Here is a 72,089-nt window from a genome sequence, read left to right on the forward strand (position 1 = left end):
AGGTTCAAATCTTCTTATGGAATTTGTACCTACGGCATTGTAGGAATTAAACGACAAGGCGTTAATACTGTAGGTACGCCTTATGAACTTGTAAATCTGTTTAGAAATAATCAGTGAAGATCGCTGCAACAGAGCCGGGCCCCGTACAATAAGTAATGCTTAGTTAAGTTAAATTTCAACATTTCTTTTTTTTTCATTTACAATTTCCAATGATTTTCCATGGAATTTCCCTACATTTAAATGCACCTAAGTATGAATCAAATCTTTAGTTTTATGAACACTAAACATATTCCTACAATCGTTAACGACTCTTGAATATTTTGATTTATGTAATGCCAATTTAAGACATTACTCACAATGATTTGTTTCTTTGGTAATAGGTATAAACAGGTACAGAAATGTATCATTCAATAGGTATAGTCATATATAGTAATGTTTTCATATCAGCAAAGTAAGCTTTGTGTCATATAAAAGTGAGAAACTGGATAAGTCTTCACATTAAAAAATAAATAAAAAAATAAGTAAGGTAGCATGTTATATTGTATCACGTTTTTTTATATTATTTTTTAAATTTTCCTTACAGAACTTATCTACCGTGTTATAAGATGATGAGGACTGTTTTACTAAAGAGTTAAATATTGTGATATGCCGTTTCTTAGTAATTCGTTTCCGAAAATTGCAATGGTTCGACAAGCTTTTGCTGTTTTAAGTTAAAACAGGGGTTTGGTGCAAACGATCGAAAAGCGCCAGATAGATTGAACCACAGATTAACTGGATGGCTGCTTTAAACGCAACTCTCAACTTCACGAATGAAAAATTGCACATCAGATGACGAGTAACCTTTCGATGTGCACAGATGCAATTATTAAAATGGTGATTATTAAAATTGAGTTGGATCTTTCTGACGAGTTTTTAATAATTTAATAAGGAAAAATTTGGAACTAAAGTATCAGAAGCACAAAACGTATACAGGGTAGGTGTGTCGGGACTTCTGGTAGATTTCGCTCAGTGTAAGTGCGAGCAGTGCGCACGCATAAGGTACACGTGTCGTTAATCTGTGGTTCAGTCTGTCTGGCGCTTTTCGATCGTTTGCACCGCATCGCTAAAACAGATGTGTAAAAATAACTGAAAGGTGGAAATATTTCATAGTAAATTACGTTTTCGGATACGACGTTGTGCGCACCAAATTCATCTCAGCAGTGTTCTTATTCACGATTCCGCGATTAACGTTTTTCTACGAGGTATGACATTATTTTTTTTAATATATTCTTTATGTAACTTATTTAAATCATTTAATTATTTGTGCGTATTCAGGATCTGCCATTTTACGGCTATGACATATAATACAAATTTTATTATTTATTATATTTGTAATAATAATATATAATAATGATCTTATGAAAGTTCATAATGTTTATAACTTAATTAAATTTATATGCAATTATTCTTTTGTATAGTATAATATATTTACAATTTTTTTTTCGATATAAAAATTTAACTTAAAAAAAATCTAAATTTTCTGAAACTGGTGAAAGCCGGTAAACCGGATTTTTATTTGCAAAAAAACTGGCTTTTTCTTTCGGGTGGTTTTTTGGAACCCCTAGTTAAATATAATCAAAAATACTTCTGGTAAGCACTTAGTATGGTAGATTTGAGGGTGTTCCAATAAGAAAATGCTCTTTAATATCGATCCAAAAATTGAGAAATATGGCTTTGAAACGATTTAAGATCCAATCCGGATCTGAAAAGATTTGTGCAGAGGTCCAGAGCGTGTTAGAGAGGGCGCGTGGGCGAACGGCCTTCCAGTTGCTGGCCACTTGTCTGGAAACCGCTCACTCCCACTTGGAGCACGAGTTGGAACTACTCATTTTTCTACCCCCAATCCAGTGCCATATAGGGCAGAGTGCCCTACGACTCAATACGTGTTTATCTCACTATCTCAGTTTATTGCCTGCAATCTAACACGCCTGCCTGCACAACGATCCGCAGATAACAGTCATGATCGGAGACAAACCGGTAGTAAATATTATATTATGGTTATCCTACCGCGGCGGTGACAAATCGCTAAGAAGCTAGTTTGAAACTTTTCCTGAAACAAATAGAAAATCAAGTTAAACAAGTACCTGGCTTACAAACTAAGACAAAAATCTAAGATTATTCTACATAATACTATCATTCGCAGTCAAATAGACTTAGAGGATATTTTTGTAATCATCAGTAGGAATTAATAAATGGGAAGATACACTTCCAATTCAGATCTGCATTATAATAATAACATAATATATATTATGGTGATTTTCCGATTTGAAGTCGGACAACATGGATCTATGTACAATACACGTTTCCTTCTACGAATGTCGTTATCTGTGCAATTCAAAAAGACATTTCATATAAATCGGTTTTCTGATAACCTTTAAACTGAATACATAATATGTACTGTGAACAAACACTATACAAACTATTTTCTAAATATGTACGCAATAAAAAATGACATAAAATATTATTATTGTATGTAGTTACGCGTTTCCATTTTCAATTTTATTTATAAAATGATAATTTTACATAATACTTGTGATACGATTCCAACCACGCGTATATTTAACACATAAATTTATCGGCGGTCGAAACAATTTAGCATAAATGCATTAACCCCTTAACAACTCACGAATTGCGCAAAAGCCCATTATATTGAGCGGGAAATTTTGTTACAATCGTAGAAGCTAAAATTTAATGAGTTTCACGATTATACCCAACATTGCGAAATCAGCGAGTTACCAATTATATAAACTGATTGGTTGGAATTGATAAGTTAATGCTTTTCTATCTAAAATTGGTGCTGATTCCAGATGCCTAGGTGGAGATAGTGTTACATTTTAGTGTCGGCCATTTTATTTCAGGCGCAAAATGGCGTCGTTTCTTCATAATTCCTTTCTTCTTTGGACACATCGCTGTGCACAGATCTATTTGGAGCGTTTCGTGGGCAGAGAAGAGAGCGACTCTCTCGAGCAGGTAGATTTTTATATCATATTTGGTATGTATAGTCGGTTATACAGGTCCTGAACGTTAATCCGAACAAACGCACGTACGTATATATTGCTTAATGGTTGGCAAACGAGTTTTGAGTTTGATTGCGAACCGAAAGTGCGTGGGATCTCGAGTGGGCAACCCTAATCCAATATATACAGGCCGCGAGACAAATCGACAATTTGTTCCATTAAAAACTGATTTATTCACATTTGGATACACAGATTGTTTATGACGCGTACCACGCCCAAAACACGCGAATTACAAGCCATTGTTTTGAATTCGATTATATGTGTATATTTTGTTTCACTCCTGAAAATTCAAACTCCACAAACATCACCCATCACATACATCAAAAGTCAATTGATCTACTGTGATTATACTTTACATCACTTTTTTTATGACACTTTATTTACATGGGACATGCTGTACATATGTACGTTGAATTTTGTCGTAGGTCTAAGCAACATTCCTTACTCAGCGAGGAATTCGCAGGCAACAAAGAGAGGGCACGCCCTGTCTCCGATGAACATTTAACATCTGCAAAACCGGACATTATCATAAGTGTATGTACTCGTGTTAAATCTGACCACATCAGCAGCAAAGGTCGAAGACTTTCAACCGTTGCAGTAACAAACGCCCACTCAAAATGTTGGAGAAACAAAAAAAAAAACAACAACATACCAGTTCATCTTCTCACGAGACTTAATATTTGATACATGTAGAATGAGCAAATTTTTATCGAAGCAGGGCCGACGAGAGGGGGGGAAGCTGGGGTAAAGTTGCAGGGCCCAGACTACTCGAGGGGCCCCCTATCAGGATGTTCGACTAACCGATATTGATATTTTATATTATTCTACATAAAAATCCATATATTTATTTAATGCTAAATATTTATTGTTTTTCGATCCATGCATTCTTTGTGTCCATGTGAAATCGTACCTATTGTATCATACTCAATGAAATCGTTGCTGCCGTCCCTGAATGCGATATTTTCCACCTCGGTGAGCGTAGATTATCGGATATTATTTTAACTTATTTATGTGGTAACCTGCGCTCATCATTACTTTCTTAATTTGAATGTGATGTATAGAGTCACAGTGCTATCCATTCTTCGGCAAACCTTTAACAATGCATTTACAACCTTTGAACAATACACGGCCCCCTCAGACTCCGGTGACTAGTGATGTATGAGTGGAATCTTAATCTACTCGCTGTGATTTTATTTTTTTTCATATTTTGTTTTATTTTAGTTTACTTTTTCTTTTTCTTTCTCCTTATGTACTATTTTAATTTTGTTCAATGTAAACAAAGAATGGGATTTATGGATTTTATTTTTGTTTTTACACTTTTGTTCATTTTTTTTTTCTGATGTATTATTTTTCATTTGTTACTTTTTTTAATTTTATTTTACCATGTTTTCTGCTTTTGCTTTTTTTCTTTATTTTATATTTTACTTGTTTTATCTTTATCAAATGTAGGCCATTGTGGCGCATTAGGTTCTTCCTGTAATGCCACAATGGTCCAAAACTATGAAATAAATAAATAAATTAAATAAATACTTTCTTATTCAATTATTTTAAAAAATAACAACCAACATAGATACTTTGATAATAGTTCTGATAGATTTTTCGCATATTAAAAATATATCTACAAGATCTTGTTTTTTTAGTTTGTCATAGGTCCCGAAATTGGTTTTCCAGGGCCCGGAATTCTTCTCGGCGACTCTGTATATAAATATGCAGGTAAGGTTAATGAGAAAATTACATACATTTTGCATTTATAAATAGATCATGTTATGTTCTTTGATCTGGATGGTTACAAAATAACAGTTGTTATTCAAGTATCATTATATTACAAAGTATCTGCATACGTCTTCTTATTCTTCTTTCTCATTTGTTCAATGCTGAGCGTCATGGTCATTTGTATCATCTGGAATCCGGAGGACGATCCGCCTACACTCCTCCCAGTCCAGTGCCAAGTTGAAAGCAGCCTTTAGGAACGATCCTATCAGTCTTTTGGTCTGACCATCTTATGAGAGACCGTATTGTCGCTCGCCTTCCCCTGGTGTTCTGATGACCACCAGCTTCTCTAGACTTTCCACATTCTTCCTGGCAATATGGCCAAAGTAGGAAATAATCTCTTTTATACACGTTGAAGAGTCTCTCTTTAAGGATGGATATGTTCATAGAAATATTCAAATAAAGTCAATTGATTTTGTACCAATTTAATGGATGCACGTTATATTTTATTTTTCGTATTAAAAGAGACATTAATATAAAACAGAATCAATGTAATCATACATACATATATTTACATATACATACATATATTCACATAAAAGTCAATATGAATACATTTAAGGTTGAGTAGCAGCTATTTGAAGCAAAGTGTCCAATGATATAGGTTGAAAGGTTCTTCCGATATCATTTGAATACATAACTACATTTCTCATCACATAGCATTGAACAACGGAGCCCATCCTGTAAAGCGGACGACCTTCCCTTGTTCTGCCAACCAGAGGTATAAAACTGATACCACGCTCTGAACACCTAGTCTCCAAAAGCTCAGTAAAACTCTTTTGCTGATTACTGCTTGCCATAACATCAGCAATGGCATTAGAATTGGCTACAGTCGTTATCCTCGGTGGTGGTGGAGGTGGAGCTTGAACTGGAGTGTCCATCGATCTGTTCATCATATCTAAAGCCTTGCGGAAAGCATCAGCAAACTCTGGCTCTCGCAGTAATTCCTCAGAAAATATACTCTGAAATGAAGAATAATTTAATATACTGAAATAATAACGTGCGTTATTTAAATTAAGATTAGACTGCTATACCTTCCAAGTACTGTAATGCGAAATAAGATGAGCATGAGGAGGTCGACGATTTAACCAAGACGCTAAAGCAGCCAACCAACGTGGCAAAAGCGCTCTACCAGCAGCTCCAGCCAAAGCTCGAGCTCCAATAATTTCTTGCCAACAAGCACACCATCCCCATGATTCTAAATAAAAAGAAAGACATTAAATTATTTATTATATTATTGAAAATATTATTTAACATGTTATACATACCATTTGGGTTTGAATCGGGTTCAACCGGAATTGTACGCATGCACGTTTCAAGTCTAGGAAGAATGTGAGCCCTCGTCAACGCTGGTAAAGCAAGCGACCAAGCTTGAGACCATGGCCTTAATAAAGCTAGAGCAGATCCGTCTGCTGGATGCCATGCTGATAGCGCAGATACTAAACGGGATCGTAGTTCAGGATAAACAGAGTCTTCAAGTAGATTTCCTATTAAAACATTACATTATTAACGCCAATTTAAGCATAAAATAAACAGGATATTTTTTATACAACCTGCAAACTGATGCCATGGAAGTATCCAATAATGCAAAGGTAATGTATCTACGGTTGGATCCCAACGCATGGCTGCTGTTGTAAGACGTGGTACGATGGCTGACCTTAAAACGTTTCGCATTTCATGTTGTGGAGCTATACATCCCCATGTCTCTATCACAGTTTTCATTGGGCCTGGTTCACGCACGTCCCATTCTCTGGACATAGTAAAAGCATAATAAACACAATTATAAAAACATAATGTAATATAAAGGTATCATATGATGAATAATTACAATGAAGCAAGTTGGACTTGTTCTAGCCATGCTCTCCAGAAAACTTCTTGTAGCGTTTGAGGCTCTAAAAATGGCGTCCATTTCTCCAATAGCATTAAAGGTTCATGTGGAAATCGCAACGGTAACCATGCCGCTAATGCAGCACCCATTAGACTACGCAAACAACTACCGACAGCCCCTACAGAGCCCAATCCTAAACAGTCATACTCCATAGGATAAGAAAACTGACAAAATAAATTAAAAGTTTAGATATATAAAATTTTAAATATTCAAGTGATTACTAATAAAATAAAAACCTTTAAATTCTTGAACACATCATAAGCATCGTCCAAAGATAGGTCGAGCTTTTCTAATTTTTGCACTTCAACAAGTATTTCTTCCATTATTAACATTTCATCATTACTGCGTTTTAACTCTTCTTCTAGACTCCTTTTATCTCTTTCTAGAGCAATTTCTCTATCTTCGGCTGTTTGTCCTTCGCGGGAACATTCAATAATATCCTGCAACAGTTTGAATTATCATAATATATAATATATAATAACATAATTTCAATAAAATTAAGTTTTCTATATGCATAATCGAATTCCAAACCTGTTCACACATGTCTACTAATAAATTGAGATTATGTAAAAGTTCTGGTAATGCTAAGTTTGAACATTCTTTTCGTGAGACATCTTCATATCGAGGGGCAGCCGCTCTTAAAGCATGATAACCACTCAAAACCCTCTTCTCGGGGCCGCGTAAATCAATCACTGGAACCCTTGCTAGAGCAGCACTAAAAAGATATATCAATAGTTTTTTTTTTAATTTCCAAATTAAAAAAACCATTTATTTATTTACATATAAAATTATATGTATACGTTTGTTGAGTATGTGCTGGAGGAGCAGGTTTTCCTTCTTGAATAACGTCCTCAGCGTCTCTATAATAATAGCGTTGTTTGTTATTCTTTTTCCATTGGTGAGATTTTTGTTCATCGTCTTTTCCTTGAGAAGATGACTTATTTTCATCAATTGCTTCTACGCCCTTTTTCGTTTTCACCTAAAACAAATTTATAATAAATAACAGCATATTAAAATAAACATTATAAGTGATGTACGAAATTCGATGTGTTTAAACCTCTGGACCATATGCTCCAATCGCTCCTCTACCTTTCCTCAAAGTGGCAGTGATAGGAGTTGACATACCCTGAAGGGCTTTACCGAGACCTTTTCCAGGTTGATAGCCCATCTAAAACGTTATAAATAACAGATAAATTTAATTCTCAGGCTGTACGCAAATAAAATTTTACATATATATTATATTTATGTTATTACTTGTAAAAGCAATTTAGCACCGATTCCTTTTGTATGTCTTTCCCAATTTCCAACGCCTCCAGATAATGATTGTGGTTGGTAACTACCCATTCCACGCTTTCGTAGTCCGGCAGTATGACGTTCATCAGGAACATCTGGTGCATCTTCATCAGAAGATGAAGCAGCGCCATCAGGAAATAAATCTTTGCTTTCATCTTTCACTTTTTCTACAATGTGAAAAACATGTTAGAAAATAACTTCTCAATCTAGAATTAAAAAAAAAGGAAATTATATACCTTTTTCTTCGCTTTTCTTTCCACTCTGTTGAATACCACCGGCTACGAAACCAATCGGCACTGTGTAATCTTTTTGTTTTTTCCGGCCTCCTTTCTTACTTGGAACATTTTCACCACCATCGTCATCACTGTCTTCGGCCCAAATACCTTAAATTAATGTATAAACTCTTAATGCACTGTAGATTAATTTAACATTGAAACAGTAAATACAAACTGATTTAAATACCAAAAATTTGTTGTTCTTTAGACAGACGCTTATAGGGTCTATTTATATTAAACTCGTTATCCAAATCGTAATCCGTGACCTCAAATCGCTCCATCTCATCTCCAGACATCTTGGAAGAGTAATATTCACTTAATAAATTTTAAAAAGTGAAAAATCGCACACAATTGGGTTAGCATCCTAAACCACAACCGATAATTTGACAGCTCGGCAGCATCTAATGTCAAATCGTATAACACAAAAGACAAAAATACGTCCATGTATAGATTAAATAAAGGAGGTTTGTAATAATATATAATATTGTATGTTTTTGTTTACTGCATTTTAATTAGCACGTATATATTCAGAATCAGATGAAATTCAAATATTATTCATATTATTCGTATCGAAAAAAAAATTAAAAAAATTAAACATTATTAGTTTAGTTGATCAATTTTAATTAATTTAGTAATGATCAATATAATATGTGATTCAAGTCTGAAAAATCTTTTTAAGTAGTGCACTCTTTTCAAAACTGATAAATTTGATTTGGAACACAAATTAAAACAGTGCCCGTTTTACGATTCAACGTAGTAAGGGGATTGGGTGGTAAGACTTTTTTGTATCACAATGATTTTGTTAAGGCTTAAACTTTGAGTTGATGAAGATTCGAAAAATGAACTCATACCAAAGCATTAAGATTAGGAGTGAACCTCACGCATACACGCGTACTTGTCCCGTAAAACGTCTACCCCCACTCATAATCTTAATGCTTTAGTACGACTTCATTTTTCGAGTATTCATCAACTCTTTTTTTTATGACTTTATGCCGTAAGGTGGACCCATTTTGTTCGTCTGATTCAACAATATTTTCAATTTAATCTAATTTTTTTATTTTATATTGTTGCGTAGGGGTGGGTGGAGGATTCAAATAAAAGGTCAAAGTCGCTTTACAGCATATATTGGGTGATTAAGGAGGTCCACGCACTGCCAGTGCTCCGTCCAGAATGCCTTGGTATAGCCTAGTATAGTACCTGGTATAGTACCTGTATATAACTTGGTATATTACCTGCTTATAAAGAGCAGGTCACTCAGTGCATCTTCCTCAACACGTTTCTTTGCCTATTGTTATAGTCACGTACCAGATATGCAGTCCCACGCTTTCGCGCTGTCAGTTCTGAGAACTCTAGTGGGAGTGCGGTTACCGACCACTAAGTCAATTCGGGGGTCTCCATTATTAGCCGATTGCACTTAAGCCTGGAGATAATCCTCGAAAACCAATTAAAACGGCGGCACCTTTTCGCATATGCTACAATATTTTAAAATTTTAAAATACACGTAAAAATGGAGATTGCTGTGTATATTTGTAAGAATATAGCACGACTTGTGCTATTACGAATCAAAATCAGTGATCTCATCATCGATCCTGTACAAACATGCATAACTCAAGAGCAACGTCCCCTTCGACCATTCCAGAAGAAATAGTTCATCGCTCGATCGTAAAACGAACGAAACCCAACGGTGATGTCATCAGGATACCGTAACACGTGTCTTAAAAAGACATTTACTCGTGGCACACGACCGCATTCTTAAACGAACGATGTCCTGGCTCTGACCCCACAGCTATAAAGCACGCACCTCGAAAATAGGTCAACACGTGTCCTGGCAACGAAGACAAAACATCTGCAAGCGGCACGCTTCAAGGCAGAACGTATATAAAGCGACGCACCAGCTCCCAACACCAGAGTGAACCTCTGGAGTTCAACCAGCTCACTTCTCCGAGGCTCAACCTCTTCGTACATACAATAACCATTGTAACAATTGAACAAAAATAAACGATCCTCTTACAAACTACACAACATGTGTTTCGTTAGGCCGGGATACAGTCAACATACCTTCCCTGCCTTACATATTTGTATTTTATAATCAAAATGGATGAAAATTTGGTTAAATAAAAATTTTATTGTTATTTTCTACAAAAAAGGTGAATTTTCAATATCTTGTTGTGATAAAAGTAAGTTGGTAAGAGTATCAGTTGGCGCGCAACTGTCATTCGCCAGTTTGCCTTGGGCTGTCGACCGGTGAGGTAGTGTAGTGTTGTTGTTGAGGTCCGTAAAATACTATCACATGGCAGTTGCGAATGTATCGGCTGCGGCCATATTCGTGGGAAACATAGTGCATTATTGCCGAGAGGGACTGGATGCATTTTCGGGATCGCTAGTCGTCGAACGTGGAAGAGTTAGTCTTTGACAACACCCCCTCTCCACCTCCCGCTATTTTTCGAACAAATATTCAAGGCTAACTCGTCCATATGTCGAACCTTGAAATTTTCACCTTTTTACATACCTCTTCTTACTTCGCCTTACGATTACAATTCATTAAACTTTTGGCTCTTAGTATTCTTTTATTTCAATTAAAAAAAACTTATTAACAATTTAATTTATCTTATATTACACTTACCAGTTGAATTTTTTACTTAAGTTCTACACAAAGTATCAATACATGAAGATTTTTTTTTAATAATCAAATATGTATTGATATCGTATAATACGTATATAGTATGTGACGTAAAAGTTCTTATAAAAAAAATCACTCAAGTCAACTCTTTTATTCTTTATATACGTATGCATGTACAATTTGTACAAGGGATCACCGTTGATAAACTGTAGGATATGTATAGTGAATACAATACTGCACTCACTGTAAAAAAATACAATGAACAAACACACAATATTGTGTAGTTTCTTATTCATCTTTAAAAATGTGCAGATAAGCACACTCAGCTCTTATGTACTATACTATACACATGTAACTCTGTTCACATTATGTAAAATGTGCTTAATCGGAAAAATTCCGAACCCATGATAGTTGTGATATTGAATATGTTCACTATCGCGACTCGCTTAGGGTGAATAGAACACGTTATCATTTGACCCGTAACCTAATATTTACTAACACCAAATTTTTTCAATATTAAATTTACAGATTATATCAGTCGGTCGTACAAAAAACGTCGAAGAGATAGCACAAAGTCTCAACTTGACTAAGTATGTTGTATCTGAACTTAAGCCGTGTCAATTCATTATGCCCGGTCTCGTCGATTGCCACTTGCACGCACCGCAGTTTCCAAATCTAGGATTGGGGCTGGATCGACCTTTGCTCGAATGGCTCACGGCGTACACATTTCCTCTGGAGAAGCAATACGATGATATTACATTTGCTACTAACGTTTACGATACTGTAGTCGTAAGAATTTCGAACTTTCTTGAAATGCATGGACTTCAACTGCAATTCAACAGACAAATTTAAAAAAAAATTTTTTTTATATAATTAGAATAGAACTTTAAAAAATGGAACGACGACAGCTTGCTATTTCGGAAGTTTACACTTGGAAAGCAGTGTCGTATTAGCTGCTGTTGCTGAAGATCGAGGTCAACGTGCTCTTGTAGGGAAAGTGAGCATGGATATTCCGAATGACATGGACTATTTTAACAAATCTGAAAAAGAAATTGATGAAACTGAAAATTTCATTAAATTAGTACGCGACATGGAGGTAATAAATTTATAATTTCAATTATTATATGTATTACCTAAGTTTTTGCCATGTGACGTAAGTATATTGTCAAAAATTGTTTTTTAATTTTTATATCTGTTTTCAGTGGGTAGATATTTATCAAAAAGTTAAATTTCATCATCATACTTATAGACTAGACAAAACTAAAGAAAGTATCTTATAGAAATCGTAACAATAGTTGGAGATCTGCATCATTAACACTCGGAATAAGTTAAACTTCAGACAATTTGTTCAGAAAACAGTGGCGTGTAGATTGTTAGTGATGCCCGGGGCCAACTCTTAGATTTTATATTAAAATTATATAATATATTGAAATAAAAGTAAAATTTTTAATAGATTCTTCTTATGATATAGCAATTACGGGAATAAAATTGAATTTAGCTTCACAGACGAAATTTTTTCTTTTTATTTATTGAAATATCTTCTAATATATATTATTTGTAGACATAAATCAAAAATTCCACACTTATATTAGATTCTTTGATTTAATGTCTCCCCAAATTGGACGCCCAGGACCAAAAATAGGTTTTATTTTTTCTTAATAATGTATTTAATTACACGTGCAACAGACGTGACTCGTTTAACATGTAAAGCTAGTGTCTATCTTTATCTTTTTCTCAGTACTGCATTAGAGAAGAGTATAAAGTATATGTAAGACCTGAAATCCTACTGAAAGCATTTGAATATGTACGAAAGTTTGAAGCTGAAAATGGCAGCAATTCAATTTTTAAGTGTAAAAAACTTTCTTGAGTATTGATAAAAAAAAGTTTAGTTTAAAAGTTTATTTACATTATGTATGCATATGTAAAATGCGCCACTCTGTGTAAGTAGGGAAGAGATACAATAGGGAAAAAATTCATTTGAAGTTTTAAAATTTTTAAAATCATCCCTGAATTTTCGTTATTTTTAACTACTCCACAGCCTTTGATAATAGCAATAATATAAATTGTATTTTTTTTTAATTTACACAATTTAATTTGTATTTTTAGAGCGATTTGGTGGAGCCGATTATAACGCCAAGATTTGCCTTGAGTTGTTGTGAGTCTACTATGAAAAAATTAGGAGAATTAGCCAAAAAATATAATTGTAAAATTCAGGTTCGTTCAAATATGATAAAATATTGAATTTAATTATGTAAATATTTTCAAAGTCATTTTATCGGCAAATTAACATTCCAGAGCCATATATCAGAGAATATCGGAGAAATAAATGCTGTTAAAGAGATGTTCCCCGAGTGTAAAACCTATGCGGAAGTTTACGACCGTGCAGGTCTATTAATGGACAAAGTGAGTTGTAATTTATTTCGACATTTGCTCATTATAATACTGGTTCGATTAATATAGTAAAATACACGCACGAAACTTACCAATTAGATAAATTTTAGACTATTATGGCTCACGCAGTTCATTTGGAAGATTCAGAGATAAAGCTGTTGGCCAAAAGAGGCGTCTCAATTGCACACTGTCCCGCTTCGAACACGCGTCTAATGTCCGGATTGTGTCCTGTCAGAAAACTGATAAAAAACGGATTAAAAGTTGGCTTAGGAACAGGTTGATACACATACATTAACATTATGCGTATGTATATTTGATTTTTTTCTCATACATATTTTTATATCCACTAGATGTGGCCGGTGGCGATAGTACATCAATTTTAGATGCGATTAGAAGATGCATGGATGTTTCTAGTCATCTGTGCCTAATGGATGGAAATAGCGAAAATAGTTCAGTGACTTGGACAGAAGCTTTTTACTTGGCAACTTTAGGAGGTGCAAAAGGTAAATTATACGTCAATTATTACATACATATGTACATACGTATACGTTTCATGTAATAAAATGTTTTTTTTTTTAGCTCTTTCTTTAGATAGTAAAATCGGCAATTTTGAAGTTGGAAAAGAATTTGACGCACTTATAATTGATCCGTATTGTCAAAATTCCACAATAGATAACTATCATTGTCTGGAAGAAGTTCCATCCCTTTCGCCTGAGAGTAATGAGGAAAAAATAAAGCACCTCTTACAAAAGTTTATATACGCTGGTAGTGATGTAAATATATCGAAAATATTTATAAAAGGAAGAGAGATACTGTTTTAAATTTTAGTTTTAATTATTCATGACAAATGATAGAAATTAGGTTTAATTTTTTTATATTGAAATTTTGTTTACTATTTTTTATGTTTTTGATTTGATAAGTGCCGAGTATATGTATGTTGAGCCTCAGACAAAATGCAAGGCCCAGGGCAACTGATATTTTTAAGCCCCCCCCCCTCCCCGTTTTAAAAAAATTAAATCATGGGGAAGAAAAAAGTTTTTACTTAAAAATGGGATTTTTTATACACATGTATTATTTCAGTGCACCCCGTTCTACCAACTCGCAATATATCGAGACTCGTTTTCTCAGCTTTTCGTCTGCTTCAAAAGGAGTTTGTATATTGTATACAAAATTGTTTTTTGTACACATGTACGTATGTAATATCTATAATATACGAGACATATTGTGATCATTCATAGATTTTTAAGCTATTAACACACCTTTAAAATATTTAAAAATCGATGCTTACTATATTTTAGTTAACGTTTATCTCGTAAAAATAAGTATTTCACTATGTAAAACATTTTCGTATATGTGTGTTTTATATTGTTGCGTAGGGGTGGGTGGAGGATCCAAGTAAAAGGCCAAATTCGTTTCACAGCATTTATTGGTGATTCAGGAGATACACGCACTGGCAGTGCTCCGTCCAGAATGTCCTGATATGGTCTAAGTACCTCCTTATAAAAGACAGATCGCTCAGGACATCTTCGATGTCCGGTTACTTCCTTATTGTTTAGATATGTATTCCCACGACACTCAGTCCCACGCTATCTCTGTCACTTCTGAGAAGGGACCGGGTGCCGTTACTACGCCAATTCGGTGGCCATTGTTTAGCCTACTTGCACTTAGTCTGGAGATAATCCTTGAAACCAATTATAACGTCTCTGGTATGCTACTCGGCCTAATCCGATTGCACTTACTCGGCGGTGTACGTAACAATATATACAAAATTGACGACGAAATACACCGAAAATGTTGAGAAAACGAGTCTTGAAATATTGCAAGTCGGTGGAACGAGATAGATCCTAGTTATGTATTTTTTGTGACAAATTGTGAGACCCATGACCGTCACCCCCCCCCCCCCCCCCTTTGATATGGTCTGTGTGTATGTACATATGTACTTACATACATACATACATACATATAATTAAATAATTATGCCAAATTAGATTATGTATGCGCTTTGAAAAGATTCGTCCATTTAAAATAGTACAAGTATGTAATTATAAGCAATATATATGTATTGTACAAAACCTGGATGGGAACATTAGATGTCATATACTCATAGATATACATATATGTACAATACATATTTTATAAATATACCATTGTTAAGTTTCTAATTTTAATGTATACTCAATTATTATTGCAATAATAGATTAGGTTTAAAGAGATTCCATGATTACTGTTTTTTAATAAAGTATTTTGTACCAGCATGTTGAGATTTTATGTTTTATTTAACGAAATTATCATTGTGTTTTATGCGATAGTTTTAAGTCATGTTTGAAGTATGTGGCGGGAAGAGGAATAGATAGATATCTGAAAGGAAACATTAAAATTTATACATATCCTTTTATTAACTTTTTGACATACAAAATTTTCATTAAATTGAATACAAAATAATGTCAAAATGAGTTGTAATTACAACTGTACCGACTACCCTGCAAATTTTACTTTCCAATTACATATTTATTTATAATTTTAATTACTTTTCATAAGTAGATCTTTGGGCATTACAGACTTGAATTATTTGTATTCTCTTCTCGAACAGAAATTGATAAAAAAAAAAACAATAAACAACTTAATATACATATATATTCAGTCTTAAATGTGAAAATTCATATAGCTCATCACAAACAGGATTGCAAGTACATATTGAATTGTCATCGGATTTGCCACATTAACACGCCGAGGAAATTACCGCCTAGTCTTAAACAATTCCGTAGTAAATCAGAAAACTTTAAATAAGCCGATGTTTGGTTTTAAATGGCGTTCAGTTGGAATGCTCTTTCAATTTTTTAGTCTTTAATATTACTAGTGTTCTCAAATGCAATATGAATTCAAATAAATGTTTTAAAGTGGAGATATTCAATATAAATACAAATAATATTCATATAACATACATACTTTCCAATAATATAAGCGTTGTGCGAATATACACCAATTGCAATAATATGAAAAAATAATTGTGCGACATATATGTATGTAATAATATGCTCGTTGCAGAATAAAAATACATCAAAAATATTCCCGTAAAATTTTAATATCCACTAACTGACAAAATCAGCACATTTTATAGGAATCCATGAACAACAATTTCACATAATTTTTATACAAATTTGGCCCATAAAACTGTAATCAACGTGTTAGAATAGATTTTAAGCCAAAAAATGCATTTTCGAATGTATATATAATATATAATGCATTTAGCTACAGTTTTACAAAAATACTTATCGCCTACATAACTTATTTGAATATAACTGGAAAGAGAATTTTTTTATATACTGGATAAGTAAAAAAATAATTTAATTAGAATTATACCATAATTTAAATATGTGATTAAACCTCTCAAAATTTAGAGATTTTATTAATATAAAATGGATGTTTATTAAATAATAATAGGTGGGATAAGACATAAGTATCTAAGCTAATATGTATGTAGCATTGCCACACCTACTGGATACGAAATCTCTAAGATTACTCATCAATTTTCAAATCCAAGAATTAAAGTCAATGAAATATTTTTAGATAGATTTTAAATAGCAAGTATTCCATACAAATAAAATAAATACATATATGTATGTATTAATTTAAAAACATCAAAAATTTTTGAAAAAATTTAAATATATTTTTAAGTCCAAAGTTACAAAAGCTTCAAAAGAATAATAAAAACATACCAATCGAATTGAACACATATATTGGTGGGATAAGAATGCATCAATATTTATAAACAAACAATTATAGTGAAATAATAAAACATTTACCTCTAATATGTCTCTTTGAGCGAATTTGAAGAACATGAAAAAAATATAAAATGCAAGAATGAATATCATTCAACCCGCTTCATTTCATTTTAAACAAGGAAAAAATGTTTTTCGTGTACAATCAATCAACAGAAGACTGAAGAATGTGAAATTAATTTTAGTTAAATATTCATAGCGAAGTTTAAAAATTAATATGTGGCCCCAATCCAGCCGTTTTATAACTTTTACTCATGATCAATATATTACTTTCCACTAACGGTATACAATAATGTTAAGCGACAAAAAAATTTACAAATTCAATTTGAGAAACGTATCAAATTAGTCAACAACACTGAACTTACAAAATCAACTATGAACGATGAAAATAATGGATTACAAGTCGTAGGGTTCTCGTTACCGATAAAGTAACACTTTGAACACACACACACACGTGTTAAAATGCTTACATTTGACTGTAACTTAATAGCGAGTGTAACAGCAAACGCTTTTTGACGCATCGATCATCACTTTCTTCGTCCGCCAGGATTGAATTCCTGGTCTGAAAGTGTCACTGGGTACACTCGGCTCGACGTATACGCATGATCGATGGAAATGAGAGCATCCGAAAGTATATCTATACAACGTGTATATATAACTATGCATATACGTATTATAATATACATACATTAATGGAATGCAATTCAGTTATATGTTTCGATAGTTGCTTATAAATAATTTTGTAAGCACCCTCGACGGGTCACTTTGGCATCTAAGCAAGTTTAAAAGTAATTGAAAAATGATACAAAAAATTTGACAAAATTGGTGTATACATGAACTGTGTTACCTATCTGAATATATATTTAAAAAACTTTTTAGTATATAATTTTTCACTCGTCTTAAAAATTTATCTCTTACCAAATTACTGCTCTAAACAAATAACATACAATTTATACATGTAATATTCACTTTTCCTAAAAAAAAAGTATTTTGAATAACACATAAATTCGCGTTGAAAAAAAAAACATTAAAATATTAAGGTTCTATCTCAGATAGGAATTTTTGAGATTTAAAAATTCACTTATTGCATGGTTATTTTACGATGAAGTTTTCACAACTCACCGAAAGAATAAAAAAAAGTGTTACATGAACTTCTTACGCCGACGACATTTAAAAGTTCGTGATATGAATATTAATAATTACTATCACATCAAATATAACTATCATTTTACCAAAAGCTGCGAGTAAAATAAAAACACACATCAAAAATTTTATCAACTTAATACATAATAATACATATTTATATACTTCACTGGTTTTTGTAAAATAATATTTGTTCAAGTTATTTTTATACACACTTAGACCAATTTACTACATTTTAATTTGGTCGTAAAATTGTCTTAGATTATGCGAACGTTTATTTTATTTTTGATAAATAATAAAAACAAAATGGTTTTAAAACTATATGCGTCAACGACATAAACTAAAACTAATCAGCAATATTTTAGAAGTCAGGTCCAATTCTCAGTTGAGTAAATACTAAATTTGTTGTATAAATACAAAAATACTTTTGAAATTAAATTAACTATAATATGAGTATTATTATTGATGCTAAAATACGGGATACCCTGAAATTACGAATTTGATCGATAAAAATTCACCGACGGGTGAATTTTACCGCTTTTTAATAGGGAACAATTTAAACGTATAATTTATAAAATAAATGTGCATTTAAAAAAATTTTGTGTACTAAAAAGTTTCTGTACATTACAAAAAAATTGTGTGCATTTCCAAATGACGGATACAAATTGCATTGGAAAGTTTGCTTTGATCATTGAAAAAAATATTTGTAACTTAAAAAGTGGATGAAATGTGCATTAAAATGACAGATGAACTGTATCGGCAACGTCGCGAATACCAAAATAAGAACCAACGTTTAGTTAGGTTTTATTTATGTATGGTTTGGTTAAATTATGGTTGGTTTTATGTATTTATTAAAGATTACATTTCACTAGTGGGATTAGAATTTCACTAGTGAGAAACAAAAGTAAACACTTTTAACACAAAGCGGAAGACTGCAACGTTGCCACTTTTTGTATCTATTCTAATGTTAAAATCTATTTTTTCGAATGATCGCTTCATATTTTTTAATGGTCACTTTGTAATTCCAAAATATTGTATTCGATGCACAATACGAGATTGCTTAATGCACCGAAAATAATGCAAATTTTTAATGCACAAATATTTTTTTTAACACACAAAGTATTTTTCTCAATGTACAGTTAAATCGTACCCTTTTTAATATTTTAACACAGATCAAAATGACAAGATGGTTTTTGTCTTTATAATATCCTAACAAAAGTACTTGTGCGAAAGGGCACGTTTTATTTGAAAGCATTTTCCATTGAAATCAACTGAAAATATTATATAGCTGATCCATAAGCCGGGATTTTCCTATTTTAAAACATAAAATAAACATTCTTAAAGAATGATTTACTTGCTAATTCAACGACTATAACAAAGCATAAGGCAGTATGAGATATTAGTTAATACATAATAATAATAATGATAAAAAATACATTTGGTAAACAATATAAATATTACATAAAATAGTGACTATGGCACAAAAAAAAATACTAAAATATCACCAATATCAATATGTGCAAATACTGTTATAGTATAATAATATAGTTTTCGATATCGGAAAGCTGCCTACATACAATACATCCATACAAACCAATAATGAGTTCTAAACATTCATATAAAATATTTTCAATTGTAGACAATCGATTATTATTTATATCGTAATTCTTTATGCATTTATACATATTTTATATATTCATTGTGCACGTAAAAATATTTTTTTTTTATTATATTAGAAATATTTCGTAATTAACAGATAATAAAACGATCTAACATTAACAATTTCCTTTTAAATCTTAATCTTAAATTTTATATTTAAGATAGTCAATAAATAGTGTTTAAAATTAATACAAATACTATAACGTTGTGCTCATAAAATTTTTGCATCAAAGAAAAAAATTTAAAGCAAGTGTGATTGTCTTGAAGTGAACGTGATATGAGAAATTAAAAAATTTCAACAAATGTGTTATTTTAATAAACATGAATACAACAACAACCACACGAAAAACAATTAACATACAACAGTGGCGTGCGATTTACTGTGGCTGTGCGATTACATGGTCGGCTTCCAGCAAAACATTACCCGTTAACATTTATGTATCTTGCTAACTTATCTTGATACTTTACATTGAAAAATATATATAGAACAACCCTTATTTACAAAGGAAACATATTAGAATTACAACGGCAGCGTCTTTCGCGACACCCCCATGGACGGCACGCCACTGCTATAAATGCACACTGCGAAATTTTGACACAACACACCTACCGTCTAACATTTAAAAACGACCGTAGGCACATTTGAGAATTACTAAAAACCTCAACGACCCGTTTTTGAAAAACACCAAATCTTAAAATCGTGCCAACATAGAAACATCACACGTATCTTATATATGTATGTATGCACTAGCTGAACCCGGCATGCGTTGCAATGCCACAATAACGCATGCAGTTCCCGTTCCCGTTTCTCGATGTGTTTCGATAAGTGAATGCTTCAGTTTCAAATTAATACTTAATAATCAAATTTAATTACAGTAATGATAATTTGTCGGAAAAACGCAGGCGACGAACACATTTGAAATTATTCAATTGTTTGTTTATTTTACCCTAACAACGCAGGTGGCGATGCGAACACATTTTTGAAATTATTGCGTTGCAATGTCACTCATTCCGTTCCAGTTCCCGTTTTTGGGCGATATTTTTTTACAGAAACCATCGCACACAATAACTCATGTAAGTCTCATCGCAATCGGTTAAATGGTATAGGAACGCATACATGACAAACAGACAAACATTTATTTTTATATATATATATATAGATAGATGTATGTAATACTAGACAAAACGTGTTTCGAGTTACATATTTACGTCCACACCCTTACGCTAGAACCTCTCGAGTGAAAAGTAACGGTGGTACATGTTACATAATAGAGATAATATGAAATTATAATATCAGTCATAAATCATCAAAAGAAAATAAAGAGTAAGACTAGGATTATTTTTCAGAAGAAACATGCACGTTTTACAACAAATACAATACGCAGTTGCTATAAACCACTATCATTTTATTTGAATATAATACGTAAAAAAAAATCGATGTTCAGAAACCGTATCGATAATAAGAACAAGCGTTTCGCGAATTTTTTTTTGTTTTGGAATGTGCCATAGATAAAAAAATTAAAGTAATATTCTTTTATACAATCTGGACATGTGTGACTTAATCAATTGTTCATTGAATTTTTTTTCCTTTTACATATACATATACATACAAGATTCTCAATGTTCTCCTTACATATATATATTTTGTTAACCTTTTAATTTAGGGAGTCGTGCAGGTAAGATCTGCGATCGGGGAATGTCATTGGGTGGCGAGGGCAGCGCAGCGAGGCAGCAGAGGGAGTGAGACTTCGGCATCGGAGTGACAGAGGGCACGCAGTCGAGCTCCGTTTGCAGTGGAAGTTCCGCGTCCAGCACAGGCGCGTCGGGATCTTCTCCGTGAACTACGGCGCTCACCACCTACATAAAATTCCATCAAGTTCGATCAGATCGCATGTATAACGTGGTTGATTTCATACCGCACACCCACTAAAACCACGAGATGAAGGTTTGTATGATCGATACAAATGTAATATGCACCGTGCTCCTAGTGAAATTTCTCCAAGTAATAATGCAATGTGCAATCAAACTGTCATTAAGCTACATAATTTGAATATCAAACTATGTAGCTCAATGATCGGGGACGGGAAATATAATTGAACACTATCACGATTGAGCTGAATGCTTTGTATATGTATAATACACTAGTGTTTTTACCCGGCTTCTCTCGGTATTTGTAATATAAACCGCTTAAACATGGCCAATCTAATAGTAAACATTTCATTTAATTTATTTGTACAGTTTAATTTTATTTGAATATTCATTTGTTTTTCTATGAATCAACAATAGTTACATACAAAGTATCTTTCGAAATTATATATTTGATGTGTCCAAGTGTACATTTCGTTCGTTGATGAATATGCTAGTTTGTTCATACACGAACCAATCTGGCCAGTTATAGTGCACACAAAAGAACAAATTGACAAACAAACTAGTTTATACACGCACATAGTATTAGGCAATAGTTTAAGTATTCTGAATCGTTTGTTCTATCCACTATGCTTACTAACTATAGCAACGTTGTAAGGTGGTTTCCATAGGAGTTCCCATTAAAATACTTGACGTTTTAGATAGCTTTTGACTGTTAGCGCTTACACTAAAGCCAATATAAGCTAAGTTCGTGTATGAACAAACTAGTATGTTCATGAACGAACCAGAGTGAACACTTGGACTTTAACATATGTATAATAACGAAATGCTTCATATTGAAATGAAAACAAATTGAATTTGGTAACAACGACTGTTAATTATTAGTATTGACATACATATTGTATTAACGAGTTTTTATTCTTAAAGTTTGAAGTCAAAGTCAATTATAAATATAAAGTTTTTTTTTAAATAAAAAATGATTACAATTACAGATCAACATGATGATTGCAATGATATAAACATCATCCCGCCCCCGTAATGATGAATCAAATGAAAAAAAATTTATATTTCTGATTTTTTTATGATTCAAATAGATGATTTTAAAATAAAGTGAAAACGTAATGTTTTACAAAAAAAAAAGAATTTATAAAAATATTAATGATTTCTAATACTATGTAATAAGAAAAATGAAATATAATATTTGTATTTTACATGTCATGATTTCATGCAAAATCCTAAACCATTAATTTTTGAATAAATTCATTTGAATTATAATTTTTACGTATCCATATTAAACAATTGCACAATTTATTTAAATAAATTTAATATATTACACCGTTTACATCGACTAAATTAAAATTATAATACCAATCTAAATTTCTACGTTAAATTCCACTACTGTAGAAATACATATTCTAAAGAAAATATGAAAATTGTATTACCAAAGAAACGTGATACAAATATAATAATAATAATATATATCTTGTGAGGAGGAATGAGTTAGTAGGACGAATAATACAAAATTAAATACGACAAAAGAAAACATAGAACATTTATGTTACCACAATCCACCAGATGCCAAATATAATAAAAAGCGTAGGACCTCCAACATTAGCATATCAGCGTACAAAGTACAGTAAGAGAAAAAAAAACAAAAATAACAAAACAAAAATCGTATACCGAGACGAACGAGCCCCAAACGGATATAAGGGTGCGAGCGAATATTTTGCGGTCGGCGGTCTGGTGACTGGTCAAAACAAAAACTCGAGACAGGCGACAAACAATAGGAACGGTATACTGTCAGTGTGGGAGGGTGTGGCTGATGGCGGACGGCACGGTGTTGCGGGTGGTAGTGAGAGATGAGTGGGAACAGTGGCAAGTTCGGGCATACCGGATGGAGGTCGCAGCTCCAAAGAGACTGCTGGCTGCAGGAACCATTCGGAGCGGGTCCGCATTCGCGCCCGTTGCCTCTCGTGCACCTGCTCAAAACACACCAATGTACGTCATACTACATATAACTGCACTCGGTACACTTTTGCATAGTCTGTTCCCATTATTTTGTATCGTTATTCAAAATTTTTCACACACCGATGAGTGTAATATTTATTTTTTGAGTACGTGTGTTTTATTTGTTACAAAATTTCTTGGGAATCGCAGTTTCGACAAACACAGAGGGATCAGGGGGACTATCACGTACACACATAGCATGCATTCACTACCCATTTTAAAAATACACAAAAGAAATGTAATAGTATATGTATGGATGTTTATTTTCATTTTGCTGGAAAAATATTTAGTATTATTTGAATGTTGTTGTATGTTGTATAAAATGTATATAAAAAAAAACAATGGACTAGTTGCAATGGTGATTAAAAGTCGGTGATAAATTATCTGAAAATACTTGAAATATTTGGAAATTATCGCATTGATTGTAAAAATCGTTTTGACCGATTTTTCATAGATAACAAAGATAACGTTTTAACCCTTTGAATGCTGACCAACGCCGATTGGCGTTTAGCCAACAAGTCCGTGAGCCTGAAATACGTCAATAGGCGTTGTTTTTTGAGTATGTAAAAAATAAACAAGAATACTACCCGCTGAGCCTGTCCAGGTAGCGTTAAAAAAAATGCATTAAACGTGGGTCGTGTAATCCGTGTCAATGTTTATAAAGACTGGTTGACACCGGAATTTCTGAATTTATAACCATAGCAGAATTTCTCGATGGAAATCCCTAACTGCCGAGTATTTTAGATTGTGAGCATTACATTTTAACAACAATGAAGAAGATGGAACTGGTTTTGGAAAAATATATTCATTAATAGACTTCTTTTGTGTTTTTTATATTTTTTGGTAGATATATTAGAGAGTCTAAACACACCTTTATAAAACTCAAAATCCTCGGCGGTAGTGATCTAGGGTTAGTTTGGATTTTATACCTGCTTTCTATTGAACTTCTAAACAATTCTAGTTGGAAATGTTGGTGAAAATTTCGTCAGCACTCAAAGGGTTAATCAAGTAAATAAATCATTTTGTTTACAAATGTATATAAACATGAATGGCAAAAAGTTTGTTATTGATTTTTCAAAATATTAAAGTTTATCATAAAAATGAGTAATTACTTGATTAAAAATCTACTTTCTAAGAAAATAGGTTGTATGTAGATAAGCAAAATATATGTAAGATTCTGAATTCCGAGATAATATCCGAGATGCAAATATTTGGATTTGAAATTATTTTTTGTCGTAATTAATGGAAAATCAAATGTGTTTAGTTTTTGTATAATAACCTCAGTAATAAACTTATTTGCCACCCCGTACAAACAAAATATCTAACAATACTATGGAACAATAGATATATGTCGGTTTAACTTTTGTACATTATTTTTAATAATTTAAAAAATAGCCCTTTTCCAAAATATATTATATATTACATTTCATATAGTAATAAAAGCATTGTAGAACTGGTATAGAAATTATAGACAACTGAAAAGCATGGAATATACTGGTTGGGCACGAGAGTCGAAAAGCTTACAGTATTTCAGTGGTGCAATACAACTGTTGGGGTGATTTTTGTTTTCGGATGACTAAATATATATATGTATATGTATTTGGACACAATAATGTATATTCGAATCACCATTCACCGACACAGTGAACTATAATTAGGAGGTGCAGGATAAACATACAAATGAGTGGTACTGTTTTGTTAATCACGTGAATTGTTGGTGTTCACAAAAGGTAACATTTATATAAATATATAGATATATAACACAAAATAAAATTGTATCTACCAATAATTATCACTCCAACAGAGATGCCTGAACTACTTTTAATCCCTCCTGTTAGCAAGAAAAAACATTTCATCACATAAACCAAACTAATAATCTAATATTTCAAAAAAAAAAGAGACTTTCTTCATAATCGTCTTAAAATATGTATTTAAAACTTTGAGTTAATTTCAGATGAACGAGTCGATTGTTAATGAACAATACAAAAGTTACCTGTGGTAGATATGAAAGGCTGCGTGTGCTCTCGGCGTAATGATTCACCGCTCGAAGCTCCTCTAACGTCATGTGTGGACTAGATCCTGCCCTCGAAGATTGGCTGGAAGAACTTACAGAAACCTACAAACCATCAAAATATATTGAAAACAAAACAAAAATTGCATACAAATATTCAGACCATATATGTATGTATTTGCCAATTATATTTTGAAAACTGGGTCAACGATTTTCATGATATTATCCTTATTGTCTTGTTTGAAAAGAATTGAAATGATTGAAATAGGTGTCAATTTCGGGAAGTCATTTAGACGATTAAATTCAACCGTCAATAAACAAGTGAGCCATTGCTTGAACGGCCAACTGCGTAAATACTAACAAAAGCATGTAAATATTTGGTGTTGATTAAAAGTCAAAAAGGAATAATGAAGTCGAAATTCATCATAAATGCAAATCAAACAAAAAAGTTATTATTTTAAAATTCCATGTTTTTTTGGTATTCTTTATTAACACTTGCCTTACTGTGCTAAAAAAATCCGATAGCCATTGTGCTGGACTTCAAGCGTCCAGTTAAAAATATGCATTTTAAGTTGAAATAATGCGAAATCTGCAAGGTTAATTAATGAAATTAGCTATAAAAATCATTTTATCATGTATTAAACGTCGAATAATACAAAATAAGTGGAGGAAATGAAAAAATGGCTGAAGCATTGCCATTATTTCAAGGCGGATATCATTCTCACACTGACGTTGAGCGCAGCAAGTACTGAATTCCCCCTCTCTCACATCTGTGAGGCACGTGTACAACGGGCTTCCCACGAAAATAACTATTTCTGTTAATACAGATAAATTTTTTATTTCGTAATGGCATAATTCGAATAATACAGGAAGAAAACATAAAGTTAAAAGACCCTGCATTCAGTATATTTAGAGAAATGAAGTCCTGGTCACTCGCTATGCATCACAGTGCGGCAAGTGTCAAGTGGAACCAAGTATTTCTGTTGTTATAGCTTAAATGAGCATTTAAAAATACCTTAAAGACACTATCTTCTAATGAAACAGACAGTCGAGTACACGAGTCTAATAATGTGTGCTCCGGAATGCAACCTAAACCTCCTAAAGCAGGAATTGTACTATCAGCTAACGCTGGCATGGATTGGCATTCATCAGTCTTCGCCAACACTGAAAATTTCAATCAAACATTAACACTTTCTTTATATAAAAAAAAATATAACCGTAGAAACATTCACTTACTATCTAATGTATTTCCCCATCGGTTACATTCGCACTGTAACCACGTCTTTTCAGCCTCCAGATAAAATTTCCCTGCAACAGCGGAATGCAATTACACAAGTGCTTTAAATTTTAGTATAATTTCGATGAACAGTTTAGGCGTACTGGCATACAGCTGCTGATCGTTGGGATATCTGGGCGGGGGAGGATATCTGAACGAGCAGATCCACTCGTCGGCAACGCGCAAAACTCGCCCCGTAACTCTGGCATAATACTCATAATTGTCACGTCCGAATACGTCTCCGCAAGAAAACCGTTCAATTAGCTGCCGCATCACTCGCGTTGCCACCTAACAATGTTAATCCTCGAATAAAGTCAAAAGTACACAAACCAACAGCTTAAATCAACAAAATAATAAAAAAATAAGCTACGATGACGGAAGTTTTACAAATTACTCATTCCATTTCTTGTTTGATTCGATTTCTTATAATTTTTTTTATAGTAAAGTTGCAATTTTTAAAGCTAGACAAAGTTAGATCAGTTCTCAAACAATTGTAAAAAAATTCAAATGTATATCAAATTCTACACAAAACAAAAAATAAATAATATACGCAGTCACGATGAATGTACGTTATCATGTGAAAATTTATGTTTACTGTTAAAAGTGTGCTTACAGCTTACATTGACCAGATAAAGTGGATATGCACATTCTCTACGCAGTTTGAGCGATATCGTATCATCTCCGTAACGTGCATATATACAAAACATTGTAAAATCTAAATCTACTTACTGTTACTTCCGCCTGGTTATGTTAGTATTTAAAAAAGAAAGCAAAAAATATACAGCATTTAATTATATAAGTATTATACATAGGAGTTTGTTAAAACGTATGTTTATTTTTAACATTAAATAATAATTAAAAAAAAAAAAACCGCTAAATCTTTACAATGTTAATTCAGCAAAGTAAGTTACATTGGTGAAAGCTAACTCTTATAAAATATCATTTATAGAGAAAATCTGTGCACTATAATTATGAAACTATGAGCCGGATATGATTTTTGGGCCGGTCGAATCAATCACTCTCGCACACGGGTACACTCGCACACATACATTTTAATATTCCATATCGGGAGAACCTTTAGATTCCTGTTAAAACCTCTCCTCATCGGCAAATAATCGACAGCATTCGCGCACAACGATCGGCGAAACATTACTCTGAAATAACCGATATACCAAAACTAAATTCAACCCTGAAAACTTTTACCCGACATTTCGCCATTCCATTATCAAAATAAATAATAAAATAAATTAAAAATACAAAACGAATACATATATATATATATATATAATATTTATTATACAATATGACCAAATTTGTAATCGTTCATATTTTAATATTGATATCAACTCGACTCGAACACGTACTTTAAAGCGCTGCACGTCTTGCATGGTGGCTGTTCTGCCATCGGACACGCAGGAATGGAAAAACGAAGGTGCAACGGAGACACCGAGAGCTTCCGCCGTCATTCCTGTGCCGGCACGTTCTGCACTCGACGCCATCACCCGAAACGTTCCAAACAATAATACTAACAACTGTTGGGTGTGGCTGGGTAGTGATAGTACCAATCTGAAACATCCGCCGGAATGATTACTATACAATTATTGTATATATTAAAAAAAAATAATAGATCGTATGGTAAATGATTTACCTTCTAATCTCTGCGATTTGATCTTGTTCAGGTAATTCGACAGCATTAAAGAGAATCATTTCACCTTCGGGACCGAATACACCTCCAGGAAGTTTTCTATAATGTAAATGATTTCACATTTCAATTCAGTGTTTATTGAAGAGTGGCACGATTCTATCGTTAAATTTTAACATGAGTATTGAAGTGAAAATGGTTTCATTAAATTTAGAAAGTAGAAAAAATTGAACCATCTAATAGAAATCGATTTCATATTGCTTTTTATTAGCAATCATTTATGATTGCTAATTACAACCGGTGTAAAAAAACATTAATATTCTAAATACTACAAATATGTATATATGTTTCAGTCGAAGTGTATTTTCAGTTGTAACATATTCCAACTGGCGTTTTAGGTCATTCACATTCGAATGCAATTCAACTAGTAAATTATATATATACAAGCGCAAATACACTTTCAATGTGCGCCAGTTGTAATATGAGCCGTTTTATTTGAAAGTGCCATAAGTCCACTTTGCTTCATTTCGAGAAATTATTCGCAAAACTTTAACCACCTAATCGCCACGCGTTTGTAGAAACCGATTCAATACATCACAAACTAACTAACAATACATAACAAACTAACGCTTGAATACATCACAAACTAACGAAAAACATTGACTATTTTCAATTTATTTCATTAGTGTCACAGGATATGTTTAGATGTCACTGTATAATATTCCATTTGTTACAGACATTACTAACAAACTAACCAGTAGATTCTATGACAGAATCACTAATAACCATACTAACACACTTGTGAAGAGTCTCGGTGATTACAACAAAATGTCTATACCCTTCAGGTATAACACACGGATTACCCAAACACAATCTGCTTTAGGTCATCGACTTTAGTGAGTCTTTAATTAATATTATGTATTAGATGTATTATGAGCATTTATAAATATTGTAAATAGGTTTTTGAGCTATTTTTCCTATTATGCTGTAGATTAACATTAGAATAATATAATACTATGATTACTAACCAAATTAAATTAAATTGTAAAATATAAAATGATCAGTAGATCAGTAGCTATTAAAATAGATATAAGATGTATTGTGAACATAATTTCGTAATAATAAAAAGCATTTAAAAATAAAAAAAAAAATAAAAATATGTCACTGTGAAGAAAACAAAATTAATTTCGAGTCATAGCCTTAAAAACGAAGGAGGGCGCACCGGTGCGCTTATGGCGATGAAGTGGTTAAATGTTTTGCGTTTAGCAATATTCAAAAATACTGGTGGCCTGTCATACGATTCTGCTTTTCCGAGATTCTAAACATATCGAATTTGTGGATTAAGGCAAAGGGAAATAGTGTTTTTTGAACTAAAAATTGGACTTTCAATTTTATAGCGACTCATATAACAGTTGAGTTTTGACAGCTGTGATGTTTTTTTTACAAATGCTTTAGAATTCAATAATGCGTTAATATTTTCTACTTATTACGAATAAAGGTAATGAGTACCGTATTACGATATGTGTTCAGAATGGACGTTACGCGCGCGAAATTTCACTCACGCGACAACTGGCTCACAGGCATTACCGAAAGTACTGATACTGGTAGTATCAGTATTTGACCGAAAACAAGCCTTTGGAAATACTGGTACTACAAACTAAATAAATGCTTTTTAAAATCCGCCGATTTGTCGAAAAAACTGTTGTGAGCCAGTTGTCGCGTGAGTGAAATTTTGTGCGCGTAACGCCATTGAGTGAAAGGTCCGTGAGCCCTATTATATACATACATATGCATAATACTTATGAATTAATAAAATAATTAAACATAAATTTTGTTTAATTATATTAAAATATTGTATATAATTAGATTTATTTATAATTAGCTTTTGGAGATATATTTTATTCTACTGAAAATACGTAAATTTGATAGTGAAAAAATTTAACTGCTAAGAGATTTTCATTATTCCCTTATTTATGACAGATTCGACCTGGGGGGCGTTTCAGTAAGTTCGAACCGCCCCTAAAATCGATCGATATATTTTTCATTTTTATATGAAGAAAATAAATATTCTTAACAGTTCTCATCGTCATTTTCTATTGCTTTGTTATCATTTGCTATTATTAAAGCTTAATATTGGACCACCCCTAGAAAAATATCCTATGAGTCCGCCCGAATTTGACCATTACAATATTAAATTAGTTCAATAAACTAATTATAATAAATAAACAGATAATTTGTTTCGTATAAGAATTTTGTACTTCAATTCGGATCCTGCACAACTTTTAAAAAACATATCGTTTATTATGAATTATTCTTCAAACACAACACACCGAAGGTCTCCAAAAACCAATAATGATATTGTTCGAGTCACACGTTAGAGCAGTGGTTCTAAACCTGGGTTCGATCGAACCCCAAGGGTTCGGTGAGTCAATCTCAGGTGTTCGGCGGAAATTCAGCAGAGCCAGGCTCAACAGCAACTCTTCAGAACAACAACGCTCTTAATGTTTTGGTGTCAACAAATGGTAACATACCATGTTATTGCTAAGAAAGCTCTGAAGATTTTCATACCGTTTGTTACAACATATCTTTGTTACTAGCAATCTTTTTCGAGGATGCTGGACACAAAAACGAAGAAAAGGAACAGACTTTGTTGCGAAAATAACATGAGTGGCACTTGCCAAGGTGAAGCCGCGCATTTCTGAAAGGCAACAGGAGGACTCACACTGATTTGCAGTAAATATTCATTATTATTGTTTTTGTGTGAAAATCATGTTTTAATGGTTTTGTTCTTTGAACACAGTGATGTTGATGCACGGTTAATTTTGTGCACCAGTAAAATATACACCTGTTTTGAATTTGAAAAAAATCTTATTTTATTTTTCCAATTAAGAAGGGTTCGGTGAATGTGCATATGAAATTGGCGGGGTTCAGTACTTCCAACAAGGTTAAGAACCACTGCGTTAGAGGAAGTCAATAAGATAAAAGGATGGGTTTGGTTCATCCGCTCTAAAATCGCTAGACAAACTAACGAAAGATTAACAGAACGGCAGCTTTAAACGTAATTCTCGTTTTCTCGAATGATAGATTGCACATCAGATGACGAGTAACCTTTCGATGTGCACAGATGCAATTATTAAAATGGTTAGATCTTTCTGGAAAGTTTAATAAGGCAAGATCCGGAACTTATCGAATCTTGCCTTATTAAACTCGCCTGAAAGATCCAAATCAATTTTAATAATTGCATATGTGCACATCGAAAGGTTACCCGTCATCTGATGTGCAATCTATCATTCGAGAAGCCGAGAATTGCATTTAAAGCAGCCGTCCGTTAATCTGTCGTTCGTTTGTCTGGCGATTTTAGAGCGGATGCACCGCATCCAAAAGGAGACGTCGAGTGCTAGACCTTAAAAATTTCTTCAGAACACTGGCAATGGTGTAGACGGAGTAATTATCTACGTTGACCAGTCGGCCCGTCTGCAAGAAGTGGATGAGCTTCTTCATGGCACCCTGGTGTCCCGGCGCGCGAAAGACATCTTTCCTCAGCGGCGCCTCCTTGTTCAACTTCAAAATCAACACCTGGGGAAGAGGGAGGAGTCCGTTAGCAAGTTGGCAGAAGGCATGCGGCATGCAATTGTACAATAATAACAAGCGCGATGAATTGATGGGTGGACACAGCAATTAGATGCGGACGGGAGATAAGCAGATCGGAATGCGAGTGATGTGATGTTATGTTAGTGTAGTATAGAGTGGTACTGACTAGAAGCGGGGCCGGAAGTCCTCCTGCGGGGGCGCAAACGGCGGCCAGCGGCGCTCCGAACTTCACCTTGTCGAGTCTGCGGGCGGCGGGGGACGCGGCCGGGGCGCAGCCGCCCAGCCGCGTCTGCCAGCGACGGGCCCACCCGCTCATCTCCACTGCACTGCACTGCACTGCACTCCACGCACTCCTCGGACCGACACACCCCTCACCCGCCCCACTCCACTCCGCACAGCACCGCACGGCCACACGCCCACTCCGCTCGCCGACTCCTGCCCGCCGACAATCTACCCCCTCCACGCCCTCACGCCACTTCCACACTGCTGCCAATGCATGCATTGCGCAATAATGCCAGGCGGGACATCTAAATTTTAACTTCACATCGATTATTATCGCTGGATTGATTCATTAGCTCGTCAAGTAACCGACGATACTTTAGAATATTTGGTTCTAGTCTAGTTGCGTAGCGTACACTTTATGGGGACTGATCTAGTTGTGAAGGTGTTCTTCACCACCAGTCCGCCATGTATTATAGACGAGTTCGTCTGTGTTTCGGTATTAAATACTGCTATATGTAAGTATAAAGTATTTATTTTTATATAACAACGTATACACGTGTATAATTATAAGTGGTATAAGTATGTCGTTCAGCGGTCTCTGGATATGGTAGAGTGTCGCTGGCTCGGCATTTGGCTAGGTTCAGCAAGTCTCTGGATACGGCAGTGTGTTGCTGGCTCGTTCTTTGGTGTTCAGAAGGTCTCTGGATGCGGCAGTGTGTTGCTGGCTCGTTGTTCGGAAGGTCTCTGGATACGGCAGTGTGTTGCTGGCTCGTTCGTTCGGCTATGTTCGGAAGGTCTCTGGATACGGCAGTGTGTTGCTGGCTCGTTCGGCTGGTTGATCCTCCATGGTCAGCGTAGTGTAGTGGTGGCAGGTCAGAAGCTGGATGTCGACTGGTCTGCTGCTGTGTGTCGACGCTTGCTGCTGTGGGTCGACTGAAGTTTGTTTGGAGTGGACCTCCTTTTATAGTGTTTTTGGGCATCACGTGACCCGTTGCAGCTGGTGTTGATGCGTATGCGAGGAATGTGTTTTTGTCGATGGGGTAGAATTTTTTGGAACGATTGGCACCGTTCCGCTCGATGTAGTTTAATGGCTGCGGTGTGCTTCGACCGGTTTGGTTCCACTCTGGTAGGGGTGGAGCTTTCTAGAATGTTTTGGGCACCGTTCCGCTTGATTTTAGTTTAATGGCTGCAGGTGTGCTTCGACCGGTTTGTTTCCACTCGACTGGTAGGGGTGGAGCTTTCTAGAAGGTTTTGGAAATGTATTCTGCGTCGCAGTAAATGTCTTGATGATGGTGACGAGATTCCTACAACTTCACGCTCAAAAACCAATTATCACGCTATAGAGATATAGTATGTCTATGTGGAGACTTCATACTGGCTGTCCGAGCCAAAAGCCCTCATGGCCGTTGGTTGTCCTCTTACGGCTTCGGCTTTTGTTTTCCCTCTTTTTTACACCGACCATCTGTCAGTCGCTCTAGATTCTCCCGTGGGTCCGGCGCCCGGTGATCCCGGCGCGGACCGCCAGATGCAGCGTCCCTCGTAAAAGCCGGCCTCGAACTAAGGCAGGCTGGCCCCGTGATCCGCCCAAGTCTGATCACGGCGAGCGCTCATTGGCATCATAGAAGCCCTCCGAGGAGTATGGCTTCTTCCATAGTCGTGCCTCACCGACTATGTCTACCGACTATGCTCGACCATGTGTTCGACCCAAGCCTCGAACACGGCGAGCTCTCAGACGCTCGTGAGACGCCGACCGAGAAGGTCTTGGCGTGGCTGGTCTACCCTGCCTGACCAGCCAGCGTACTTAATCCACAGCCCCCGCCATAAAGGGGCAGAGGCGTCGAGCAACTCCCCGGCTCGGCCATCAACTCATCAATAAAAACGAGATCATAACCGTTACTCTTTTGTATAATTCCCCCACCCCGCACCGTTCCAGAGCAAGCTGATCGAGACGACGACACATACACAGCCACTGGTCACCCATACATACACATACACATTACAGCCCCTGCAGCTATCGTTCACTGGCAGTTGTAGGAAAAAGAAATATGTATGTATAATATATAGGGCGGGTTAAAGGTTTCGACCGTATCCCGGCCTATGGAAACTCAATTGAGTTTTGAAGAGGATATTTATTACTCGATTAATACAGGTGTATTTGTATGTACAGCGACCACTCCATTAATATTCAGAACAAAAAACCATGTTTTTCTAAGAAGTCAACAATAATGAACCATTTTTGTGTGAAAAGAGTCCATCTCCCGCTAAAGACTACTAATAACCAAGGCTCAGCCCCCAAAAGGGCCAACTTTTTTCAATCCAAATACTTACGACAAAATAGCATGAGTTCGCCACTAAAAATCTAGAACAAATAGCCTAGTGATGCTAATAAAAAAAAACTAAAAAGAGCCTCGTAAAAAGCTTGTAAAAAAGATATGGAGGTTGAAGGGAATGAAACGACGGAGTGTTGTACACACGACTATTTAATATGACGGTTGGGAAAGAAGTAGTTCAGCAGCGAGCAACATGGCCGAGTTGGTCCCAGCTCGCAGGATGGTGACCGAAACCCGACCATGTCGTAAAGCCGCTACAAAGACTTATTCATATTCTTATCTTATCATATTCCACGCGCCCTCAACACATGGCACTCATCTCTCTATACGTGCCAATAAAGGAAGAGCTCGAACAAAAATTTTATACGACTTAATAACGACGCTCTTGATAAAAAAACCTGGTGATTTAAATATCCGCACATTAGACGTACTTCTTAGTGTTACTTAAAACTCGAGCTTTGATCGTATTATCTCCACGTTATAATATTAACAAGTCTCAACATTTACGAGGAAAATCATATTAACCTCAATTTCTTTGCTTCTATATTGTATCCATGTCATAGTAAACAAGAGCACTACTGGGGAACAAAATCTACGCTGTACTGTCACCGGCTTCTCATTTTTAATTTTAAAATTCAAGTGCTTAACGAATTTAACATGGCTAGTGACTGTTTTATTTTATTATTTAATAGGTTTGTATAGTTATTTCATGTGGCCAATGAATTACGTGTTTTCTCTTTTCGGGTTTGTCGTTTTGGTAATGCATGTCAAGGTTGGTATATGGTCGTAGTGATACTTCTAATTTAACTGCTTTGATTTTAGTTGACAGATTGACATGGTGTGAGTCGGTTGTGGGCGATGTCTGAAGTGAGTTCATTTTTATTGTGTTGATAGTATTATCTGGTTACTCATTTATATTTATATCAATTTATATCGAAAATAAATATATTGTTTACATAATATATAGCAACAATTTTCGAAGTATTGATTTGTACATAACCTAATTTTATATAGTTTGATTTTTAATAATGTCTATCGTCTTCCATTTCAGCTATCAATTGAATCTACGCATATAACTGTTAGAGTTTTATTTTTCGCCAAAAGTAAAGATATTGTTGGTGCAAAAGAGCACTCGCTTAATATCCTTAAACGTAATACGTACAAAAACATTTTCAAAGAAATTGTATCACGCTTTCGATTAGAATCCATCCAAAATAGTATTGTGCTGGCGAGAAACGGTGAACTTTTCAATATAGACGAAGACGGATTAGTCAACTTTGAAAATAATGATGAAATTGCTGTAATACCTCCTTTGAGTGGCGGTTAACTTCTCTGTACTATCAACATACTTGCATAATACCGATAATGGATTTTTTAAAGTTAACTCATGATATTCTATCAGTCGACGACATATTAAAGTTGGTATCGTCAGAAAAATGTGGAGCTGTATCTATATTTGTTGGTACGACGCGAGATAACTTCGATGGAAAAGAAGTATGCAATCATTACACCATTCTTATCATACAATAAAATATATTAACAATACAATGAAAATTTTACATGTAAATTTTTTTACGATATTAATCTAAATTTAGTTGTATTGTATCTACAATAATTGTTTTTTTTTTGTATTATATATTGTTTTTATTTTTAGGTCAAGAGTTTAGAATATGAAGCTTATGAATCTATGGCCTTGAAAGTTATGAAAAGTATGTGCGAAACTATTAGGAATAAATGGAAAGATGTGCATAATATAGCAATTTATCATAGGTTTGTAACTTTCCACAGTTTTATTTCAAAATAGATATTGCATCATTCATTTATTCATTTCCTAATTCAATTCAACTTACAACAAAATTAAATAACTGGTTACAGAGTAATGACATGTACTCACGTGATTTATAAATACATGCATTATGTACGTACACATGTACATAAGTATGTGTGTTGTTTTTTTTTTCTATTGTATGAAGGTTATTGAGTTGTAGTTTTTTAACACTAATGAGTAAATCGTGTAGTATAGTAATTGTAGTAGGATCATTATGTGAATGATTTTTTTTATCTCACTTGAAAAAAAAACAATTAAATGGTCATTCACATTATTGTATAAGTTAATAGTTTTTATGTAAGTATTGATAAGATAATTTAGTTTTATTACGTAAAAATAGTGTATTTTACATATTGTATTTTGATTTGGTTGTATTTTTATTCATTCTAGATTAGGTCTTGTTCCTGTTTTAGAAGCCAGTGTTGTGATTGCTATAAGTAGTCCACACAGAGTTGAATCTCAGGCTGCAGTCAAATATTGTATCGAAAACTTAAAAGGTAATGTGCCTATATGGAAAAAGGAAATTTATGTAGATGGTTGTCAGTGGAAGGAGAATGTAGAGTGTAGTTGGTCCAATAAAAAAAAATAATTTCACTTATAATATATTATACATACAATATGAATTATTTTTTTTTATAAAAATCTTTTGTATAAAGTATGTAGAAAACTATTTTTTATATTTACAAGAATGTTATATATTTGTTATTATGTTATAAATATATTTGTTTTAACCAATTGAAAAATATCATGAGTTGCTTTTAATAAAGTTACATAAAATAGTTCTTCATGTTTTTCTTTATTATATATTTACAGTAAATGAATTAATGAATGAAAAAAAAGCTGAAAAGTTAAGTAATGATTTTCAACCACACGCAGTACAGATAAATGCTTCCTGTTCTGAAATGAAAAACAGGATACAAAAGTACACCGACAGAAAGAGGGAGCAAATAAATATGAGTAACATCCAAGATTTTATTATAAATAGAGGTACAGCCGATGGTATCTCTGAAGACAAAGCAAGTACCTGTGCAAGAGTAGATGCCGTTCTGGTGAAATCTAAAGACTCGAAAGGTCATTTAAAAGGTATTACAAAATCAACATTTTAATAATAAATAAAATTGCGTCAAATTACAATACAGGGCACTCAAATAAATGTAATGAAATAAAATTTAATTTTAGTTTTAAGGACTGAAAATATATGGGGTCCACAAACCAAAGTCGATTTTGACTCGCCCACCAAAATTGTTAAGTCAAGTTCTCACGATTTACCGAGCACATCGGGAATTGAAGAGAGGATATTGGACGTCGAAAATCACTTAAATATCATCAGACCGATCTCAAGTGATGTCTATAGTCGTTTGAAAAAGATTGAAGACAAAATTTTGGAACTCGAATCTATTTCACCTGAATATGCTCTTTTTTGGGTATTTTTTTTTTTTTTGATATATTAAGTTATGTTTTATTAAAAATACGTAATTAATTACAAATATATTTTTAGTCGAGAAAGTCACAAAGCAATGCTGGATCTTGTGATTTAGAATCAGAATCGTCAGCTCGCAAAAGAATGAAATTCACCTCGGACGATATTTGGAAAAAAATGAAAAAATTAACAGAAAATTAATGAACATATTCTTTTATGTTTTATGAAAATTTGTATTAAATACATATGTACTGATAAATATTCATAGTGTTTTATTATCCTTAATAATTGAATTATAACTTCAGTTATATGATGGGTAAACGGACTACTAGTCATATGTGAACTTGTCACAGGACAACCGGTCGCTGTAGATTGGTCACACTAAAACTGGTCACACCCTAAAATCGGTCAACCAGTTTTCTCGTGACCAGTTTTAGTGTGACGGGTGATCACGTGTGACCGATCTAGAGCGACCGGTTGTCCTGTGATCGGTTCACATTTGACTAATAATCACCGAACCATATAATGGGTTCTAAGTGTTGACCTAAATCCTTATGGATTCAAATTAAATAAAAATCTTGCGCAAATCTCAATATATATTTTATTTCTAAGTAGCATTCAATCGATAATGCAATATTAATAGCGTTTTAATTGCAAGTTCATTCATTTGTCCCCTTAAATTGATTGAATTTTTGAAATACATTTAATCGATCTGATGATTTAAATTTTATAAAGCAAAATACTATTGAAATAGATTTTTGGGAATGAAAAACATAAAAACGATTATTAGAAAGCTGCACATGGAAAAAATAAAATTATCGACAAACATAAAGTTATGTATTCGAGCGCGTGACATGGCGTCCATGGACGTCGGGGTGCGTGTTTTGGCCACAGTCAGTTGCGCGTGTCGTGCGTTGCCGGTGGTTCTGTCTGTCGGTTGAGGGCGCAGCGCCCCTCCGATCCTTCGCCCCCCTCAGAAGAGCCACCATGTCGCTGCTGCTGGGGCGCGCCCCCCGTCTGCTGAGGTCCGGACAGGTGAGCATCTGCCCCCTCCACTTACGTAACTCATCCCAGTTACGACACCTCACCCCACCTCACTCATTCACCACTCCGGCTTGCAATCCACAGGTGCAGTCACTATGGGCCGCTCAGAGGGCTCTTTCCGGAGCCGTGAGAGTCGCCGGAGCCCCCCTAGGGCGGATTCTTCCCCTGGTCGAAGCCACCCCACCAGACAGCGCCAGGTGACCTAACCTTCAAAAATTAACCACACCCCCTCTCAATCACTCCGATCTGTCACATGACGTCATTTTTAACCCACGTGTTTTTTGCTAAAATTAAATATACAAATGTATTCCTGGTTTAATATAAATCATTAATCCTCATTCACATTAGTATTTATCTCAAATTCGATAATGTCAGTATTTGTCATCAACATGTACATATAATCGTCTCGGTAAATTACGTTAATTAGCGCCTCAATTTTTCGTTTGATTTGTTTTGACGATTAGTGGTAATTTCCTTTTTTTTTTTAAATTATAAGTAACTTATAAGTATTATAAACTGAAAAAGATTTTTATATAAGTTCTATTGCACATTATTATCGTACGTACAGAGAGTTGCTATGTGACCTTATTTAAATTAGTGATAGTTCGGTATCGGGGTCAATTGTTACAGAGAGGTTTGACCATGACACTCATTCAGTTCAACATTTTTATACATATTTATCATCATCCTGTTGCATAGGTGTATTCGTGTTTCTATTCGGAAAAAAATGCGATAAACTTGAACTTTTTGAAGAACAGTCTGTTATCTTTCATTAGATAATATTTTATTTCGGTTTATGTTTAAAGTGCTCTTTTTTGAACTTCACCCAGATTTTTTTTATTGATGTTTTGATTTTATAATAATTATTCTATGTATGTATAATTAATTAAATTCACTTTTACAGATTTTATAGTATTAAAAACTGCAGAAGAAATATTCATTTAACAAGTAGGTTGTTGGATGTGAGAGATGTCGTTGCACCGACATTTCCAGATTCAGTTTCAGAAGGAGACGTAAAGTGAGATATAAACTTTTCATTGTTGTTTTTTTTTATTCAACATAATTCCGACGGTTCATTTATAACGTACTTTTATTATAGGATTGAAAAAAAACCGGGTGATAGCGTTCAGGAAGATGAAGTCGTTTGTGAAATTGAAACTGACAAAACGGCAATGCCTGTTATGGCTCCTGCATCAGGAGTAATTGAAGAGTTTTATGTACAAAACGGAGATACTGTAAAGGCTGGACAGAAAATATTCCGTCTCAAATTAGGTCCTGTCGGAGCAAAGCCTGCTGCTAAAGAAGAAGCAGCAGCACCACCTCCAGCAGCTGCATCCGCTGCAGCTCCAACACCAGCACCGACACCTGCAGCAGCAGCAGCACCACCACCCCCGCCGCCACCACCACCGGGACCGAGGCCTGCATCACCTGTCGCTTCAATACCCGTCGCTGCCATACGACATGCCCAGGCTATCGAATCTTCAACAGTGAAGGTTCGTTATCGTTTATTTATTTTAATTTCGTTTGTTAGAACTGTTATTTTATTTGTTGTATTAATTTTAGATTCCACCAGCTGATTATAGTAAGGAAATTACTGGAACCAGAACAGAACAAAGAGTTAAAATGAATCGAATGAGGCAACGCATTGCGCAGAGGTTGAAGGAAGCCCAGAGTGTTAATGCGATGCTCACTACTTTTAACGAAATAGATATGAGGTAATAATTATTTTTTATATGTCAATAACACTCATCATATTAGAATTTCTAAAGTCAATACTTTAAGAAACTTAATTTATAATAATCTTGTATTTTTCATGTTGCAATATTACTATAACATTGTGCACAACATTTTTAATGAATTATTGAATTATTTTAGCGAAATTATCAATTTCCGAAAGGCGCATTTACCAGCTTTCCAAAAGAAGTATGGATTAAAATTAGGTTTTATGTCACCGTTTGTTAAGGCTGCCGCTTACGCCCTACAAGATCAGCCCGTTGTTAACGCTGTAATTGACGGTATTGATGTTGTTTACAGGTATGACCATTTGTGATCAATCAATTTCTGTATTTTTTAATACATTTTGAATTTCTAATATATAACAAAATATTTTAGGGACTTTGTTGATATATCAGTGGCTGTAGCGACTCCAAAAGGTCTTGTAGTGCCTGTTCTACGCAACGTTCAAGATATGAACTTTGCCGATATTGAATTAGGCATTGCGGCCCTTGGCGAAAAAGCTAAAAATGGTTGGTTGTTTTTGAAATGTTTAGTATATATTTTATTTTTTATCTACAGATGTTATCGGGATTTACATATTTATCTTGTAACAGGTCAGCTGGCGATAGAAGATATGGACGGTGGTACTTTCACAATCAGTAACGGTGGAGTATTTGGATCCCTCATGGGAACCCCTATCATTAATCCCCCACAGTCGGCCATATTGGGCATGCACGGTACTTTTGAAAGGCCCGTTGCTAAAAATGGACAGGTATGTAAACTTTTAATGTGATATATAATTTTTGTTCTGTCTTGTTTAATTAATTTTTCATGTTTATGTTTTATTACAGGTCGTTATTCGTCCGATGATGTACATTGCCTTAACTTACGACCATCGACTTATTGATGGACGTGAGGCTGTGTTGTTCTTGAGGAAGATCAAGGATGCTGTTGAAGACCCGCGTGTCATTCTCGCTGGCTTGTAGTCGATCTCGTTGAATTAATGTCTGCAATACACTTGCTAGATTTTTCTTGAGATTATTCTCGTCATCGTAGTAATGGCTGATGATTTGGTGACTTAAAAAAAGAAAATCACTCTCTATACAAAAATTGAATAATTCTGCACTTTGTTGTTTTAATTAATTTTTATTGTGAAGGTATAAATTTTAGAAAACTCTATGTCAGCCAATCGAAAGTTTCGACGGCGTTTGTAAGGCTATTGTACGAAAATTACTTGTAAATATTTAAATCAATATTTATATCATTGTTAATTATTTATTTATAAAATTACTTTCATTTTCGTATACACTTTTGTGATATGGAATAATACCTGTTAAATTTGCGAGCAATGGCTAAATGTAATCATATAAGTATTATATTTATATATAAATTTTAAAAGTCAAATGGGCGATAACCAAAATCATTTTAACATTTTTCTTCTACAATGTCATTAAAACTCATTTCATTTTTTCATGTTTCATAATGGATTTGTCCCGACGGCAAATCAAGTATTAATGCTTGGGTGATATTATTCCAGATTTTAAGGATTCGTGCAAGCCTTTATTTCCTAAGGTTAACTAATCCGAGTCAGTATCATTACCGATACACTGGTTGCAATATAATTCTTTATTGTGTGTGCATGTGAAGTATGCGGCTGATGTATTTTTTTCTGTCGCATGCCATGCGTGTTTGTAAAATGAAATAAATACCTACATAATTTTTCTGGTTATATTTTTCTTTCCTCATTGGAGTATTGATATTATATGCTGCTTATAGAGAACTATGTAAATAGTGATTGAATCAGTCGCCGAATGCATACTTGATCAATAAAAACAAAAACATCATTCGAATAATTCTTACTTTTTAGTTAAAACAAATCATGTTTGTTTTTAATAATCAATTCCTTTTACCCGATATCCTGTATGATTATTTCATCCGAGACATTTATTATATAGCGTACATGGTATGTATGTACATATGTATAATATATACAAAGTTGGAAATGGAACAATTCATTCAAGTTTTATTTGCGTTTATTTATTTTTTCAGCTGGTGTAAGAATTTGACAATGTTAAGTTCAAATTAGCAATTCGCTTATCAATATTTTCCATTTTTTATTATGAACTGTAGAGTTATCAATTTATTTTAAGAAGTGTTATGGGTCGGTCGAATGTGTTATCAGTTCTTTTCTGAGTGGAAGCGTGGACTTTGAAAAAATAAATCAAATCTTTTTATATTCCAACGTTTGATATCGAATATGTGTTTAATACGTTATATAATGTAAAAAAGTATACCTATACATATGTATTTACCCACTCGTATTCCTACATATGTATGTATGTATATGTACATATTTGAAGCCATTTTCAATTTTTTATTTCACTCGACTGCATTTCGCATTTGGAAATCTGGACAAGTTGCAGTTATCGAAGGGGAGAGATGGCGTCCTCCCCTTCATGAATACAAATACAATTACTTATATCCGCCTCGGCCCTCCCCCACCTCCGCCATTGCAAACTTGAGACATTTCTATGTAAATTAAGACGAAGGGGGAGGGTTATGTATAGCACAGTTGAAAAAAAAATTCGCCTAGATGCACCTAGTATGGCGTCGTCGGCTAGGGGATGATGAATAACTCCCACACCCCAAACATTTCCTGATACATCTTCGCAGATTTCCGTCTGAATATTTATCGGGGTTGCTGGAATTATTGCATAATTTCACTCATGAACTATTTCAATCACGCTACAATAAGCCGTCTTGTATCGCTCATCGATTTTTACTTGAGACTGAGCACACTTTTAAGGGTTGTAACCTGCACCTTTCTCGTCCAGAGTATGTAACTGATGGACCCTCTTTTCGATTCGATTATAATATTCAGGATCAAAATAGTCGAGATATCAATCGGTTACGAATGTATGTATGTATATGTTCTAGAATGGCTAGGTAGTCATAATATAACGCAACCCTTGAACGTCTTTTGCTAGCAACCCCCCAAACCTCAAACTGTTTACATCTCAAACGTTCACCTCAATAATTAATCACCGTAATGCGGCGAGGACCATTTTCCTTTGAAAATTCAGTACGAAGACGCGATGAAGATGAAGAAGAATTCCCAAGGAGGTCGTTTAAATTATAAATAAAGTCTAAATAAATGTCTTGCGTGTTACTTGACGTCTTAAATAAACAACTGACTTATGATTGTAACCATTTTTTTTTACCAATATAAAATAGTATGATGCTTTTCATAGGTATATATGTATGTAGTTAATGTATCGCAGAGTCGATTTGCCTATTAAACTTTCTCGATGCAAACTTGGCGATTCGCTTGGCAAAACTTATGCAACTGCACTTTCTGGACCGCGTTGCATTTCCTCCGCAAGTTCGCGAAGCGAAATTGGGTTCGGTCGTATCTTACGTCGGGTATGAAATTGTCAATGGCACATCGTCTAAACTCTAAATTATACATAATAATATTAAACTATCGTGAATTTACAGTCAAATTGTAATATATTTGTGTATTTATGTAAATATTGAAAAATTACATTATGGTTCTTACTAAAATTGTAAAATGAAAATTGCCAAATCTGTGCTATATATGTATATACATATATACATATATGTTACAGTCCAAGTGTACATTTCGTTCGTTCATGAACATACTAGTCTGTTCATACACGAATCAATCTGGCCGGTTATAGTTTACATAAAAGAACAAATTGACAAACGAACTATTTTGGTCATGCATAAACTATAAGACATAAGTTAAGTAGTGGCAATATATTAAAAATTAGCGGAAACGGAAATTATAGCAATGTTGTAATGTGGTTTCCATAGGATTTCCATTTTAAATGCGTGACGCTTTGATATCTTAAAGGTTTTGACAGTTAAAAGTTTCATGCGACAACTGGTGATTCTATTTGAACGTTGCTTTTTACTGTTAGCACTTAAACTAAAGCCAATCGTTCGTGTATGAACAAACTAGTATGTTCATGAACAAACTGGAGTGAACACTCGGACTGAGGCTTATACTTCTTATATAGATATATTATATCCGTCAAATTTGAGTCGTTTAAATTTTTTTGTTAGCAGTACGAATTTCACCGTACTGAAGTTTTTATATTCTTATTGAAAAGTAAAAAAATGTCTTTTAAATTGTTCGCCTATTTGTCACTGTAAAAAAAGTTTGCTCGACTGCTTAACCCTTTGAATGCTGACCAATGCCGATCGGTGTTTTGCCAACAAGTCCATGGGCCAGAAAAACGCCGATAGGCGTTGTATTTTGAGCGTGTACAAAGTAAATAAGAATACTACCCGCTAAGCCTTTCCAGGTAGCATTGAAAAAAAAAAATACATTGCACATGGGTAGTGTAATCCGTGTCATGGAAATTCCTAAATGCTAAATGCTGAGTATTTTAGATGGAATTTCCTAAATGCTGAGTATTTTAGATTGTGGCTTGGCATTTAGATTATGAGCATTACATTTTAACAACAATTAAGATGTAACTGGTTTTGGAAAAATACATTCATTAATAAATATACTTCTTTTGTTTATTTTATATAGATAGTTTAAACACACCTTTACAAAGTGATCTAGTGATCTAGGGTTTGTTTGGATTAGCTACAATTTTTATACTTGCTTTCTATTAGATTTCTAAATAATTCTAGTTAGAAATGTTGGCGAAATTTTCAGCGTGGCGGGCTTTCAATAGAAAAGATGTCAGCACTCAAAGGGTTATTAACGTTGAAGAATGGCTAGGAAAACACCATAAATTCGTCTTGAAGCTTATTTTTCACATCATTACTTGTACAACATTGTATTGAACTCCTTCAAATAATGCTTTTATGTATGTATGTTAAGTATAAGAAAATGGTCGTGTGTGGTGTCTTGGTCACATATATTTTATAATCACAATTTTAATTGATTGATTAATGTTTTGTATAATAAGACCGATAGAAAATAAATGTAAATATTTGTATATTACGAGCATGAACCGAATCTCTTTTCAAGCACTATTTTCAGATGGGGGGGCATATTTTGATAGAATCAAATTTATCAAAATATAATTCACATCAGTATTATAATACACTTATAAAACAAATTTATCTTTATAATACATTAAATGGGAGTTGACAAATAATGCGAATGCGTAGTGGGGTTGGGCCAAAACGTACGACTATATATTTTCCGAACTGTGTTCGCTCCCCAGCCATTTTGGATACAGTTTCATAGATTTAAGTGTCTTTTTATGATAATTGGATAATTCATGGCGGAGCGGATATCTTCCGTGGCCTAAGATATTATTTTTTTCGAGAATTGTGTGTTTACTCGTGCGTTCGAAAGTTCGTTACAATCGTACGTATATAAAAAATCGAGGAAACACACCTCAAAGAAATTCTCATATCGTGTTTAAGTAATTTTCCCTTAATAATTTCGGAATGTCCATCATCTTCTTCCGCCTTAAGCGAAATTGGATTATTAATTATATGTATGTATGTGTATAATATTAATTGATTCACTTTAGGTTCTGTCGGCCAGATCAAAGAGACGAAAATTTTGGCAATAGCTCGATGGTTCCAGCGGGCTGGACGGCCGGAGAAATATGATGGCGAAGACGAGGGGAGACGGGGTGGATCTCCTCGTATCTATCGAGGGGTGAGAACCTAAGGGTGGCAACCAAGGACCTCTCACAGAACGAGGGTGGTTTCGCAAGGAGCAACCCTCGATGAAAGGAGGCAAGGCCAAGTTCTTGCGACTGCTAATGTAATAAGCGCGTCTCACAGAGATGATGGTACGTGTCTCTCAACAGGGTCTACCTACCCTCATTTTTATCAACCTATCATAGAATGTCATATGTGAATTATTTATTAAATGAAAAATATTAGTAAACTAGCTGAACCCTGCATGCGTTGCAATGCCACAATAACGCATGCAATTCCCGTTCCCGGTCTCGTTCCCGTTCTCTTTCCCGTTCTCGTTCCCGTTCCCGTTCCCATTTTTCTGAACAACGCAGGCAGCGAACACCCTGGTCGCGACGCGAAAACATTTGAAATTATAGCGAATGACACTTATTCCCGTTTTCCCCGTTTTTTTTTCACAGTAATCTTCCCGGACATGCATACAACAAATCCTTAAAGTTCCATCGTAATCGCTTCAGTGGCTCAGGACACACACACACACACACAGACATTCATTTTTATATATATATATATATATATATATATATATATATATATATATATATATATATATATATATATATATATATATATATAGATTAAAAATGTAATATGACATATGTTGATATATACATATGTACATACGTAATGCAATATGCAACAATGAAGAATGTTGTTTTGAATATTTAGATATTTTTTTCAACTGACAGATAATGCACATTGTTGCGTTTGTTTTATTATATCTTATTTATTCTTTTGTTTTTGTAATTTTCTTTACGCCACCATATTGGATAGTTTGTTGTTCGAGTTTGGGTTTACATAACTTCAGAAATGCATTAAGAAAAAGCAGCTGTAAGCAATCTAGTTTGATGATTAGCTCAGGGTGAGTGATGTTTTCACTTCATTATTTATCAAGTGATAAAAAATCATTTTTCATTAAGTGCACAAGGGCATGCACCAAGGCCACTACTAATTAGTGACTAGTTACATATATGGTAAACTAGTGGTTTTACCCGGCTTCGCTCGGTATTTGTAATATAAACCGCTTAAACCAGAGAAATGTTATAATAATGGAAACGCCTTTACTAATAAATACATTGTTTCAATATTACGCGGTATGTCTTCATAACTGCGCTAAAACACATGGAATACAATCAGGGTCATCACATTTTCACTAAATAAATTAAAGTTTTATTTTGATATAGATTTATTTACAATTTGAGTATATGGTGGTGTCGGGCGTTGTTGGCCAATCCGTTTATTTTCTCAGTTGGCCAATCCGTTTATCAGGCGGATTATTTTTATCCACTTTTTTATTTGTCTGTCCTTGGGAACTCAAATTAACGTGTAACGTATAGTTTCAACAAAAATATGTATAATATAAAATGAACGATGTTTATATTAATTAAACTTGAATAATTGGTCATTAATATAATTGAGTAGGTATTCGGCGCCACCAAGAGAAATGTTTTTACATTTATTTAAAAATATTTTTTACATTTCTCTGGTGCCACCCCTGAAATGTTATGTAGAATGCAGGCAATCGCCATGACACTTTTGTAAACTGTCAAACTTCGATTTTAATTGAATAATTTGTTACTTAAATGATCAATTTATTTGGATCAAATAAATGTATCACATGTTGTTTATTGTGTGTTTTTTAATGCATTTTGCAATTTTTAACGATGCACTTTCCCATTGTCCTTGCCCAGAGAAGCTTTTATCGGACATACGTCGACGACCAAGCATCAAATACGACTGATGCTAAAATTATTTAGGAATGTCTGTGGACAATCGTCACTTGACAACAATATAATGCCTAAAGCCACTTCTATTATTATAACATATCTCTAGCTTAAACATGATTAATCTAATAGTAAACATTTCAATACATTTATTTGAATAGTTTTATTTTATTTAAATTTATTTGAATATTCATGTGTTTTTTTTTTATTAAATTGAACATCACGGATTTTATGAACCTAAAAAACAAACATCTATGTACATACAAAGTCTCTTTCGAAATTATTTATTAGATACATACACACATATCGTGTATTGGCGACATTTGATTTAAAATTTGAAAGGATGATGGATAGCATTTTTTTTTGATTGAAATATAACCTATTTGATATGTAGATTGTAAATACATACATTCTTATATATGTACATTTACACAAGTTTTTTCAAATTTTAGTTTTGAAAGCGGGGAGTCGTGGATTTTTGGCTGGAGTCAGAGTCGTTACAATACGAACGATACACACTCCGTTTAAATCTATAATAACGTACATATCTATACGAATATTGAATTACGAACTAAGAGTGGCTCATCAATACCCAATGTACATATGTATGTATGTACATACATGCATATACAGATTTGAGAACCAGTGTTTTTCTCTTTGTCTTTGTTTAGGTCAAATTAAGGATAGGTCTGATGTTTGATATATTTTTTAGGCCAAACGTGTACATTTTATAAGTTAGTATAATGTGTGTATTTATAAATAAAAAAATACAAAATATTTATTGAAAAAAGTTTAATGATTTACATTATATTACAATATATGCAGAAATCTTTATTAGTACAAGAGATATTTGAAAGTATTTCCAATGGTATTAAAATCAGAGTAGGATTGTGGAAAAATGATGGAGTCGTGTTTTTTGTTAACAATTTGAAAATGTTTCCAAAAGGGTGATTAAGTTATATGTTTTACGTTAAGAATAAAATACTAATTGTGATTTTTTGATGTTTAGTATTAAATTCACGAGAAATTCCATAAAATTTCATTTTATTGACGTCAGGTACATGCAATGTTTTTCCAGTTGGTTGTTATAATCTAATAAAAAAATGATTCGTAGGTAAAACTACGTGCATTGAATTTACGCAATTTATTTGCGTCCTTTTTGAATTATAATATTTCGAATAAACTTACGTAGACGAATAAACTTGAGGGCATTTTGAGACAAATAATCACCTCCTGCCCAAATTAAAGCATATTTACTGTCACGTTCCAATAAAAGATTAATAAATTTTTGAAACTACTTGGTTAACCAACCAAGATTTCTTTATTATTATTATTTTTACGTTACATTTATCTTATTGTTAGGTTGAAAAACGAATGATTTAATTATGGAACGGAGAATTTAAATAAGATACGTAGAACTATTTCACTTTAACTTTAACTTTGTTCTGCTGCTGATGTGTTGACCGTCGCTTGCGGGGTCGATATTAATAACTGACTGTCACTTGCGGAGTCGATGGCGATGACTGACTATACGGAGTCGATGGTAATGACTGACTAATTCTAACAGTAATGACTCTTTTTTAAAACAATGAAGTGTTGAAGACACGTGTTGTACAATTTCGGTTAGTCAGTAAATTGGTGTGCCACTAATCAATGGTTCTACTTAGTAAATTAGGTGTGCCACACATCAATGGTGTTACTTGTTAAATTAGGCGTGTCACAAATCAATGGTGTGTCTTACCCCTACTGGTTAGTCAACTACATTGATAAGTGAGATACATAATACTCGGTTGGGCAAAGTCCAGCACTCCTGTCATTGATAAGCGAGGTACATATATATGTAGGTACCATGAATAATGTACTAAATTTGGTGTACTTAAATTGAAAACTAATTTGCAGTGTGGAAAAATAAAAAATAAACATTGATTTTTATATACATATATGTATAGATGTAAAGTATGGAACGATGTATGCTTGGCATAACGATGAAAGATAGGAAGCGGAATACGTAATGACAAGGGTAGTGGACACATGTACGTAGTGGATAGAGTAAAGAGATTGAAATGGCAATGGGCGGGCCACGTAGTTAATAGAATGGACAAAAGGTGGGCAAAAGAAGTACAAGAGAGAATGCAAAAGGGTAGAAGGAAGACCGCAGGGAAGATGGGTAGAATTAATTAGGAAAATGTAGATAAAATGTAAATAGGTAACAATGTAGATATATATGAAATGGAAGATAGTTGCGCAAAACTCAGACGAGTGGAAGTGCGTTGGAGAGGCCTTCATCCAGCAGTGGATGGTGAATGGCTGTAGATGATGATATACATAGATGTAGACATTATGGTTAAGGTCCAGTCGAACTTTTTTTACAAACGGTGTGTTTGAGAAGCTTCGGTCGCATTTTTGCCACCTCCAGGGGCCGGGTTTGGATTTATTGACGGGGACCGAACTGGGCAAGTTGCCGCGGGCCAAAGTTATACTTGGCGAATGTTTTGAGTTATTGCTCATTTAGGTGTAACTATGAATGTTTCATGGGCGGCCGTAGAGGAGAATGGCGGGTGGAGACGGGGTGGCGAAGTTTTGTCGAAGCTTACGCCCCTAAGCTACGGTCCGGCCCTGGCTTAAAAACTTTGTGTCCCGATACGTTTATGTACAAGCGTCTTCGGTCGACGTAACGCAAAGTTTCCACCAACTGGAAGAAAACAATGTCTGTACGTAGTTTTAACTTGTAAGCTGCCGAAGCTAACGATCTATGGGTTGTAGGGGATGGCGTATTTCCGCATATGTGTACCAACATACATATATAAGAAAATATAGTATGCTATTTAAAGATATAGATTAATTTTTAGTACATACAAATATCATATAAAAGATTTAATAACACATAGTAGGAGCTTTTACGGTTCACTATTGACACGTTGACTTTTGACAAATACTAAACAATGACTGACACATAAAATTTTTAATCACCCCAAGGTAGGTGTGTATGAGGGTTGCAGTTACATATACATAGCTCGTAGCTATGAACATATGTGTAATATAATTGTACATACTAGCCAGCAGCATAGCTCGGTCGTTAAGCTTCTGCCTAACACCGAGAGGCACCGGTGCTGCTGGTCAGACCTGGATATTTGTGACTCCAGGTCGATCGTTTTCTATCAGAGTATGCCAATTTTCTCTTATTTCATTGTTGAAACGGTTCATGATAAAAACTTGGCTAAAATCCTTCCTACCTACTATGTCACCACTATTTGAGTATGATTCATGTGCAATAAAATGTATGTACAATTTATAGATGTCTCGTTAATTTGCAAGTTTTCGGTGTCTCGTAATTCAGTGACTTGTATAATATAATAAAAATGCTGTATTGTTTGTATTGGCCAGGAAGGCGCATTGGGGTTTACCTGTAAGGTCTGGTATAAAATAAATAAATACATACTTATGTACATGGCAGTGTTCTCGATTTAACCATATTACTTGTATTCGTTTTTTTTATTTTAATTGTTTTAACTATTAATTGGGTATTGTCTCGCCTTTACGTAACGTAATGTGAAATTCAAAAATATAATAAAAACAATGCTTTGTGTCATTTTGTTGTAGGGACGTTAGTTTAAGTTTAAGTTGTTTTCTTATTTAAAAAGAAAATTTGTATTATTTTAAACCCGTCACTGGCATAATTGCTAGTTTAACCCGACATTGGAAAATACTTGTCCTGTTCCTGTTTGAAATGAAAATCAAATAAAATTTAGTTCTACAATATATTTTCTATCCTTTTGTTTTGTTTTAGTTATAACTTTACCGTTCCAGATATTTTATTTTTATTTTTCTTCTTTTAGTATTTTATCTTATTTCTTTTTTGTCATGTATACTTTATTCTCTCTTATTATTATGAATGTTTTTGTTTTTATTTTGTCATTTATATAAGTTAAACCCCGTGGGTCTATCGACTTTGCCACCTTCCCCATGTATTTAAATAAATTAAAATATTAAGATAGGGATCTTATTTATTTTTGGTTGTTGTTAGATTGATAAAAACATTTGATAAATAGTTATCTGTAATACTGTTCTAGACGGAGACGAATAAATTATTTCGACGCGTAAATTTGATGATTTTGTAATTGTCTGGGTAGTTATATCAAAAGTAAATTCTGTTCAATTAAATAGTACTGCTGGCTTTTATGATAATTTTTAAACCTAAAAAAGCAAACGAATCATTCAAATATGTTTACAGGTAATTGCCGAGTAGTGTACAAAATTAATTAATAATTTGCTTAAAAATATTTCATTGAGTTAATCTTAATTATCATTTATGAACATATTAATCCATAAAAAATAGTATGATCAATAGTTCAATTCAATTCAAAATGAACATACGTATTAAATTTTACATCTACACTTTTCAAATTATGTTCATGTGTGTTATAAAAAAAATATTCGCTACTTTTGATAGTTTATCAAAAGATATATCAAAAATAAATCAAACGCAATTACATTTTAAGTATTCTGAAGTTCACGTTTGAAACCGAGGAGTTTCCATGAAATTTCCCGGTATATTATTAAATGGGGGTGTGCGAGTTCGGAGACGGTCTCGTCTATGAAATTAATTTCGATCTCTAATTACATTTCTAATCTAAACCAATGGGCGTGTATATACGCAGATACACATGTATGTATGTACGTAGAAGCTGGGGAATTTTTGGAGTCTGTGATTGAAAGGGAAATGGCTCCACTTTGACTCCATTAACAGTGAAGCGAAGATTGTCAAACTTTTATTACGACGGCGAGCGTTAAATTGAGCGGTGACGAAATCAAAATTTGCCACGCGTCAATATCGAAAATTGGCCAGGTCTCGTATATTTTGGCTATGAATATGATTATGGAGTATCTTAAGGGGGTGGTCGTGTTAAATAACGTGGGTCCATTGTTGTCGACTATCCGAAGGTATTGTCGATTGTACCTGAGATGTTTTGCTATTGTGGATGTACGTACGGACAATACCTACACTACAAGGGAGATAACTGTGCGAAACTTGAAGGAGAACGAGGGATTTGTATTACGAACGTCAAGTTAATAAATCAGGCGTCGTAAACTCGTCCGGTTCGGTATGAAATTAAATAAATAATCACTATTGCGAAATTGTTCAAAAGGATTTCCCCTCCTCCGAGATCTATTCCACTGTATTCTACGTACGTGTGTTCATATGTACATATCACCGACTATTGTAACTTTTCTGATGAAACAGTCTATTATTCAGTGATTTACATAAATAAAAAAAAAAGTTTGAATTATGTCAATTTCAACAGTATACTGATTTCAAAATATAATATGTACATACATAATAATAGTTAAAAACATAATAATGGTATCGTTTAATATGTCTAATATACCGTATTACATCATTTATAAAACGCTATCAATTATAAGAATTATATATAGGATTAAAATACGTCTAATAATTGATTTAATATATAATAGAAATGTGTTTTGGATTCAAATTTTGACTGGAAAAACAAGATTTTTCTAGTGGTGTCCCGTAAGGAGAGGCAGCTCGTGAAAATCGTTTTGTTTTGGGTTACTGAATATATTAGTCTATAGTATCTTTAGTTTGGTTGAGGTCGTATAGTTCTTAAATTTACCAAGAAAACAGAGCTGGGTTTTTTTTTCGGGAAATTCTTCATTTTCCGATGATCACGTCACGTATAGTATGAACCATAGAAAAGTTTACATAGTGAAAAAAAAAATAAATAGACACGTTATGTCGATACATTTAATTTTGGGGCTCAATTAAGAACTCTAATTTGAATTATCAACAATATGTACATATATGTATGTATAATATATAAATCAACATAGCTCAGTGGTTAATGCTTTCTACTGGGGGGTCGTGGGTTCAATCTCTGTCCCAGCGCTGCTGGCCAGACCATGCATATGTGTGTGTGTTTACTTCAGATCGATCGTTTATTATCAGAGTTTGCCAATTTATCTGATTTCATTGTTGAAACGGTTCCACCAAATTGTCAGCCTATTCCCTTTTCTCATAAATTTGAATTTCAAGCATGTCGGTTTTGTTGACTATTATAAATAAAGGTAGGATAGTTACAGTGCTATCCATTGTTCGGCAAACCTTTAACAATGCATTTACAACCTTTGAACAATACACGGCCCCCTCAGGCTCCGGTGACTAATTATAAATATTCTACCCACTCTACTTTGTAAAGACGTATGCATTTCTCGCAATAATTTGCTGTATATCGAATGTGTTTGGAATTTTTAGCTCACTTGTATGTATAAAAAATGAGTTTAAAATAAAAATATAATATATAGATTGCAAATACAGCAATAATTTTGTTAATGATACTGAAGAATTATTATCTTTGATTCTTGTATCTACTTGTACTTATGCTTTTCTTTCCTATAGATAATTAATTATACACTAATAATTTTATGGGAAACAATATGTAATTTATGCCTCTACAATTCGAATATTCTAGTGTTTCTTTGTCGAAGTCATTATTATGAAAATTTTATCGATCCGTCATAATATTCGCATAATTATCTATAATACGCTGAATATGGGTCGGTCGAGCAAACCCTCATGAATAATTTTCTTCCAAGGAGTGTTATTTGAGGAGCTCGGCTTGACCACCCCTGTCCGGGCCAAGGTAAAGTTCCTTCAAAGTCCAAGGAGCAAGTCTCGGATTATGTGTATAACCTCGTGCGGTATCGCCGAGAAACTTGTCTTGTCGGGTTTTTGAGCCCGCCAGATAGTTATAACGGGCAAACAACACCCCTGTCATAATAACTTTGAGGTATAGATATCTTTGAACAACCGTTGGAGGAGGGTGTGAGGTGGGATGTACTCTCGCTCTGGGCTTATTGCAGATTCCTCCCATCGGTCGTCGAGATAGTGGCCCTTCTACGCCAGAGCCAAACTTAAAGAAAGGGGTTGAGGGGGAGGAGGGTTGGGAGTCGCGAAAGGAAGGGATGTAGAGGTTGGATTCGGACGATTTTCTCCGTAAGCCGGATTGTTTTACATGTTGCGCTTTCTCAAGTGCATAATTGCGACGCAAGGGATTCGCTTAAGCGACGCCATTGTGCTCCAGATTCACGTGTTAAATTTCACATGTTTATTTCTTGTCATTCGATGATCTCTGACATGATTGGTGATTAAATAAATTGACGCAGTAATGAATGCTCCGTGCAAAATTTTAAGAAAAAGCAATTGAATAAATCAAATTTTCCAGCTTGTGCACTGAATTATCAAGAAAAACATTTAAAAGGTGCAATCTGGTTTTGTTTGTGTTCCCAATGTGCGATTATAATGATCAAATATTTTACTTAGATAGCCATAATTGATAAATAGTCAAGTACTTAAATCAGATAGGAGAAAATATTCTGATAGGAAATGAAAGAATAAATAGACGATAATAAAAAAGTATCCATCATTTATATAATGTTACCCAGTTTTTGATATTTATAATATTATAGTGATGACGCATGGATGCGAAACTTAGAAACTGAACGCTAAGATGTTACACAAAGTCCAATGCACTCAAAGAAGTATGGAACGCTGTATGCTTGGCATAACGAGGAAAGACAGGAGACGGAATATATGGGTGAGAAGTATGACAATTGTAATGGATATAATAGATAGAGAGAAGAGATTTATATGACAATGGGTGGGCCACGTGGCTAGAAGAATGGACGAAAGGTGGACAAAATAAGTACTAGAATGGTACCCGAGAGAATGCAAAAGGGTAAAAGGAAGACCGCAGAGAAGATGGGCACACGAAATTAGGAAAATGTGTGGGATGAGATGGATGAGAGTTGCGCAAAACAGAGACGAGTGGAAGCGTATTGGAGAGGCCTTCATCCAGCAGTAGATGGTGAGCGGTGGTAGATGATGATGATGTACATATGTATATACTTATGTTGCTTTTAAGATTAATCCCAATTGATATTATATGCTTATTTAGTTTATTAAATAAGCATACAAATATTAAATATTTTTTAAAAATACATTGACAATACATTTTTAAATTAATAATTCAAAAGTTTAATGCATCTCAGTGCAGTCTATGCAGACAGCATCAGTATAATATAATATCATACCTATGTACATAGTTAAGATTCATGGAGCGGTCTTGAGGACGCGCTAATAGGGAATGAATATGAAATGGGTCTGGGTGGAAGGGCCAAAGGAGGGTCACGGGGATGGGGAGGCTTCTACCGATTCCTTTATATATATATGTATGTATATGAATACACTTTGGCCCTCAAGACTGGCCTTTCAAGGAGCCCTTTGCCCTAGCACTTTGTCCCCGTGTTCTTATCTCTTCGTACCGCACTAGCAGGCTATTTTCCAAGATGTTGATTTTATGAAGTGGGCAGAGAGGGATGTGAAATTTTCCATCGGACTCCCTTCAATGCAATTTTAATATTTTCTTACGACCTTTCGAAATCGTATCGCACGAGAAACAACAGTGTTTTATTGATCGTTACAACTCGTGCAAACAAATTATGGCACACAATGGCGAAGCGACATTATGATTCACCCCCATACAAAACGCTCTAAATTTCTCCCCTAGATAAGACGCAAAAAATCGAAACGGCCTCTGAGCTTGGGGCGTATAAAATAAACCCATTTCAAGATGTCGATTTAAAAAATTAAAAAAAAAACTGGAAATTTAGTCCGTACTGGTCATTGTGGAGGAACATATCTCTGTGGATCAAATGGTTCTGTGTACGGAGTAAGTTTATGTCGCATTGAGTCAGACGAGGGCGACTTACTTGATAATAGTTAATTAGAATGGGGCTTAACGTAATCCGGGGGTGGCTTTCTGCGATCAGGGGTGGAAGATCTTCGGCGATATTCGTTGTTTAACGAGGGATCAGCGTGACCGTCGGTCGACGAAAACGTCTTAACTTTGGATTTGAACCAATTATTGCGAATAGTTCAGTTTAATTGCCGTGAAATGTATGCGACGTGTAACAAAGTTCTTCCAACTTCAACCATTTTGAATGTCGAAAAATTTGATAATATACATATTATACACGCAAGAATTTGTTGTTTGTGAAAAATATATCAATTAATGTTTTACTGTCGAATATTATTTTATATTTATATATATGCATAACTAGTCGAATTGCTGAACGTTGATATAGTGTATTAAATTTGGTGGTTTTAAATTTATAACTGTACGGAAAAATAAACAAACATACAAAGATTCATTTTTATGTAGTAAATATTAAACATTTTGATGTGTATACATATGTTACAGTCAAAGTGTATTTTTAGTTGTAATATATTCCAAATAGCGTTTTATGTAATTCATATTCGAATACAAATCAATTAGTAAATTATATCTCTACAAGCGCAAACACACTGTCAACAATGTGCGCCAGTTGTAATACATATACATATGTATGTAACAGTTGAGTTTTGACAGTTCTGATGTTTTTACGAACGCTTTAGAATTTAAGAATGCGTTATTATTTGCTAGGTATTACGAGTTATAGTAATGAGTACCGTATTAAGATAACTCTAAGAATGTGTTCAAAACAAAAATGTGACTTTCCAACTCAATTCAATTCGAGTCGAGTGACGTTTTCACGAAAACCTAACATTTTCATCTAACGTGGTACCAACTTATAGTTGAAGTATATTTTAAGTTGTAATATATTTTGACCAGCTAAAATGTAATTCGCTACATGAATCAACTTACATGGATTAGACGGACTATATTTAAACTAATCAAATATATTACAAATGAAAATACACTTCAACTATAACAGTAGTTGGTACCAGGTTAGATGGAATACATACATTCCGACTAGTCAAAATATATAGCAATCGGAAAATACATTTCAATTGTGACGTATACATATTATAAAATATAATTTTTCTGTGTAAAGCAAAATTTTTAACCCTCTAATGTCCGTCCCGCGTTTTCGCAGGATTACAAAGCCTAGTGTTTAATCCGTTCACGCGTTTAAGTATGACGTAATTTTAGCTAAAAAAATATATTATGCAGGTGTGATAATAGTTTTAGCTTTCACTAAAATATGGAGCTATTATACATATTTATACTCAACTAACAAAGCTACCATATACAATTACTTTCTATTTTATTTTTTTTTATATTATATTTTGGTACTTCATTTTTTTCAGTCTATTCATTACTGTTTGATACAAAAAATAATAATTTTGTGTGTGTTTTATATGTATATTTATAATTTACGAATATTAGTTATTTTATTGATGCACATGATTCTCAAACACCAGTTTGAGAAACTTTAATTTTATTTTCTAGATATGTACATACATATATGCGTCGAAACGTAATGAATACTCTATTAAAATTATACTGCAACAACTTCATTAGTTTAGAAATAGGCAATTAAACTTTTAATGAAGGCATTCTATTATTTTTTATTTTTCATGAAATCAGTCCGGCTCTTAAAGTGAAAGATTTGTTTCGATTAGAATAAGAGCTATAAAATATATTATAAAATAATTAAATTATAATAAATTAAGCCATCGATAATATAATTTTATAAACTATGTTAATGCACTTTGGATCATGTTCATTTGCTTTAATAAAAATCGGAAAACGTTAGATGACGAATCAGTTTCAATGTTGGAGCCATTTTAATTAAAAAAAAAAAATAAGATCAATTTCAACAACAAAGTTTCAGACGTGGAAAAAATGTATTGCAGGCAAATATTGTATAAAAATAAGCTCATTCACCAAGGAATTACTTTTATAATTATAACACATATCTACTAGGCAATTCAAGAATTCCGGTTTCGGTTTTAATTTTATTCTACTATAGCATATGCTTGAAGCTCAGCACGAAAAAATCAGTTAGTAATTTGCCTTTAGGTAAAATTTCAAGTGTTTAAATACGATGATATTTTCTGATGGTATATGCAACGGTATAACCAGAGTTACATATATTTTTATTCTATAGATAGACGAGCTTCTTTCAAACGTATTTTGTTCTATATATGTATGTATGTATATGAAATGTTATATTAAACGGAAACTATTCAGCGGTCACGACACTTATTAGGTATTTTTTCCAAGAAGAAAATGGTTATCCATGTTAAATTTCAACATCGAAAGTAAACTTCATAGCAAAGGTATCCTTTACAAATCGATTGCGATTCAAATCTTATCAAGGCGAAGTCTTGAATGCGAATCCATTAATATTTGAGAGCCGCATTATGTAGACGGCTTCAATGAATTGTTAATATTTGCCAGACGTAAGACTTTCTAAGGGTGAATCGAATTGAGGGTGAGAAGTGGGGGATTGGGGAGGGTGATTTGCGGCTGGTCTTTTCGCAGGACGATTTTCGGTTATGGCCGTCTTGAGAATTGGTCGGGATGGGAGCTTTGAAATCGAGGGTGGTTGGGTGGGTGGCGAAAGTTTCGTGAGTGTCCGCCTTTATACAAGTCAATACTATCTCTCGTCGGATACTTAGTGGAAGGTGCTTTTCCCCTCCCCCATTGAATGCCATTAATGAAAGGAGCATTCAATAGGCCGATTGGGATGTTCGATGGACGAAATTAAACGTCAGAGAAAGCGGCCCGACCGCACGAGACGACCTTAGGACCTCGAAGGTTGTTCTTCGATAGTCCCAATTGACCCCGGGCTCCTCCTGGCAATGATCGAAAATTTCAGAGGGTTCCTTGTTAGGGATTGACATGTCTTCGGGTAAGAAATGTTGGCTGATTGCCTAAGGGTATATATATTCATTGAACAATCTACATAATTTTATATGTACACATGTATTAATTTTAATTAATGAAACAATAAGTATTAAATCAAAATTTGGAATATATTTCAATATTATGTACATATATCTAAATATGTATGTATGTAACGATTTAATTAAGTATGAAATACTACAGATTCAATTTTTAAAATGACAATATGCATATTTTTTACCGGTCTCCGTGACGAGCCGGAATGTTAAATTACAGAAAACGCAAATATCGGAAGGCAAAGATCGAAAATCGAAAGATCTTAAGTCGAAAGATCAAAAAAAAAGGGTGCATAGTAAACGGTACATACTCACTTAATTTGCGCGAGCAGGATACAACAGGAACAAGAGGAACAGGCTTTTCCTCCCGTATTAATGTGCGCGCGCAGAATATGGAAGGAAAAGACTGTTCCTCTTGTTCCTGTTGTACCCTGCTTGCGCAAATTAAGTGAGTATGTACCGTTTACCATGCACCCTTTTTTTGATCTTTCGACTTAAGATCTTTCGATTTTCGATCTTTGCCTTCCGATATTTGTGTTTTCTGTAATTTAACATTCTGGTTCGTCACGTAGACCCATTTTATACATACATATGTACATATATTTGGGGCTATCCAAGCTGAAATTCCCAATTGATAAGGCCAAATAGTAACAACTCATTATTGAGTTTTGAAATAGTAAAATAATTTATATCAGTCGAATTTGTGTTTATTTGATATTTTTATGGAATTACGTTACGAATTAATTGACGTAATAAATATGAGTTATGGTAGTTATAATAGTAATTAGTATAATTACGTTCAGAAAATCAAAGATATGCGCCTGCCTGAAAAATTAATACATTTTAAATTATATGGTATATTGGACTGAATTATTCAGCTGATTTTTAAACATTTGCATTGAATAATTGCGGCAACTTTTAATGTCTTCGATTACAATACTATCGATAGTGAGTTAATAATTTAAAAATATAAAAATAAATAGCTATGGTATAAGAAGTTATATAAAAATCTATTTACATAAAGTTATATAAATTCTAAAATGGCTGTTAATTAGTTATATAATTATATTACTTGCGATAGTCTCAAGCAGCTGCCTGGTACATAATATAAGGACCGATATACATATAGTAAACACGAGTAGAGGGAAGAGGAGGGGGTTCAATGGGGTATGGGGTGGATACTAACAGTGTCTGGGACTGCTTCCCCCACATCCAGCACCCCTATTTATTACCCCCACCCATAACCCCCTCGCGAAATTCCACACTCGCGACACGCCTCCACCCCCTCTTTCCGCACAACCCTAGATTTCTTCGCATCGGAAGTTGTAAAAGCGATTGTAGCTATTTTTTTCCCAATGGTAAAAATTGACTATGTGGGTCACGACAAAATATTGTATAGCGTATACACATGGGTGTAATACTTATGTACTTTTAATGAAAGAAAATAATATTCTGAGATAGTATTGGATAAATCGTATGGGGTAATTTGCGGCGGATCGGGTGCACGTGTTAACACGTAATGGCCAAAACGTAGGTTTGTCCGAGGAACAAGGAGACACTAGACTGGAGGAACTAATTTTCTACTACATCGGTTTTGTGAGATTAATTAATAGGGGGGGGGGGGGGGGTGGGGAGAGCGGGTGGGCTATGTCCGGTAGGCCCGCTGTGTAACTTACCCCAGAACCACCCCTTCGAATCTGCCACCAAGATGTGCAGAGGTACACTTTGGTGTAGTATGATTATATTAAGTTATTTTTATTTTATATCTATTTTACCTATGTATACATAAAAGTGGAATTATTGCAACGCTAGCCAACTCAGCTAGCATTCATTGGGTGTGTAAAAGATGAAAAAATAAAAATTTTCTAAATTAAATTCATTTAAACACAATTTGATTTCAGTCGTCGATCATAGTGAGTCTTTAGTTTAAATATTATGTATAAAATGTATAATATTATGAACATTTGAAAAAGATTGTGAATAAGTTTTGAGTTTTTTCCTATTGTGCTGCTATAAATGCTAACAAAAAAATAAAATAAAATTGTAAAATGAGAGGATATGTAAGTAAATTTTAAAATGATGAGAAGATAAGTAATTTACATATTTTCTCATTTAACAATTTTATTTTATTTTTTGTAAATTGAAAAATGATGAGAATATAAGTAACTATTATAATAGATATAAGATGTATTGTGAACATATTTTATAAACAATAAAAAGCATTTCTAAATTGAAATCAATCTTTATTCAAAGATATGTATTGTATGCTATTATTTTTAAGTTTCAATCAGATTTTAATGCAATACAGGATGAAATTTTTTTAATAATTAGTATGCACAGAATATATTGAACAAAATAATATAAAATATTAAACTATTTCCAGTTACTTTAATCAAATAATTTTGATATTTGATGGTGAGGGATATTCTAGAAATATTTATGATTAATAGAAAGCCAATATATTTATGTCAAAAAATTGGAAACATTATGTATTTGGATTGCTTTATGTGTTTAGTTTAGTAGATATATTATAAAATAGTTATAGTTGATATATTTATAAAAGTTAAGAATTAATTATAATTTATTTTTAAGGTAAGTTTATTTTAAATATAAGTTATAGATTTGTATGTATGCACAATTCATTTTGTAATGTCGCTATAGCACAATTTTTACAAATAACTTTGACACGATTGATATAATCTAAGACAGAAGACATACATATATATGTATGTAGATTGATGTCTTTGTAAACAGATATTGCATTTCCATTTTTTTAATGTGGTATACATAAATTATCTTGAAAAAAAAAAAACCTGAATTATTCCAGCATCTACCTATACAAACTCAAAATTCGATACAAATTCTAAAACGGACATACAATATATGTGCACCAAGCCATCGATATAATAAGTATTAGTTATGTTTTTCGTTAAATCTGAAATCTACATATACATACATATATGTATATAAAAATGAATGTATGTTTGTCTGTCTGTCTCGTATAGGCTCCTAAACCACTCAACCGATTACGATGGAACTTTCAGGATTTGTTGTATGCATGTCCGGAAAGCTTATTGTGAAAATAAATCGTCCGAAAATGGGAATAGAAACGGGAAAAACGGGAATGAGTGGCATTGCAACGCAATAATTTGAAATGTTTTCGCGTCGCGACCCGCGTTGTTAGGGTAAAATAAACAAACAATTAAAAAATTTTAAATGTGTTCGCTGTCTTCATTTTTCCAACAAATGGTAATGGGAACGAGAACGGAAATGAGAACGGGAACGGATAACGGGAACGCGAACGAGAACGGGAACGGGAACGGAAATTGCATGCGCTATTGTGGCATTGCAACGCATGCCGGGTTCAGCTAGTATAATATAAAAATAAATAAGTTCAAGAATTGTTGATTTGGTCATTTGTATTCACTGCAATATTTTTATTAAATTTTCATTTTATGGGTTTGGTGCATCCGCTCTAAAATCGCCAGATAAACGAACGACAGATTAACAGAACGGCAGCTTTAAACGTAATTCTCGTTTTCTCGAATGATAGATTGCACATCAGATGACGAGTAACCTTTCGATGTGCACAGATGCAATTATTAAAATGGTTAGATCTTTCTGGCAAGTTTAATAAGGCAAGATCCGGAACTTATCGAATCTTGCCTTATTAAACTCGCCTGAAAGATCCAACTCAATTTTAATAATTTCCATTTTAATAATTGCATCTGTGCGCATCGAAAGGTTACCCGTCATCTGATGTGCAATCTATCATTCGAGAAGACGAGAATTGCATTTAAAGCAGCCGTCCGTTAATCTGTCGTTAGATTTGTCTGGCGATTTTAGAGCGGATGCACCGCATCCTCATTTTATGTATAGGTTTGAATTTGATGCAGATTATAAATTAAAACGAACATTGCACGGTATATAAAATAATTTAATATTGAAATCGGTCAAGTAAATTGGTTTAATTGGTCAAGTAAAAATAACGAATGTTTATACCTATACATTTTGATTCAATACAAAAATTTTCCATGAAGAATTTGTATTATGAACAATTTTATGAAATTGTGTCATTATATTAATAAATGGACAAATAGCCGGGTAACTTGGACAGATACACAGTTGATGAAAATAAACATATATCGAGGGCAACTCACGCTAAAGATCGGAAAACAATATTTTTAAAACGCACGTTGTCATTCTATTTCAGACGTTATTATTCTTGGAACGGAACGATGTTTCAGACACGAACACGTTTGTATGCACATATGTGCGGAGATACTTACATAATTAAAATATTTTTTGCAACACTGCGATGTCGTTCCATTTGAAATGTCTGATTTTAAATAAAATGAGCAGATATAGAGGGGGTGTATGTCGGAGTAATGGAAATACTAGTCCGTCCCCATCGTCACGTTGTGCGGTCCGTGCGGTGGGCACTTCTTGTCTCCATCTGTCAATTGCAATATTGTTTTTAGCCATTCACGACAGATTCATTGGACAGATCGCGGTCTACCCAATGAAATTTATGTACAAGACTAAGACCGAATAAATCCTGGAGGTCTAATAAAACTAAAAGCTCTAAACCTACACATGTGAAGGTATATGTACATATATAATATGCATGTAGATAAACGCGTTCCCAAACTCTGTTCTTACACTGCTGGATTCTCTATAAACCTCCCACACTCCCATTCTTCCGTTTTATTATGTATCGTTAGCGTTAATGTAGTTACGTTGCAAAATACGGTTCGACCGTATAATTTTTTAATGTAATGTCATTTAATGTAATAAGGAAGTAAGTATTTATTTTTTAACTGACGAAAATAATTACAGTATATTTTTTTGTCATTTGTTTATAACTTTATAATCTTATAATTTGACAAAAAAAAATGGAGTCGACGGAATATAAATAGCCATTTTGATTTCAAGTCCCGGGCAAAGAAAAAAACAAACATAATAGATATAGTCAGCAGCATTGCTCGGTCGTTAAGCTTGGTAATTGGATTATTAGTCACATTGCGATCGCCCAAAAGACAATTTTTGCCATGAAAATCGCGAATACGGAATATTTGGCACTCGAGTTCTCGTTAGTATGATTGTTTTCATTAGTATGATGGACTTTTCGGCTGCCAGCTGTTAGTGGCTTTTGGGTGAGCGCTTTGTGACCAATAATCACCGAACCGTTAAGTTTCCGCCCAACACCACCGGGTTTGATCCCATGAGCTGACCTCGATTGAAAAAAATTATCTGTAGTGCGGCTGGTCAGACCTGGATATTTGTGACTCCAGCTTGATCGTTTCCTATCAGAGTTTGTCAATTTCTCGGATTTCATTGTTGAAACGGTTCCCGGTTAAAATTGGCTAAAACCTTACTACCTACTATGTCACCACTATTTGAGTATGATTAATGTACAATAAAATTTATGTACAATTAATATATGTCTCGTCAATTTGCGAGTTTTCAGTGTCTCGTAATTCAGCGGCTTGTGTAATAAAAATGCTGTATTGTTTGTAATTGGCCAGGAAGGCGCATTGGGAAATACCTGTAAGGCCTTCCTGGTATAAAATGTAATAAAATAAATAAATAAGGAATTATGAATGCTCGGATAGAAACAGTTGACTTGAGATTTAATGCGTAATTCAAAATTAAGTTAATTAAGAAATTTCTCTTTGGTTAGGGTTGCCAACTGGGAAGTAAAAAAGGAGGACATTTCCCAAAAATATTTAATTTTAATATACTAAATGCTTTTAAAAATCACAATAAAGTTTCGACATTAAGAACTAAAATTTAACACAAGATCATTTAGAACAGCGGTCGTCAACCTTTCGGAACTCACGGATAACTAAATTCGTAATTTTAAATTCTGCGGACCGTTTACATGAATTTTTTAAAAAGATATGTTACATTTGTAAAATAATGATCAGAAAATTTATTTATATGAAATGCAGTCAGTGGCGTACCTATCATCAACAGTGTAGGCCATTGTGCAAAGGTTGAAATTTGGGCTCCCCCCCTTTTTTTAATATAATAATAAATTTAGTTTTATAATAAATAATAATTTATAAGAAAAATTCGAAACGGTAAGTGCAAGATTTATGACTTTTTATTATTAAATCAAATTTTTTATTAACTCGTTGCATTTTATTGGCGCATTCACTTTCACTTTACCATTAGAAAAAGTAATGTTATCTACATAGAAGCGTTTTGTTTTACAAAATTATGTAACGTGAATTATATTATTAACACTCATGAATTAAAAGTAACCAATAAAAAGGAATATTGGTTAGATCAGATTTAAAATTTTAAAATTTTGTAATAATATCCTTAATATATAATATATTTAAATACCGCGCTCGTTGATTTTCAATAATCCTAGAATTAAGCAATTCTAACGCTCGAATTAAACTCTATTATAAATACTCATTTTATTATAAAAAAATCGTAAAAGCTTATTTAATCATTAGAAAAAATTTAAAATTCGGCTAAAGAGTATAAATCAAGAAAATTTTCGCAAGCAGTTGTGTGGCGTATTATTATTTAAAAATATTTTTTTAAGATTCGTTATTACACGGTTTTATTTTTCATTTCAAGATTTTATAAATTCAGAATTTGTTTTTCAATGAAAAATTGGCCATCAGTTTAAGAATAACAATGTTTTGTTTACACTTAGATATTGTATTTAATCAAAATTTAAATCCTTCTTTATGAATATATTATTTTAAAAATTAAAGTTACATTTAAAGTCTTGATTTAATGGAACAATAATAAACACAAAATAAAATGATAAAATCGTATGTATGTATTATAATGCTCATACAAATAAACCGCTTTTTTTTAAGTGGCGGAAGTCCAATTTTCAGTTCTAAAACTACTCTGCCTCACTTCATTCACAAATTGTTATCACTTATATTAATTCGATATGTCCAGAATCTTCGAAAAGCAGAATAAACGTATTACAGGCCACCAGTATTTTTAAATATTGTTAAACGCAAAATTATATTAAATGTTTTGCAAAATATTTCTCGAAATGAAGGAAAGTGGACTTATTCCACTATGAATTATAACGGCCTATACCTATATATAGATAACGATATTTTATTTGATTCGACATAAATATATTCAGTTTAAAATATTATTCGTTCCGCAAATTATAGGAATGTTTCTAGGGATTGAATTTGAATGAAATAATAATCATTCGTGTTAAATAAGGGAATGTGGGGAAAGTGAAGAGTATTTTCACTCGAATTATTTCCTGTCGTCAAATAGTCTTGCGTATATAAATCGTAAAGTTAACTGGCATTAAAACAAGTTGAGCGTTAACGAAAGCTCTGCACCGAAGAGCTTTATCCAGCGGAAAACATTAAGGGTTTCTGCGTCATATTAACAATGTAAATTATTGGTTCAATAAATAGACCATATATTTGCGATTGCTTAACCAAAAATTTTCTCCCAATGCTTGAAAATAATCACCGATATTTAACGTGTTAATTAAATTAGCGCGAAGTACTAGATGATATTACCAAATTCGTAGACAAATATAAACGTCGGACGGCAGCCACAAGTCGACTGAATAAAATTCTGTCTAAAATACTTGATCGAATCCATATCGAATCCGGTTTCTATAAAATCCACAATTAAATGCAGATGTGCTCGAACGGTCGCAGCATCCGTGCTACTTATTGTGAAAATCTTGTTTTTATCAATAAACCTTGAATAAGGGGTGAAAACTGGTTTACCGGTTCATTCATTGATTTTGTCCGTGAAAGCGTGGTGTCGTCTTTTTTCAACGTGTGTGTGTGTGTGTGTGTGCATTTGATTCTTCTCATTTTTTTAGCATACCATTCTTTCTCGCTTTTCCCGTTCGGTTATTGAGTTTGAATTTTTTTGAAGGGATGCTGTGTCCGGTCGTCGATTCATGCGCAACCGGTTTCGATTGTTCAATCGGTATAGGCGAGATGAGCGACTGACCAGCTGCCCCAATCCGGTCTTCAAATTGGTACAGCTTCAGTTTTTAGAGATATTTTCTTTTGGTTTAAAAAATTACCCAACTTCTAATTTATAATAAAACAATATTGAATGTGAATGACGGGTAGTATTGAGTAGAAAGGAATATAATTTCATGCACCAGATTTACGTACATATGTATATCTATATGTATGTACATCAGTATTGTATTTATATTGATACAATTTTTTAAAATAATTAATGTTATTTTTTTTTAAATGAACAATACTTATAATAGTGAAGCGGAAACAGATTAGTTTTGTAAATTAATAAAAAATAATTGTACAAATTTTTTGCCATCTATTGTTGAATAGAAACACTAATTTTGCTTTCTATTCACCTAAAGATGGCGATCCACGCTTTCACGAAGACGAAACTTACAATTATATATATATATAAAAAATAAATTGAAAATCATTAAAATTAAATAATCGTAATAGTAAGAAATGCGCTTATTTTAATTTTAAAAATATTTAAAAAGTAGGTCTTTATATTTATTTTATAAAAAGTCTTTATATTTATTTTATCTTTATATTCATACATACATATGTACATATCTACACATACATATGTATGTACATACAGACATACCTTGAATTCTTGAGAACTTGTTTTAATTTTTATGAATATATTATTATACATTTAAAAAATATATCATTTTAAAAAAATACGTCTTCCCAAAAATCATTTGTACGTTTTGAATATTCCTAAAATATGAAATTTATTTGGCTATTTAATGTCATTTTAAAATTAAAAAATATGGAATGTTTTTTAAATAAAATCATTCAACACTTATTGCTCTTAGTTATTTGTTTTTAAATTCGAATGAAGACACTAATCTTGATAAAAAATTATAACAATTTTGCTATCCAAACCCATTATGGACCGCCCCCGTATCTTCCCAAAATTCTCTATTCACGTATTCTTACAAAGTAACGATAAAAATAGTTGGTTTTGTAAATTAAACAGAGCTCCTAAACCTTTCTATCAATTAAATTGAAAATTGAAATACAGCTTCTTTACAGTTGTTTTCGATCGTACAAATTATCATATCAGTATTTGTAAAACATTTCAATATATTTTCACGTAATAAAATATATCTGTCTTTTAGTTCATTGTGTTATTCATTTGAATGAATGATTCAATTTAAGAAGTACGTATACTACATGAGGAAAAACCAGCGAATTTCGATAACTGATAATTTTGGAATATTATCGGTAAATTCATTGGTATTATAATAAATATTAAATGTATTTATCGATATTTTGAATAAAGATATGCTGGAATGATGTTTACTATAATTTAAAGTTTGAAGGATTTAAAAACATACGCTACGTTTATGGCCTTTGAATGAAGTTTTGTAAAAAAAACACAGCGTACAACGTTTCCGGCCCGTGGTGAGTTAATATGTATGTATACACATATGTTTATAATATACATAGTCTAAAGTAACAAAAAATATAATTTAAAAATTTTAAGTGTGACTTTTCGTTATATTCTCGCAAGATCGCCTTTTGAGAATTTATTAATCGCCAAGACTTTTTCGTCTTCAATTTAAGCCTCAGAGGGATGGTAAAACGGTATGGTGGTTCAGTGGGGTGGAAAACACCACCCCATCGTCCTCTCCCAACCCAACGGCTTAGTTGTGGCAATAAAGTGTTAGGTTTCCTGGGAATAGACTACTGCGACGGCACCGAATTTTAATAAATAATTTACATTATTTAAATATATGAAATGAACATTATATAATAATTAAAAAAAACTATATGAAAAGTCTATATGTTGGTATAATATTTTTGAATGTAAAATTAAAAAAAAACGCTCGGAAAATTACATTGATTAGGTACATTTTTGTTTCATTATATGTGACGTCTGTACTCGTATGTAGTTATATAGTAGTATGAGAAATGTATAAGCTTTTGAATGTGGGGTTTAGAAATGAATTCCAAAAATTTTTCCATACAAAATATACATTGAAAGGTGTCGTTAGTCGGTGGCTGTCCACTCTGTGCAGAACTTGGTAGAAACATAATAAGGGTGGTCAAGGAGGGCATGTACCCGGGCGGGGCTTCAATTTGCAGGAGCTGCTCTCCTACCCCTTCTGACCACCCTATAAACACCCTACCCTCCCCCTTAGACCTCACCAGCCGCCCTTCCATCACCCCAAAACTCCTTTTGTCAAATGAACGCCGCACTCTCCCTTACTACATAAACTTTTAGACGACGCTCGCTTTAACAACACACTTTACCACCCCCTCCGCCAACCACCCAATTCAAAACTATAACGTTAAATTTTACATATAAAATCCTCAGGTATATGTATATTTCGAAAGTATTAAAAAAAATACAGAATGAATGATTAGTATTGAATGTCTTAGTTAAAATTTTTGAACTGTAGTTTTCAGAATGTGAGGAGGTATTAGATAAAGGTTTGCACAATATGAAATGATGAAAATTTAATTTTATAAGAGAAGGTTTCTATGTTAAAGCTAGAACAGTATAGTGAAAGAAGGGGGGTTTTTGGGAGGGTACGGACGAAGTTGAGCTTTGAAAGTTTTGCGTATATGTACATGTGAGAGCGATTACATACGCAGGCGCGCCTGTGAGAGTTTTCCCTGCCGATATACTCTGTATATACATACATATGTATGAAAGGATATAAAATATGGGTGTGTGTATGGGTGCGTTTAGTTGTAGTTGCTGGAAAACGTTTTGCGTAACTACGGTCGCCGGGAAATGTTCTGTGTAAATGCGGTCGTAGTCGAAGTAGGTTACGGCCGGGGTAGAGGGTGGGTTTGGGTGGGGGATTTGTGGGTGGGATGTTAGTTTTTAAATCTTCAAACCCTTGCGAATGTTGCGTAAATACCTGAAGAATACGACACGTCATAATTTGAATATGATTCTAGTCGAATCGGTTGAGTTTTCCGGGAATCGAACCATTGTTCAACAACGCGCTAAAAATGATTCGATTTTTTCTTGGCGGGAAAACGCTAATTTTTCATGCGTTTTCCGCTTGAGATTTTACGTTAAAAATGTAGATGTCTATAATAAAAAATAAAATAAATATTTTTGATATACATATTTCACATAAATTAATAATAATATTTCTGTAGCGTCTGAATTTTATATCATATGCAACTTTTAAAGCATGTAAAACACTTGCGCATACATACGTGTGTATATAGGATGATGAATATTGCCATTGTTATATTTTATAACTATAATAATAATAAATAATATTTGATCATTTAAATCTGCGAATTCGAAATTATTTGATATATGATATTATTTTCTGAAATATGTTTTTATATAAAATTTATATTAAATATGTATTAATTCAAATTATGAAAATAGTTAAAGCCTAAAGTTCAGTACATTCATTTTCAATTATAAGTTTTTCAATTATATTTTCAGTAATTACAATTTTCGTCATAATTTCGATCATTATATTGTACATATGTACATATGTATATGTAGATACAAACTTAAAAACTTTTCTTGTTATGATTTTATTTTCAATTTATATTATGTAAATGTGGTAATTTACACGTGTACATTTTGTATCGAATTCGGACGAGTTCGTATCTCCTTAAAAGTGTGAACTGGTCCGCGTTGCCATGGTAACCCTTTCTCTGCCGCACGTAAGACGGGGGCGGGACAAGGGGTGCGCTGTAAATTCTCCTCGAAGGGTGAGCGGCAAGGGTGAAGCCATGTGAGAAAGGGTGACATTAAATTTGAGCAAAGCCCGTAAAGAGGAGCGCCCTGAATAAGTAATTCAGCACACTCAGAATACTCAGATTTTCCATTTTGACTATACGTCTTTGTATTAATGTACGTATTAAAATGAAATATTCAAGCATAGAATCGATGAATTGAATATGTTTAGCAGGATTTTATCATATATGTACATACGTGAGTATGTATTATCTGGCCTTTATTTTAGTGCTTTTGATTTTAATATTAGCATCAATATTGATTATTATAATATGTTATAATAAGCTTGATTGGATAATGTCGATTTTGTTTTATATGTATAACATGTGAGTAATGTATGACTT

At 33.6% G+C, this 72,089-nt stretch overlaps 6 protein-coding genes across 13 annotated transcripts; 4 read left to right on the forward strand and 2 right to left on the reverse strand.

The window, feature by feature from the left end:
* Positions 1-4,801: 4,801 nt before the first annotated feature.
* sip1 (septin interacting protein 1) lies at positions 4,802-8,730 on the reverse strand. The gene is made up of 12 exons (XM_077430312.1): positions 8,470-8,730; positions 8,244-8,390; positions 7,969-8,174; positions 7,772-7,882; positions 7,515-7,693; positions 7,246-7,429; positions 6,951-7,154; positions 6,655-6,878; positions 6,380-6,576; positions 6,095-6,313; positions 5,861-6,024; positions 4,802-5,788 (listed from the first exon to the last, which is right to left on the reverse strand). The coding sequence occupies exons 1-12, from the start codon at positions 8,576-8,578 to the stop codon at positions 5,384-5,386; spliced, it is 2,349 nt and encodes a 782-aa protein (XP_077286438.1). The 5' UTR covers positions 8,579-8,730; the 3' UTR covers positions 4,802-5,383.
* Positions 8,731-10,502: 1,772 nt separating this feature from the next.
* On the forward strand, positions 10,503-15,878 carry DhpD (guanine deaminase). The gene is made up of 8 exons (XM_077429818.1): positions 10,503-10,683; positions 11,431-11,691; positions 11,780-11,998; positions 13,009-13,116; positions 13,198-13,305; positions 13,404-13,569; positions 13,644-13,796; positions 13,873-15,878. Exons 1-8 carry the CDS (start codon positions 10,573-10,575, stop codon positions 14,112-14,114), a joined length of 1,368 nt encoding a protein of 455 aa, XP_077285944.1. The 5' UTR covers positions 10,503-10,572; the 3' UTR covers positions 14,115-15,878.
* Positions 15,879-21,219: 5,341 nt separating this feature from the next.
* Positions 21,220-32,724, reverse strand: RhoGAP71E (Rho GTPase activating protein at 71E). Of its 8 annotated transcripts, none has more exons than XR_013260528.1 (11): positions 32,434-32,724; positions 32,080-32,252; positions 28,683-28,778; positions 28,399-28,600; positions 27,139-27,322; positions 26,995-27,066; positions 26,774-26,922; positions 25,741-25,863; positions 25,531-25,578; positions 23,632-23,719; positions 21,370-21,731 (listed from the first exon to the last, which is right to left on the reverse strand). XR_013260528.1 is itself a non-coding variant. In XM_077429814.1 (10 exons), the coding sequence occupies exons 1-10, from the start codon at positions 32,581-32,583 to the stop codon at positions 21,574-21,576; spliced, it is 1,395 nt and encodes a 464-aa protein (XP_077285940.1). In that variant the 5' UTR covers positions 32,584-32,716; the 3' UTR covers positions 21,220-21,573. The 8 variants fall into 8 exon arrangements, 4 of the variants coding, with proteins under 4 accessions (XP_077285940.1, XP_077285939.1, XP_077285942.1 ...); XR_013260529.1 differs by having other exon boundaries at positions 23,421-23,719; positions 32,434-32,716; XM_077429814.1 differs by lacking the exon at positions 25,531-25,578 and having other exon boundaries at positions 21,220-21,731; positions 32,434-32,716.
* A 2,905-nt stretch (positions 32,725-35,629) lies between these two features.
* On the forward strand, positions 35,630-36,146 carry Mocs2A (Molybdenum cofactor synthesis 2A). The gene is made up of 2 exons (XM_077430297.1): positions 35,630-35,686; positions 35,871-36,146. Exons 1-2 carry the CDS (start codon positions 35,678-35,680, stop codon positions 36,144-36,146), a joined length of 285 nt encoding a protein of 94 aa, XP_077286423.1. The 5' UTR covers positions 35,630-35,677.
* On the forward strand, positions 35,871-38,323 carry Mocs2B (Molybdenum cofactor synthesis 2B). The gene is made up of 6 exons (XM_077430296.1): positions 35,871-36,313; positions 36,474-36,589; positions 37,038-37,144; positions 37,461-37,730; positions 37,827-38,071; positions 38,146-38,323. Exons 1-6 carry the CDS (start codon positions 36,185-36,187, stop codon positions 38,266-38,268), a joined length of 990 nt encoding a protein of 329 aa, XP_077286422.1. The 5' UTR covers positions 35,871-36,184; the 3' UTR covers positions 38,269-38,323.
* Positions 38,324-38,912: 589 nt separating this feature from the next.
* Positions 38,913-42,696, forward strand: LOC143911080 (dihydrolipoyllysine-residue succinyltransferase component of 2-oxoglutarate dehydrogenase complex, mitochondrial). The gene is made up of 9 exons (XM_077429812.1): positions 38,913-39,102; positions 39,196-39,308; positions 40,016-40,129; positions 40,211-40,604; positions 40,675-40,826; positions 40,987-41,145; positions 41,224-41,357; positions 41,442-41,599; positions 41,679-42,696. Exons 1-9 carry the CDS (start codon positions 39,055-39,057, stop codon positions 41,811-41,813), a joined length of 1,407 nt encoding a protein of 468 aa, XP_077285938.1. The 5' UTR covers positions 38,913-39,054; the 3' UTR covers positions 41,814-42,696.
* The last annotated feature ends 29,393 nt before the right edge of the window (positions 42,697-72,089 follow it).

The sequence above is a fragment of the Arctopsyche grandis genome, chromosome 4 (assembly GCF_051622035.1).
Source record: "Arctopsyche grandis isolate Sample6627 chromosome 4, ASM5162203v2, whole genome shotgun sequence".
Taxonomy (NCBI): domain Eukaryota; kingdom Metazoa; phylum Arthropoda; class Insecta; order Trichoptera; family Hydropsychidae; genus Arctopsyche; species Arctopsyche grandis.

Bases quoted from the DNA above. Each gene is read 5' to 3' on its own strand.
- sip1 (XM_077430312.1), bottom strand. From the start codon at position 8,578: ATGTCTGGAGATGAGATGGAGCGATTTGAGGTCACGGATTACGATTTG. The intron at 7,883-7,968 runs GTAATAACATAA...ATAACGTTTTAG, and splicing joins GTGCTAAATTGCTTTTACAA to ATGGGCTATCAACCTGGAAA. The intron at 7,694-7,771 runs GTTTAAACACAT...AATTTGTTTTAG, and splicing joins TTGGAGCATATGGTCCAGAG to GTGAAAACGAAAAAGGGCGT.
- DhpD (XM_077429818.1), top strand. From the start codon at position 10,573: ATGGCAGTTGCGAATGTATCGGCTGCGGCCATATTCGTGGGAAACATA. The intron at 13,117-13,197 runs GTTCGTTCAAAT...TTAACATTCCAG, and splicing joins AATATAATTGTAAAATTCAG to AGCCATATATCAGAGAATAT. The intron at 13,306-13,403 runs GTGAGTTGTAAT...GATAAATTTTAG, and splicing joins CAGGTCTATTAATGGACAAA to ACTATTATGGCTCACGCAGT.
- RhoGAP71E (XM_077429813.1), bottom strand. From the start codon at position 32,583: ATGAGCGGGTGGGCCCGTCGCTGGCAGACGCGGCTGGGCGGCTGCGCC. The intron at 23,723-25,740 runs GTAACTTTTGTA...GTGTGTTTTGAG, and splicing joins GCCTTTCATATCTACCACAG to CAGGTGCACGAGAGGCAACG. The intron at 21,732-23,631 runs GTATGCCCGAAC...AATTTTATGTAG, and splicing joins GGAGCTGCGACCTCCATCCG to GTGGTGAGCGCCGTAGTTCA.
- Mocs2B (XM_077430296.1), top strand. From the start codon at position 36,185: ATGGATTTTTTAAAGTTAACTCATGATATTCTATCAGTCGACGACATA. The intron at 36,314-36,473 runs GTATGCAATCAT...TTTTATTTTTAG, and splicing joins ATAACTTCGATGGAAAAGAA to GTCAAGAGTTTAGAATATGA. The intron at 36,590-37,037 runs GTTTGTAACTTT...TATTCATTCTAG, and splicing joins AATATAGCAATTTATCATAG to ATTAGGTCTTGTTCCTGTTT.
- LOC143911080 (XM_077429812.1), top strand. From the start codon at position 39,055: ATGTCGCTGCTGCTGGGGCGCGCCCCCCGTCTGCTGAGGTCCGGACAG. The intron at 39,103-39,195 runs GTGAGCATCTGC...TGCAATCCACAG, and splicing joins GTCTGCTGAGGTCCGGACAG to GTGCAGTCACTATGGGCCGC. The intron at 41,146-41,223 runs GTATGACCATTT...AAAATATTTTAG, and splicing joins GGTATTGATGTTGTTTACAG to GGACTTTGTTGATATATCAG.